The sequence below is a fragment of the Ambystoma mexicanum genome, chromosome 5q (genome assembly GCF_040938575.1).
Source record: "Ambystoma mexicanum isolate Mex_15411 chromosome 5q, UKY_AmexF1_1, whole genome shotgun sequence".
Lineage (NCBI taxonomy): Eukaryota > Metazoa > Chordata > Amphibia > Caudata > Ambystomatidae > Ambystoma > Ambystoma mexicanum.
Genome location: NC_090933.1, coordinates 1031926504 through 1031998592, shown reverse-complemented (window position 1 = coordinate 1031998592; position 72089 = coordinate 1031926504).

Genomic DNA, 72089 nt, shown 5'->3' with positions numbered 1-72089 from the left:
TGCAGGGAAGCTGAATCTGCCTATCTTTTACTGCCATCTGTTTGTGTTAAAAAGTACCCTCTCTTGCCTGTGTTAAATTGCTACTTTTTCACGGCTCTTTTGGAACTCCAAATCTGGGTTTAAAAACCTGTTGCCCTGTTTAAATTCTGGCATTTCCCATGTATGGTTGAATTTCAAATCTGTGTGTATCTAATATTTGTTGCCCGTTTAGAAGTGATACATTTCCCTACTTTTTTGGAATTCCAAATGTGGGAGTATTTAAAAACCTGTTGCCCTGTTTAAATGCTGGAATTTCCCATGTATATTGAACTATAAATCTGGGTATCCTTCAGTCCCCCCATTCCCTCCTCCCTATTACTGACATTCACTTTGTCGTTCCCCTACCCTGACCTATGGACTCCCCATATGGTTTCTGTCCTCTCCCCTTTCTCTTCTTAACCCATTAATGGTGAAACCAGATGGGAAAGGCTCTTGGCACACTTCTCATCATCCAGGTACTCCATCAATGTTTACTTGAATGACACTATCATGGCCCAGGGCTCTTAGCCCAACCTCCTCCTTCTTGAATGGTGTCTTCCGTCTCTCATTAACTTCCTCCCTTTTGCTGCCACTCCTCCTTCTTCCACCCCCCTGCCTCCTTGCCCCCTTCAGCGGTGGTACCTCGTCCGTGTACCGTTCTCTGAAAACCTTTAAAGGTGGCAACCAGCTTCACTTAGCTACCTTTAATTCATGCTCTGCTGTCAAACACTCCTCTGACATCTGTCACCTTCTTGAAGATTTTGATCTTGACGTCCTCGTGCTAACCGAGACGTGGTTCAATTCAAGCTCTGTCACTGCTTTTGAAACTCTTCTTACTGAGGAATACAAGATCCTAACTGGCCTAGAGGCGGAGTGTACCTTGCTGTCCCTGAATGTATCCCTGCCTCTATCATACCCATTCAATCCAACGCCTCCTTTGAATGTCTTGTCTGCAAGCTTTGCATCTCTCCCACCCTGTTGATCACTCTTGCTACCATCTACAGGACCCCTGGGCCAGTCTCCCTCTTCCTATTGGAGTGGTCTGACCTCACCTCTTCTCTCCTGACCTCTACCTCTAAGCTTCTCCTCTTCAGAGACTTCAATATTCATCTTGACTCTCCTGATGCAGCCTTACCATTCTGCAACCTCTTTGACTCTTTCTCCCTCACCATTCTTCCCTCTGGTCCGACTCACTCAGCCGGGCACACTCAGGATCTGCTCATCTCAGCTGACCCCTCTCTCTCTCTACCCCTATTAGTACACCTCTCTCTTGGTCTGATCGTTCGCTCCTCCCCTCTTACCTCTCCCTCCTGCCCTCCTACTCTCCTCCTTCTCACCCATACCACCTGATGAGATCACCAAGACTGTTTGTTCTATGAAAGTCTCCTCCAAACAGTTGCTTCCCTGCTCCCCTAGAACTATCAAGGACAATATTGCCGCCCCCGCTCCTGCTTTGGCTAAGTTCTGCAATCACTATTTTGCCACTTTCTCCTTCCCACTATTTCAGAAGCACTCTGTTACGCTCACCTTGCTCCCACAGGGGCGTCGGTCGGACCCGGGCAGCTGCGGTCTCCACCCACGTGATGCGTAGTGCAGCGATGACTGACTTGATCTGCCCTCCTAATCTTGTCTGCTAAACCCGTAGAAATATTCTCCTGCAAGTGGAGAGATGGATTTAGCCACTTGTGGATTCAAGTGATGGCACCCCCACAGTCCACCCCAACTAATCATCTCTGAAATGCCCTCACAGCAATCTCACCTTATATTCTTGAAAGATGAGCTCTCCATCCTGCGTGGATTTGTAGGGGCGCGCCGATTCCAGTTACTTCACTGGTTTGATGGCTCGGGAGAGTTCCGGAGAGTATTGACTCTGAGGTTCCTTGTGAGGACCAGTAAGTATTAAGTTCATAGAGTTCAATATGTCCGATGTTCACTCTTGTTCCCCCTTCCTTTCTTGTCTTGCAGCTGGCTCGTGAAAAGATGATCTTGTGGCAGCTGGTGGCGCTCAGGTAAGAGTCTGTATTACCCGGCGCTGTCCAGTAAATGTTGCACGTGGAAAACGTGTTGTTTTGTCTCTCTTTACAGATGCGGCACGTGAAAATATGGAGAGTCACAAAAGGATGCCTCCGGTGGTAAATCAGGTAAGTCTATGGTGATAAGAATTATATTTGCAGCGCCGACCCGAAGGATGCTGTGAAGACTGGTGAGTATGGGGCGGCGCTGAAGCTAGAGGTGCGGCACGTGCAGAAATAATGTTCTTTACAGGTCCGGAGATGAGATGGATCCAGAATCAGGTGTGGAATAGAAATAAGTTCATTTTCTAACCTTGTCACTTTCTTTCCTCTTTGTTTTAGGAGCTCCAGATTCGAGGCGGGCGTGTCACTTTCTTTCCTCTTTGTTTTAGGAGCTCCGGATTCGAGGCGGGCGTGGCAGAAGACTGGATGCAGGCTGCAGGCACGGTGAGCGTTACGCTGCTGGATGCAGAATAACGCAAAGCTTGTGTTGCTGGTCGGACGTGGTTTAAATAGCCTCAAAAGTAGTTCCAGGTAAGAAGTCCCTAGAACCACACCCGAGTAAAAAATAGTCCCTGTAGAAAAATAGTCCCTGTCAGGCTTCATGTTGGATTGGAGTCATTTACAGCATGGTCTGCCGGAGGTAAGTAATGACTATGAGCCTGGCGCCTTAGGCGCCAGGCCTGATTTCTACTATGAGCCTGGCGCCTAAGGCGCCAGGACTGAACCCAGATAGGCCCTGGCCGGGGCTGCTGAGGTTTTACTAAATGTCTAGATGCCTGCTCCCGGGGCTGATGGGCTTGGTCCAGATGCCTGGGGGTAGGCATCATGACACACTCCCTTGTGCACCCCCTCCTAAAAAAGCCGCAGATCCTTTCTGCCCAGCTAATGTAAGGGTGTCCTTAAAAATGCTCACACCAGAATAAATACACCCCGCTAGGGAAATAAGGCCAAAGGCGATCTTGTAGGGATAACAAGTTTAAACTTGCAAATGAAGATGGTAGCGAAGGACGTTCTTTGTCAGTGCCTTTTCCTGTTGCTTCCTAGCCAAAGTGGTTTCAAGCAGGGGTTTATATAGGTCCAGCTTGCCATGGTGATATCACTGGAGCTGGAACATGACTTCAGCCCAATCTGTCCCTTCTCCATCATAGGGATGTTTCAAAGTCTTCATTCTTCATTGTCTGTGGATTTGTAAGGGCATACTGTTCTTCATTTTGCTAGCTATGCAAAAACACATTGAAGCTCATGCTTTCCTCCATTTTGCTATGTAAAAACACACTGCAGCTCTGCAAACCTTTACAAACCTTGAGGCCTAGCCCAAGAAAAACGAAACATTGTTATCCATGTACAAAAATATTTCATCCATTCTATCCATAGTCCACTCATCGGGCTAACGCTATAGTTTCCTCCCCAATTCAGACTTATATTTCATCCCATTTTGCATGTTGCCGCACAACACATGCAAGTCCTGTTATTAACCCGCATGGACCCTTGACGGACAGTGACACCTGGTGAGTCCATTCGTACTTTGACCATAGTGAAGAACACCGCACACTAAGCGCATGTGGTCTATTTAGATCCCACAGGCTGCATTCCTTCTGGGGAGGAGGAGGAGCTTGACTCCTCTACAGCACTAACTAAGCTTTTACAATGCCTGGGATCTGACACTACAAATCTATCCAACTAATAGTTAATTTTTCCTATGTATCCTTCTGTAGACAATAACTACCTTCTTCATTGCTCGCCTCTGTCTATGTGAATGTGATTATGCTTTCATGAGAGAGCCTTCCCAGTGCCCCTCCTCCCGCAGTCTATTATAGTGCATTGAAGATGTCCTGCCTAACTCTGAAATGCTTGGGGGTTCGGGAGGACCCTGCTTCCTTCCCAACACTACCTACTGACCTATCTTCATTACCCCCTTCTTGGACAAGCCTTTGGAGAAGTTGGTCATCTCTCAATTAATCCACCACACTGAATCTGTTGGCTGCCTCCATGACCACCAGTCTGGCTTCAGAGTATCCAGATGCATGAAAACTGCTCTCCTGAACACCCATGAAGATTTGCTCTCAAACCTCGACTCCAACTCTGGTTCCTTCCAACATCCCCCTTTTACAGTAACAAACTTGTCCCCATCTGACATATCTACAACCCCAAAAAGTATCAGTTTGAGTTTCGCTGTTTATTGTATGGCAAGGTGCATTTGAACCCCCAATTGATACCATCATCTTTGCACTATAAGGCATTACGTAGGCACAACATCAGAGACCCAATTGACACGTGCAGAGGAGAAGCAAAAGGAACATGATAACAGGCACAAGTATTTTGACGGGACCCACTCAAAGGCAAGCAATAGCCAATTTGTGTTCTGAACTCCACCTCTTTCTTCATCGGAACACCTAGATTGTGCACTGCCTGAATGATGTGGGATAACAACTCATTCTCGACATCCTCCGGGCGTACAAAAGTGCAACAGCTGCTTCCCAACTTTTTACACACTCCTCCTTCTATGGCTTTTAATGGATCCAGCATATAGCGGTTCTGCTTCATTCTGAGTCTCAACACATGTAGCTCTACTTTGATTGCTTTGCACCCATTGTCGGTATCATTGGCAAGCTGGACTTGCTCCCATTGGGCGATTTGAACCCACTTGATGTTAACAGCTGCTTGTGCCCCAGGAGCCAAAAAAGATGAAAAGAAAGTCTCTGTTGAGCTAAAAAGTCGATACTCATCCGGTATCCCTCTGAGCATTGCGGAAGAGTATTTTGAAATACAGTTGGATCTCTTCTTTCTTTTCAGCTGTTGAAGTAGTTCTTTTTCTGCTAGTATACAAAATTCTTGTGCAATCTGCAAGTATTTCTCTACTTCTTTAGGTGCTGGAGTGCTTGTTGGCACCTTGGCAGGCAGTTCTTTTCCCTTCAAGTGTTCTTCCGGGATTACTAGTAGTACTGAGTGCGGGTGGCCAGTGAAAACGTTCCCCTCTAGGATGATGGGAGGTGCAAGTAGGCCTGTCGGCAACATACCCAGTAGCAATGCATCACCACTGCCGTACCTTACATCATATCTGTGGGCTACATTGACCCATTGAACAGAATTTCTCCAAAACCAAGCTGTGCTTCTGCAGAAACACCAAAATAGTTGCGTTGGTTCCAGTGAGCACCATGGCCTCAAAACTGCATTTTGCAGCGACAACAAGATGGCTGCACCATCTTCCCAAGCACATATTGGGCAGGATGGAACAAGGGGGCACACTGAGGAAGCTTGCCAGTGTGTTCTTACATACACAAAAGAAAAAGAGTGAAAAAGCAGAACTGCTTTTCTTTCAGCCCAAAGTCCCCATTGAAAAAGAAAGCATTTCACCTTTAAAAATGATGCTTCTCTGACGCTATTTCCATCTGTTCTTCCTCAAACTACTGTTATTAATCAGGCCCTGCCATGCCCATTCATACCCCCACTATGCTTCAGCAAAACCAAGCATGACCCCTGAATGACAGGCTCTGTCAAACCAAATCTGAGAAAAATCTACAAAGAAACTTCACTTTTACCCGCACAGGAAGTGCGTTAATTTTTTACAAAGTATCAAAGTTCAGTAGTTCAAAGAAACTCCAGCTATCTGGGCCATGTCAATTTCAGGGCATCTGTACTTCAAACAAACTACTGCCCACAAGAAAATAACTATGGTTGCGAAACAATGTGGGAATCCAGCTGGAAAGTCAAAAACCGAATTAAAAAAAACAAAGTGCTAGCAGCTTGCACCACATATGTAAAATGGCCTTTGCAAACTAAAGAAAAAAACGTCAGTTTAAAAAAAAAAGTAAAATGTTGAATGAAAGCTTGTCTGTGCCTTGCAATATGAAGGGGTTGGCTGCTGGGAAATACATATGGGTTGTCTATTCAACAGGCTTGTTTTTTTTTTAATTCAGGACCTAATAAAATAAAATAAAGACTTTAAACTGCCTTGGCTCGATTTTGCAAGCTTCCTAAAACAGGTTTTTCTGGTTGGCAGAGCTAAGGCTTCCCCAAGAAAGGGAACCACCATAAACTCTCAGTAGATACTAACACCTCAGTGATAATTACTAGGTTGGACAGAATCTGGTCTGAGCTGAATCCTCTGACAATGGAACCTACAGGACATGGACATGTGAGAAAGAAAGTCACACTTCCTCTTGATTTATACAGGAAGCTTCAATGGAATCTCCATAAACGGGGAAAAGATTGAACATTTGCCTCTAAAGACTATTTATTGATAAAAATGTAAAGACTTTTATCCCTGCAGCAGGACTTTGTAAAAATGCAAAGATTTCGCACAGTTTAAAAGTGATTCTGTGGTTTATAATTTGAGACATTGTAGAATTCACTGACCCCTTGGGGACAGAAATGGCAAATAATTGGGGATTATAAGGAAAGTATCCATGGTGTCATTGCGAATTTTAATACTGACCTCCCTTATGATAATCCACACATGTGTATAAAGTAACAGTATTTCAGGCTGAATCTTTCATACTCAAAATTACCAAAAAGTATTAGAAGGGTGAAACAATGTCTCACAGAGTTTAGAGTTGGAGTGGAATGGTCTGCATAAAATATGTAGCTTGTTTATGTAAGTCGCTAAAAGACTTTGACTGTATAAATGTACCATTTGTGGCAAAATCGGATTTCAGCCAAAGTGACTGTGGGAGGTTTTTGAACATTGTAAAACTCACATCATTAATCTGACATCCTGCCCTTGAAATACAACCAGCTGAGAGCGAGGCGGGGACTATCACCCCTGATCAATCCAGTGGTTTAGAGGTGTGTTTAGCTAAGTCTGCCCAGCCACATACTTCTATGATGTCACTACGGTATGGTATAAATACGAGTCTATAACAGAGCTTCAGACACACACTCTTGCAGAAGTTCCTGTGAGGCGTTCCTGATCTGCTCCATCCATCTGGCTGATTCCAATTCCCAGCAAGGCCATTGATCCAGAATAAACCCACTAATCTCCTGTCATGATCTCTGCTTCCAAAAGGTCAGGGTTTTCCCAACTCCCTTGGAAGCAGATCCATAACCCAGGTTCCGAGTGCCAACCAGTCCCAATTGGGACCTTTTGGACCCAGTCCTGGCGCCAGTGGCACCAGGCTCATAAATATGCCCAGTCCCAGCGCTGGAAGCGCCGGGCTCATAATGCTTGGGTGGACTTACCTGCAGCAGACCATGCTGCTTACTTGCCTGCCAGTTGAGCCTCTGATCCTCTTCTGTTTGGAACTACTTTTCCTGTTGGGTGGGGCAGGAGCCACTCCCTAGATTCAGAACACTGAAACTCTTCTGGAAGGCAGGAACTCTTTTCTTACCTAGGCGTGGCTGTGGAAGGAGACACCTAAGCACTACAGGAGGCTATTTAAACCACACCCGGTGGATGAATCTTGCTTTGCGTTATTCTGCATCCTCTGCAGGGCTTACCATCCTGAATCCAGTCTTCAGCAACACCTATAAAGACAAGAAAGAACAGGTTAGCATTCCGGCATCTGAAAGACAAAGGCTTACCTACTCTTTGTGCGCTCCGGAGGTCTTCACACTGCATTCCGGCATCTGAAAGACAAAAGCTTACCAACTCTTTGCACGCTCCGGAGGCCTTCGGCGCTGCATCCCGCATCTGAAAGACAAAACAAGGTGCGTCTAAAGACATTGGGGAACTTTAATACTCTTGTGCCATTACTCCTTTCCACATCTAACCCAGTGGGTATTCCGGCACCCTGCAGCCGCTCCAAACTCGTACCTGCAAAATAAAAAGACAGTTAGAGCGCATCGTGAAGCAGGCAACAAGCGCTTACTTACGTGCTTCCAGGCGCTTCTATTCATCACACGGACTCCATCTTCAACTCACTTCAGCCCGTCATCCGCCATCGCCGGAACTCTGCAAAACAAGAGACATCATTACTAAAGACTTTAAAGACAATAGAATTACTCGAAACTTACCGTTCGTGCAGTAAACGACGGACAGCAGTCCTCTGAAGTCAAGAGGCCTGCGCTACCTACCCAGTGAAGAAACTGGTTACATCACCCTGCCCCGAGGCAGATGGAGAGCTCGGCATTCACTTACCTAAGGTTAGAGCGTTAACCTTTGGGGGTCTACAGGAGAGCAAAAAAGGGAAGAGATAGGGACACCCCAATAACCCCAGTTCATTAATCCCATATTTTCTATCTGCAGACATCTCACTCTTGAAGTCAGGCATACAGTGCACAGAGGTCCAGCCCAAAGAGCCAACCGGGTGCTACACATCACCTTTGAAGATACGGTAGTTGCCCAGTCAAGACCGGCGCCTCTGCGAGAATCAGGTGAGCATTACATCTCCCATTAACAAAAAGGGGAAAGCTGTGGTACTTGTGGCATCCTGAAATCAGGCTGCCTTGCTGCCCACTACCTGCAAGCCCACTCCAAGTCTGCCATTCAGCTCTCCTTTGCCAGGAGAATTACCATCCAGTGACCCGAATTGCCCAGCTGTTCGCTACCCAGTGACCAGACCTTGCCCAGCTGTCTTTTGCCCAGATGTATTTTGCCAGGCGCGCCAGCCATGTGGTGGCCAGACCCTGTTGACTGTCCAAAAATCCCAAAACTAGAAAGTGGACTGAGAGTATAATCCTTATCCCTTAGAAATACATAGCCTATCTTGTCTTGCCTTTGTCCTTATCCCACTCTCTAAGCAATCCTATCTTACCCCGATAACTTGTTGAAACTGTTAGAATCATCCTTGCATCCTGTCCTTAATTTTTAAGTGCTAGCGCCATCTCTTTTCAATTTTGTCTTGTGCAATCCTAAGCCATTAGTCATATTTCGAGTGATTGGACTGGTTTCTGCCAAGGTTGGGCCCTGGGGTAACAAGGTTGAACTCGCAAATCAACCTTGGATCTTACTGTGTCCATCTTTGGTGGTCTAGTCTGAATACTCTAGTTTAAAGTAGAACTGTTCTTGTCAGAACTTATTTGATTTCCTTTCATATTTCACGTCTTCATTTTACTCAAAGCGCGCCTTTTTTATACCTTGCATAACTCATCGAGTTTAATAGCTAGAAACCTATTTACACATCTAGAATATCCCTGTGATATACATCTATTCCCCAACTCCAAATTAGAGTATTTCACTTGTTTTTATTAAAAACTGTTTGGGTAATTAAAAGCGGGAATTGAGAAAATTGCACGTTTTCCCATGTGTCATTTGGCTGCAGCATGCTCTAAACTTTCCACTCGTTTTTCGAATTGTATGCCTTTTGTTGATCCATTGCCTTGTGATTGCCAGTGACATAACATACCTGCTATGGTGATAAAACATCTGTATATTATAATTTAACCACATATTAATTAATTATTTGTATTTCACCTTATTTTGTGAGGGAAGGTCGCATTTTGATTCTGTTTTCTCCCCCTTATTCCTTTGATTATTTGTGGGTTAGGGGAACATTGCAGGGGGAAACCTTAATGTGGGTGCTATCTCTCTTAATCCAAAAAGTGCTCTTATTCATTTGTGTTGTGAATATGTTCTAATAGAATGTTAACCAAGTGCATTGCTTACATTTCTATTGTAATTATCACCGCATTGGTGATTGCTGCCCCATATTAAAAACTGTATGATTTCTTTTGAATTTTAAAATAAATAAATACATATTGCATTTCACCAACCAGCCGGGTTCATGCTCCATTGTGACCAGGGTATTTGAAAAAGGGGGTGTGATACGAGTTGCGTACCATCTCAAATTGAATTTGCATAAAATAAGGAGAAAGGCATCTCAGTTGTGCGCTACATCCTAGGCTGAGACCAAGGTGTGTGTCGGCTGATTGAAATCCTTGACATATCAGGCATCACAAGAGTGTGATTGCACTGTGTGTTTTGAGCCAACAGGAACTATTCCTTCATTGCTAAAACAAAGTTCATAGTCCATTTCTCTATGTATTTGCACTGGCTTCTCCATTGTCGCAATCCATGTGAGCCTTATGATGTATTGGGACCATATTTGCACACACATAGGGCCTCATTACACGGTAGGCGTTAAGGGAATACCGTTACCGGTAACGGAATACCGGTAACGGTATTTTCCCAAGCCGATCACGACCCGGACCCACCGCTATTAGCGGACCCGTAAAGTACGGCGCCACCAATAGCGGCGTGGCCGCTTGCGCACGACCCCCACACCGTAAATAGCGCCATGGCGCTAATAGCACGCAATCACAACCCATGCGTACACGGCAATACCGGCATCCCAAAGACCCAAAAAGCATGTACCGGCATGGCGCTAATAACAGCATCGAAAACCACATGTTAAGAGTCCTGAGCAGTGTTCCCATCTGCCCCAGATGGACACAACCAGCACAGGTGGAGTCAATGGAGACAGCCAGCACTAAAGAGCACACCACACCCCTTCCCACACCCCTTCCCACAGCAAGATGATCCCAACACCAGCAGCATGACATGGGCCTGCGTACATGACTGCAGTGCAGCACCAACAACAACAGACAGCACCGTAGAGACGTAGGAGTAGGAGGAGGAGGAGGAGGCCGAGACTTGCGCAGCAAGCACCACCGGGGCACCCAGAAACACCACAAGGGCAGCCAACAAACCCCCAGAATGAAGGCGAAGATGACCATGGTATGTGTAAGGCACAACTAAATGTGCATCTGATAGAATGTGCCCATGGCACCATGCAAACACCAGATGAGCATGATGTGGATGAGTATTGTCGAAATGGCCAGCCCGGACATGCAAGAGGCGATGGCATGGCGGGACAGGATCCGTGTCAGCATCGGAATCAGGAATAGCATCAGGAACAAAGGTGGAATATCACGCATGGAGAGACGTGCATTGTTGCCCATGTGGCCGTCTGGAGGCCCACAAAGGGCCCTCTCCCAAAGAAATTCACACATACACAATGATGTAGACCATGCCTGTTTATCAACTACAGAAGAGTGTATTTTGAACATAACGTGTACAGAAAGTGCATAACCCCAACTGTGCAAACCCCCTCCCCCCCTCCCCCCACAACACCCCCGAACACACCCCCCCTCCCCCCACAACACCCCCGAACACACCCCCCCCCACAACACTCCCGAACACACCCTCCCCCCCCCCCCACAACACTCCCACGTGAGTCCCAAGGCGTGAACATGTCCTTCCCCAAATGTGGCCGATATTCCTTGTTGGCCCTATTTGTCCGCTCCTTCTTCGGGTGTTTGAGATGTTGTGCGCCTGAGGTTGCGCATAGAGCGGCGTAGGGGGCTTGTCTGCCGTGAACTCCCAGAGGAGGCTGGGCCTGCTTCCTCCTGGGTAGGGAGTGGACATCTGCGCTCAATCGCATCCGCAATGCGGATCATGGCCTGCCTGAGTTGCCCCATCTCATTGCATATGCGATTGGTGCATGCCTCCATGGCCTCCCTCGTCTGGCGTGCGAATGCACCACTGTCCTCCCTCAGGTGCCCTGTCTCAACCACATGTTGACCTACCAGACCAGCCATTTCGGTCTGCCTCTGGTAGATGGCTGATAGGTCAAGTTCCACGGTGTCTGCCGGTGGAATGGCTGATGCGCCTGGATGAATAGCACTGGCATCAGGGGTAGGTTCCAGGGGGCTCCATGACACATCATGTGTGTGGGTGGGTGATCCGCCTTGGCTGAACGGACCTGGTGAAAACATTGGGGATGAGAGTAAGTGGCGTGTGGGGATGGGGCTCTGACTCAGATCCTCATTCACCGGTGCTTCCTCCGCATCGGAAAGTGGCCCAGTGGCTGCTGCCTCACCCGTAGAGCTAGTGGCAGCAGAGTGCACTCCCTCCATGCTGCCTTCAATTGATGGGAGACACACTCCCGTGGTTACCACAACAGCGGCAGGCATTGCCTCCGGCTGCGTGGCACTGCTGCTCCTGCTGCCTTTGTCCCGGTCACTACTCTTGGGTCCCCTAGAGGTTGATGCGTGGTCCCCGGTGGCATCCCTCCTGGCTTTCTTCATGGGTGTGGGAGTGGGTGCTGACGTGCGTGGCTCCTCATTTTCTGTGTGTGATCCTGCAGGGGTGATAAGAAGGGTAAATCATCATCTATGGGTCTACCTGCATCATGGCAGATGTATACGTCATGCAGTTTGATGCATTTTGGGGTCATCATTGTGGAGGCATGGAATGGGGATGTTGGCTGGCTCATGCATGATTGGCCCTGTGTTGGTGGGTATGTGATGATGCATGCATGTCTGTTTGTGGCTGGATCCACGGCATTCATATGGACACATGATTGTGGGACCCCTCACCCTTCACTGCGCATATTTGGGTGCATACACTCACCTCCATCCGATGACACGGCCACGCCATGCTCCATATCGCCGACCCCCTCTATCGACTCGACTCCTATTGTGGAGGCACATATCTCCTCCCACTCCTTCATCTTCAAGGGGGACTTTGCACCACCTCCTGTGGCCATTGCCATGTTTCGGTTCACAGATAGAATGTTGCGCACACGCACCCGGAGGTCGTCCCACCTTTTGCGGCATTCCCTGACACTCCGGGTGGTGGTGCCCACCGCACTGACTTTTAGCGCAACTTCGGCCCAGATGGCCTTCTTCTTCAGGAGGGCCTCCCGCCGCATATCGTTCACAAATACCACTCCTGCATTTGCAGCAAGTGTGGTGGTCAGCATCATTAGTTCCTCATTGGTGAACTTTTCTTTGCGCTGGCGATCAGCAGTTTTTTTAAGCGCCTTTGGCATCCTCGAGCTACCCGGTGTGGTTCCTGGTCGGTGTTGCCTGGATATATGTCCTGGATGCAGTGGATGGCAATGGATTGTGTTTTTGTAGATGGCCGCTGTGCTCTTTCCCGTTCCTGTGCGACGACGTAATTTCCGGTTCCGCTTTTTAACGGTGTGCGGTAATGGCGGTGTCCGCTATTTACGGGTAGCGGGAGGGCGGAGGCGCAATCGCCGGTTTTGCGGTCACCGGTAAGGGGCTTTTTGGGGTATTTAGCGGCAGGGCGGAACGGTCATTTACGGCATGGCGCTATGCTCGTGTCCGCGTACTCGTGATGGGACGCTATTAGCGGCCTCTTGCGAGGGCGGACACGCTAATGGCGCCATGCCGTAAAATTCCGATTTTTACCGCCTACCGTGTAATGAGGCCCATAGTCTGTACTCGGGCTATTATTTCTTTGCTGTATTTAATCTGTCTATCTGATGGGCACGTCACTGTGATACCCTGCCATTTGTTGTTGACATGTGAGTGACATCCCACGGAAAAATATGGTGCTTGTAGACACTTGCTGTATTTCGTACTGCCATTGTGTAGTGCTGGGTCTAGATCGATGCTCTTCAACTGCATGCTGTGTGCCTGGAATGTGTCCTTTATCCTACATAGTGCAAGATGTATCAGACGTTGTGCTGCTATAATTGGGAATGGTCGTGGAAGTAAAACCTTAGGAGCCTCTGATGCATACAGAATGAGTGCACACATCTAACAGCTTCCATTTATCATATTCCTTCCCACAGTATGCATATCGGAATACCAGCTATTAGACGACTCTGAATGCTGAATGTCAGAAACAGCTTCAAAGCCCAACCCCTAATATAAATGATACGTCATTCGTACTTCCTGTCTTATTCGTCTAAGAAAGTCTGTGTGGGTGGCTATCAAAAAATGTGAGACATTGTTTGTTTCTTATTTATCATAGACCTGTTCATACCATTGTTCACAAATCTATTAACATTATTCTCCTTTATATGGAACTGTCCATCTCCCCTTTATATGACCACTCCATATAACAAGAAGAAGTGGGCATAGGACCCCGAAACGCGTCGTATGAAGTGTTGATCGACTTCTTGATGAACAATATGAAGGATATATTGTTAGATCAACATAGGGTTGTTACTTGATTGTATTATACATATTTTGTGAATGTTTTTGAATCAATCACGAAAATAAATGTATATATTAGTTCAAAACTAATTACAATATAACAAGATTATTTCGTGTTGAATTCTGTGCTCTGACTTATTCTGGAAAATGTTCAGTAGAGTTTTATAAGTGACTATTATGAACAAAATTTAATTGTGTTTTTTGTAAAACATTGCACCAACAGAATTGTGATTGGAAATGTATGCCATGTATCCTTACATACTATGACACTTTATTGAAGACAAGGATTTCCTCGTTTGGAGTGACCAGGTGACCAGGTTGTCATCTCAGTGTGTCCTGAGGTGCTATTAGTTTTCTTGTTCTGTTACTCTCTGTTTAGTAGCAAGAGTTTTGTTTAACCTGGAGCACCAGAAAATATTGAATTTGTTGAATGTTGTTGTTTTTACTATATCTGAAGCAGATATAGTAGTGCACCAAAGTCATGACTTTGTAGGCTACTAAAACTACTCGGTTGCACACTAGATCTCCTTTAATAATCCATAAATATATTGTCCAACGTGACATATATATTTACACTTTAGCAAATCACGACAAATAATGTCATTTTCTAAAATTGAATCTTGAACAAATAATAGACCAGAAACATTAGGTTTCTCGTAGGACGAAGCAACACGGATACTCAATTTGATTACCACTACAGAGAGGGAAACTACTAAAACGAATAATCCAGAAGATTTAATTAGACACTTTGAGAGAACCATCAAAAGAGAAATTAATCAGAAACTACATGCAAGTACATTGGCTCAGTATTATAAATCCGAGAGGATCCCCAGAGGTCTACGAGTAGATGTAGAACCAACTCTCTGTAGAGATAGTCCTGGATTCATCAAGAAGTGGAGACAAATTCTCAACAAGTGCTCGTTGGATTTAATACTTTTAACCATAAAGGAGTTATCGAAGTTGTTGAGACAAATTAACGAGGAGGTTGAAACTATTAAAGCAGCACTGACACCTTTAATGACAAAAGAGCAATTGGTGAACACATTGGAAGAAGTGAATTTTAAGTTAGATCAGTTTAAGTCAGAAATTGAAACCAAAAAGATTCAGAAGTTTAGACAGGACACGATAGAACATAAATTGGACATTGTATACTCCTGGGAAGAATACTATAACAAAAGAAATCCACAACCGATTCCAACTAAACCCAGGAGAGGATCAGCATCACAAACATCATCTTCAGAGGCACCAGGAGTAGAAATAGAAGAGGAAGGAGTATTGAGAAACCAAGGGCCTCATTATGACCCTGGCGGTAAGTGAAAAACGATGCCGGTAAAGGATTACCAGCATCGCCTACCGCTAGGGCCGATTATGACCCGAGATAGCTATTAGCGGCACCGTAATTAACTGTGCCGTTAAAAGCGCCATGGGCGTGGGCACGCGACTCCCATGCCGTAAATACCGCCATGGCGCTAAGTTGGGAGCATTACGAGTCACGCTTTGTGAAGGCCGTAAAGTACCTTACCGCCATGGTGCTAATACCACCATGGTGCTAATACCGCCATCGCAGACCAACCGTAAATGACCATGTGCAGTGTTCCCAGCTGCCACAGGTGCACACAATCAGCACAGGTGGAGGTAATACAGACTGGGCAAGTACAAAAGGAGCACACCCCACCCCTTCCCACACCCAGTTACACTCCACAATGATTCCAATACGACTATCAATGTTGGGGCTGGAGGACCTGATTGCAATGGAAGTGCTACAACAACAACAACTACTACTACTACTACTACAACAGGCAGCACAGAGGAGACACAGGAGGAGAAGGAGGGCAAGGCAGGGCCAGCAAGCCCCACCAGCACAGCCAGTGCCACCACGCATGCAGCCCCCAATCCCACGCATCAGAGCCAATCCATTCAACCTCACCGCTAGGCAGATCCACACCCTGTACCCTTTAGACCGGGACACCATCACCACCATCGTGGACATGATACACAACGACATTGTCAGCATGATTGAAACACCCACCGCCACCCCCCCTACTGAAGCTAGTGTCCGTGCTCCACTTCCTGGCCACAGGCACCTACCAGCACACAGTGGGGCACTTGCATGGCATTTCATAACCATTATACTCACGTACGCTGAACCAAGTGCTTGATGCCCTCCTCAAGCACACAGACAACCGCATTTCCTTACCACGGTCTGCCCAGGAGATCGCAAACACGAAAGTGGGTTTCCATGCACTGGCCGGCATACCTGGTTGCATTGGTGCCATCGACTGCACCCATGTGGAATTGGCGGTCCCACATGCCATGGAGGTAGTGTACCGCAACCGTAATCTATACCACTCAATCAACGTGCAAATGGTATGTGACTCGAACAGGATCATCACACATTGTTGTGCCCGATTCCCCGGATCAACCCATGATTCAATGGTCCTGCGGAACTCCACAATACCACGCTACATGGAGCGACATGCAGGGCCGAGATCCTGGCTACTCGGTGATTCTCATGTCATGGCCATGAAAATGTGAGGTAGGTAGGTGATTGATGTACCAATGCATACTTTACCTGTCTGACATGGGGGGGGGGAATGCATACTTTACCTGTCTGACATGGGGGGAGAGATGCATACTTTACCTGTCTGACATGGGGGGGGAAGATGCATACTTTACCTGTCTGACATGGGGGGGGGAGATGCATACTTTACCTGTCTGACATGGGGGGGGGAGATGCATACTTTACCTGTCGGACATGGGGGGGAGAGATGCATACTTTACCTGGCTGCGAGTACCAGAGGTAATGGAGCATGCTCATAACCTAAAGCAGGCCAGACTTCAGCTGACACCAGACCACATAATGCTAGATGTGATCAGCCCTACCATGTGAATGAAGCTGTGTTCCAACCATTCCACAACCATCTGCATGTGCACTGTACCAAATCAGACCACACCCACCCCAACGCAATTTAGCTACATGCAATGACTTCAGGCAATACACAGAACCAAACACCATCAACTGAAAGCCCAGTCCCCCATAACTGCGCACAAAGGAGTCACATGGCGGTCATGAACACCAATACACCACTACACTGACACAGAGGCCCAACTGAATTGCATAACAACATTTGTAGTGCTTAGTGAGATCATCATGAGGCTGACAGCAATGGTGCCATGATGAAAGCCTTAATATCACTGGACATCTGCCAGATCACCAAAACAACCGCTATGGACTAACACAGTGGATGGGCACTCACAAGGTACTGGACCTCCCTGCGTACACTAGTTGATGGCATGCAATACTGTCCATAAGGGGAATACACATATAGCGGTCACATCGTGTAACTCCATTTGTGCATGGAAATGGGGTTCAAGCTAAAAGTTGAAGGCATGCCATGGTATCACGTAATGATTTGCAATCTGATGTCCTGACTGACACATACATTGTTTCCCACATACAGGTGATGCAGGCTATCCCTTGAGGAGGTGGCTCATTACCCCAGTCCGGAACCCACAGAACCGGCATGAGGAGGACTTCAATCGTGCACATGCACGAACCCGTGTGGTGATTGAGCAGACATTTGGCCTCTTGAAGGCACGGTTTCGCTGCCTCAGCAGGTCTGGTGGGGCACTCCTGTTCCGCCATGAGAAGGTGGCAAAGATCGTCATGGCATGTGTAATGCTACACAATATGTGCATCAGACGGAATGTGCCCCTGCCTCCTGACGCTGAACTGCAACCACCTGATGAAGAGGATGATGAGGGTGGGGATGGGGCAGCACCTCATGGAGGAAGCGATGCACAGGAGGGACGTGACATGCGTCAGACTCTCATTAACCAATGCTTCTAGCACACATGGACGGGGGTGTCACATGGAGATGGCACTTGGGGCACTGTGTGTGTCTGGGACATGCACACTGTGGACTGTTCACCAATAAAGCACACGTACGCAATGAGCAATGTCCACACATGTGATTTGTGCATAACCAAAAAGTGTATTGAAATAGTGATTTGAATGAACACACCCACTCCCCCCTCCCCCTCAACTCCCCAACACACCCACTCCCCCCTCCCCCTCAACTCCCCAACACACCCACTCACCCCTCCCCCTCAACTCCCCAACATACCCACTCCCCCCTCCCCCTTAACATGTTGTGGATGTCAGTGTTCAAGTGTATCATGTGTGATCGTTCCACAGGCCGGCCTCTATTGGCGCCCACCTCTCCAGGCACCTGGTGCACCCCTGTCAGTACGCCGCAGGTTCCTGCCCAATCTGTGGACGGGGCTGGTTCTTGTAGAACTTGCAGCCGAGGAGGTAATGGCCTGCTCACAAGGACGCATGTCCCTCATCGTTTGCACAAGCTCCGAAAGTACGTGCCGCACAGCGGCCAGATCTGCACAAATATCCTTGGAGCTGGACTCTATTGCAGCCTTCACAGTTTCTGCACATTGTTGCATTTCCGCCCTTGCACTTCCACAATCTGCCACATGCTGTGGCAAGAGGGTGGACAGTTGTTGTTGGCGCGTGATGATTTCTTCCATCGACTCCTGGTTTTTTTGGACTATGGATAATGCTAGTGGCGTGTCCATTGTGCTGCTCACCTCCTGCACATCTGCCACTGGGCATGGAGTGGCCGGCCAAGAGTCATCAGGGGATTGCCCCTGTATGCCATCATCATGCTGGCTGCATGGGGGCAGGTAGGAGGATTGAAGGGGGGCATTGGGGGGACCCACAACAACATCATCATCCCCTACATCATTGTCCGAGCTTGCAGTCTCGCCAATCGTGCTGCTTCCTGCAGACCCAGTGCCTTCAGTGGACACCACTTGGTGGATGTTTGTCGCAGGTGGTACTGTGGTGCTTAACTTGGTGCGCATCTGTGCCCTGGCCTGTGTTGTGCTGGTAGATTTTGGCTGCTGTGGGGTTTTGCTTTTTGCAGCAGAGGTGGAGGGTCGGTGTGCTGGGACTTCGGGCCTGGCCTTCTTGGCAGGTGTGGTGGCAGTGTCATCGTCGGCACTGTCCAAATGAGAACCTGTGGTGGAGCAAAGGAGGGAAAGGGTTAGTGATGGGTCTGCGGACATTAAGCAGGCATTGTGATGGCTGCATTCATTTTGATTACTAGATGGTGCACATTGGAGGCAGTGACATACAGGTTGTCTCCCTCTTAGGTGGTAGAAGGATGGAGGCATGTGGGTGCCTACAGAAAGGGTGTGCATACTGCATGTGTAGAAGGTGGAGATCAAAACTGCCTGTAGGCAGTCTTCTGCTAATGTGTCGTGTTAACCCAGTTAGGCATCATTGTACTTCCCAGAAATCTGGACTTCAGTGAGTTTGGCATGGCTGGATTCAAGGCACCTACCTGCGTCACCTGATGTTGGGGCTCCTCTCTCCATTTCTCGGACCCCCTCGATGCTCTCTGTGCCTATGGTTGCGGCACATATCTGCTCCCACGGCTGCATTTTGATTGGTGACTCAGCTCCTCCACCAGTTGCCATGCCCAGGTATCTATTTGCAGACAGTATACTCCTTACGCGGAGCCGTAGATCGTCCCACCTTTTTCTGCACTGTCTTGCATTGCGGGGTGTTGTGCCAACTGCACTGACCCTCTGTGCTACCATGTCCCATATGGCCTTCTTCCGTGTTATCGCCGGTCTGGTCATCTCTGTCGAGAAAACTACGTCGGCATGTTCTTGTAGTGTTTCTGCCAACATATTCAACTCCTCCCTGGAAAAGCGCTCCTGCCGCAGCCGATCTCTGTTTTTTTTCAGAACTTTAGGCATTCTGATGATTGATAAGTGTAGGAGAAGGTTTGTGGAGGTTGGGGGGGTCAGGTGTCCACTGGTTGAAGAGGATGGCAATGGATTGTGTTTTTAAAGATGGCCGCCATGCTCTTTCCCATTCCTGTGCGGTGACGCAACTTCCGGATCCGCTTATTTGCGGTCACCTCTAATTGCGGTTCCCGCTATTTGCGGTCACCGCTATTAACGGTGACCGCTAATGTCGATAGCTAGGGTTGCGGAGGTGCTATTTGCACGGCATACAATGCCGGTAAGTGGGGTTTTAAGGACTTTAGCGGCATGGCGCAATGCTCGTGCCCGAGAAGTCGTAATGTGCCGCTTTTAGCGGTATCTGGACACGTTAATTGCGCCATGCCGGTAATGACCGTTACTTAGCGCCAGGGTCGTAATGAGGACCCAAGACTCTAGAGAAGAAGTACTAGCATCTTCAGGCAGTGCGCCAGGTCCTAGCTCAGGGAATTGTTTAGGAAAAAGAAAATCAGAAGATCCAAAAAGATAAAATCCGAAAAGACAAGTCAATTTACCACCAAGGAAAACCTAGTGATCCATATTTCTTCATATGAATTTACCTTGTTTGAATTGAAAACATTACAGAAAGGTTTGTCCTTTGTTCCTAGGTATACAAGTGGTTCTGTTTCTTAAAAGAAAGGATTGCTTTTTTCAGATTAACTAGGTAAATGAAGCTGAAATGATTTTTTGCAACCACAGAAATGGAACCATCACTATATACTTCAGAATATCCTGAGATTTCTCCAAAGAGTACATTTCTTCCACATGTACAAAATCATGTATTGGAAGTATTTCAAAAACAAACCTTGAAGGTTTTTCGTAAGATATCCTTTAAAAGAAAGAATACCAGAGGAAATTTTGCTAAAGATGAACAAAAAGTATTAACCAAACTTTGGAACAATGAGAATATAATATTGAAACCAGCTGATAAGGGTGGTGCATTGGTCATCATGAATCGATCACTGTACAAACAAGAAGTTGAAAGACAATTGCAGGATCACAACATTTACCTAGAAGTACCAATTGACTCCACAGAAAGGCTCCTAGAATTGATTAATTCCTTTTTGGATGAAGCAGAATCAGAAGGGTGGATTTCAGAAAAAACAAAATTATTCTTGACTAAAAATACCCGATCATGCCGGTACTTTATATATTAACTAAAGTCCACAAGAGTCTGACCGAACCTCCTGGTAGACCCATTATAGTGGCCACTGAGAGTCTCTTAGAACCATTAGCACAATATATAGATCAGGCAATTCAACCGCTAGTACAATCAACAACATCTTATCTTAAGGATACTACCGATTTCTTGTTGAAAATTAAAGAATTAGATTTTGACGAGTCTACAGACACCATGTTTACCATGGATGTCTGCAGTCTGTACACTAATATCACTCATGAAGCTGGCTTGGAAGCTATGGAATGGTTATTATTGTCATCTCAAAATTGTAGTGCTAACAGATTATGTATTTTAAGTCTACTGAAAATAGTACTCAATAATAACTTTTTTCGATTTGAAGACAGATTTTTCGTACAGATATCGGGTACGTCCATGGGTGCTGCCATGGCCCCAGGATATGCCAATACATATATGACATGTCTTGAACAAACAGCGGTATTGAACAAGCCACAATACAAGGAAAATTTGAGATGTTACTTCCGTTTCATTGACGACATCTTTGGAATTTGCAGAGGACCTCAGGAGAATCTTCTGGAGTTCTTTGGATACATGAACCAACTAGCTCCAAGAATTAAATTTACAACTTCACCCAGCAACAATCGTATTCAGTTTCTAGATGTGGAAATTTACAGTAAGAGCAATCAATTACATACTACTATCTACAACAAACCTACTGATAGGAACAGTTTATTAATGGCATCCAGCTTTCATCCCAAAACTACCATAGAAAGTATACTTTATAGTCAATTCTTACGGTACAAAAGAATTATGAATTTGAGAATCAAGCAGCAAAACTTCCTGAAAAATGTATTGAAAGAGGTTAGTCACAACAATATTTACTAACACATTCACGCATCAAGGCCTCATCATTGTCAAGGGAACAACGTCTAGTACCATCAGAAAAACCTGACCAAGATTTATTGGTTTACGTGTCTCCATATTCAGAGCAAAGCCATAAGATAAAAAAATTCTGACAAAGAACTGGGAGATGTTGAAAATGGACCCGGTTTTGGCTCAATTGTGTGAAAATGTTCCGTTTGCCTATAGAAAAAGTAAATGCATGAAAGACTTTTTGGTTAAAGCAGAATACGAAACACCAAAAAAAAACAGCAAAAAGGATTGAATCCATATAAAGGAACGTTGCCCTGTAACAACTGTCAACATTGTCATAATGTAATTAGAGGTACAAGCATTACCCATCCTTACACAGATAAACAAATTACATTGAATCATACTAGTACCTGTGATACCTCGAATGTGATTCATGGGATCAGATGCCCTTGTGGCATCTTTTATGTTGGATTAACATCTAGAAAAGTGAAAACAAGGTGGACTGAACATAAATGAAATATAAGAAATAAATCTATTCATTCACAGGTATCACAACATTTCAATTCCCATAATCACACCATAGCTCAGATGAAATGAATAATTTTTTAACATGTTAAAGTTCCAAAATGAGGAGGTGACATTAAGTTACTCTTGAGACAGAAATAAATTGAATGGATTGATAGGCTTGATTCACTGGAGCCTAGAGGCATTAAAAATGAGTTTGACTTGACATGTTAGATTTAGTTATTTATTAATGTTTCTTTGTGGATTGTGAAGTTGCTCTCTTGTTTTAGTGGTAATTACAATAAGATATACACAGATATGTTGCCATCATATTGAATTGTTGTGTTTTCTAGAAGGATAACATTGTAAATAACGGATTATGTTATTTTCCCGGTGCCAAGTACCGTTAGCGCTTTTTTTGAGAATTAAATATGACCATCCAAAACAAACTTGTGTCTAACACTAACAAATACCTTGAGTGAGTACACTATGATTCTGTTTTATCATTTGTGACAGAATCTGTTTATATATATTTTTTAGGTGTAAGTATTTACAACTCCAGAAAGTAAATGGAGTTAGTTGAATTAGATTTCTTACTGGGCTCTTAGGTAATTGAGTCTTAAATTGAATTTTTAGATATATGGTATAGTCATATTAAGTAATGAAATGTGATCTAACATTTCTCAGAAGTCAACACAACAGGAGTCACGTGATTGAGATTTCCGCATTCTTATTATGTTTATTATTATAATTAGTTGTTTTTCAACTGGGTTTAATTTTTACTCACATGCACTTAATGAGACCTTTCTCATGAGAATTCTCGCTGACCGTAGATCCTACTCCTCAACATATGAGGGTCACGTGATCGGGATCGCGATCACGTGACCGCATCTAAAAGAGAATTGGAATTGAACACGGAAGTTTCATGGTGTGATGGCCTTGATGGCACATGCACCACAAGTTATAACAACAACCAAAGGATTCAGTAATTCTAATATATTCGCCTGATAAACTCGAGGCGAGTTTGGCGTTACGGGTCACGTGATCAGAATTACGATCACGTGATATCATTAGGAAGTGGTTAAATATCGAAGAGATCTACAATAGAGTATGGAAGTCTTTTGGTGTGAGGCCCTTGATGGCAGATGCACCATTAGTTTAACAACAATTAAAGGATTCAGCAATTTCAATATATCTGTTTGACAAACGTGAGGAGAGTTTGGTGTGACGTGTCACGTGATCAGAATTGCGATCACGTTACATAATCAGGAAGTGGTTATAACCGAAGCCTGGGACGGGAGGCTGCTCATGCAGCTGTTCTCCCTGTTCCCGGTCTTCTGTTTCATAGAGAATATTATTGAATGGTGAGTACTAGCAAGGTTATATTATGATTTTTCTTGGTAGTTGCTGAATAAGCAAATTGTTCTTCGTTTACAATTATTCGTATGGACATTGGTGGTTTCTCTTACAGATCCACCTTGGTTGAAATATAGCAGCCTTCAGTTTGAAATTTATGGGGACAACCAAGTAGGACATTTTGGGACATTCACCAAGTAGATAGCACTTTTTCTTGTATTTTTTATTTTTGTATTTTTTATCCTTTATTGTGGCACATGAGATTTGTTTTAAAGGACAAGAATCTCATACATTCTATGGACTATTATTTACAGATTCTGATGGGATTAACTCAATGTCATACACAGATTCCATTTGGAGGGGTTTAAGTTACCCCATAATAACAAGGTTAGTGAAGGTATTTACTTCATATAAGCACATGGGCTTTGAAAGGGCAAATAACATTGGAAATTACTGATTGAAATGCATTATCTTTTTTAATAGAAAGAGGAACTTGTACAGTAACATCCATACCTGAAGAAGGGGGCATAGGACCCCGAAACGCATCGTATAAAGTGTTGATCGACTTCTTGATGAACAATATGAAGGAAATATTGTTAGATCAACATAGGGTTGTTACTTGATTGTATTATACATATTTTGTGAATGTTTTTGAATCAATCACGAAAATAAAAGTATATTTTAGTTCAATACTAATTACAGTATAACAAGATTATTTCGTGTTGAATTCTGTGCTCTGACTTATTCTGGAAAGTGTTCAGTAGAGTTTTATAAGTGACTATTATGAACAAAATGTAATTGTGTTTTTTGTAAAACATTGCCCCACAGAATTGTGATAGGAAATGTATGCCAAGTATCCTTACATACTATGACACTTTATTGAAGAGGATGATGTCCTCATTTGCAGTGACCAGGTTGTCATCTCAATGTGTCCTGAGGTGCTATTAGTTTTCTCACTCCATATAACAGACCTACCTTCAACACTCCAACAATTTCAAGCAGTGTCACACAAAACAATATAATCATCGATCTACCAAGTATAATGAAGAAGTCCTAGAATGAATTACATTCAGTTTATCACAATCCCTACAGAACAGGGAGGTTTGAACACGTTGGTCAGGCATCCTTGCTTATCCCTGGAGAGGAGAAAAAAGGTTACCAAGAAAGAGAGAAAAAGGAAGAGAGAGACGGAGAGGAGAAGAGCGAAAGAAGAAAAAGAGTGACAGAAAGAGACCTTTTTCCCACCAGGGCCACCTGGGTTCTAGACCTTCAAAAATTGAAAAATTGAAAATGAGAAAAAATAAAAGAAGAATAAAAAATGAAAAAAAGAAAAGAAAAATGGAAAATCAGCGGTCTGCCACTGCACACCACCCTGGCATGGATCCCTTACTAAACGTCTTCTTCATCAGTTACGTCCTTGATCTGTCAATTGACCTTTGCAATGCACATGTCTCAGATGCTCTTTGGACATCCATGAGGGGCACCCAATATTGTAACTTCTTCACCCGGACGGCGAGGGGCCTACACCAACCACCTCATATGGACCTTGAAACCTGGGAGTGTTCCATCAACGAACAACATGCTACCTTCCCTTTCAGTGTGTCCTCTCCTTCACTCCTGGGTGATGCAATCTGTTTGGAGATATATTTGATAGTACGTGTTAGTGCCGTTAAATATTCCCTAAATTCCTCTCCTAGTACTGTCGCCGCTTGATGTGCATCTGACCCTTTCCTCACAGGGGATATGAGTGTTTGCATGCGCCTGCCTGTGACTATTTCGTGTGGTGTCAAATGGTGGTCTAGGCTGTGTGCGTAAACTGAAGAGGGCCAGGGGCAAAACGTGTACCCAGTTTTTCTTCAACGTGGGACACAATTTTGACAGTTTACTTTTGAAAAGTTCATTGATCCTCTCCACAATCCCATTAGCCTGAGGGTGGTAAATTGAGCACATTCAATATTTTATGACCAATAACGCTGCAACATGCTGGAATAGCGCATTAAAGAAATGTGTGCCATTATCCGATGTCAATACTTTACACACACCCAATCATGGAAACACCTCTCTGACCATGAACCATGTTGCACATTTCGCATCTGGGTGTGCACATGGTCCTGCTTCCACCCACCTTGAAAACCACCACAATAAGGTACGTATATCCATTGCACTTTTCCCCCATATCTGCATAATCTATATGCAGTTTACGGAATGGCCCTGTAGGGCTAGGCAATGTACTTCTTAATGTCCATAATGTCATCCCTGTGCTGAAACAGTGTATTGATTTTTCCGAAATGCTCTCCTGGAGGTTTGGCACAAACTGGTCCTCCTGGATATGTGCCACAATATGTTGTTTGGAGCTGTGGGAGGGGAATGTAGTTTCTGAAATGCCACAGAGAGTTATTCTTGGGGCATCACCACCTCTCAGAACTCTCACACCTCCACAATAAATCAGTGGGAGACTGTTTGCATCTCCTCGGCAACCATTGCTCCATTTCCTCATCAGGGGCTTTCCTTTGCAACTCTATAATCTGTGATATGGGCAATGCTGTGTGCGGCACTGTGGTCTTCATTCCTGTAGGCGTGGTCACTATGCACTCGGTTAACTTTGTATAAGGGAGATAGGCTGCCAAATTGGCCGCTAGGTCTGCAGCCACATTGCCCTTTGTAGCATCAAGCGTAGTAAATGGAATGCGGGAGGAGGCTGGAGGCTCGAGAGAGGAACGGGAAGCTGCGGGACACGGAGCGAGCAAGGACCATTAAAGAAGAGACAGAAAAGCTACACGACGGACGCTCATGTTCCCTCTACCCACATTAAGCTCTTTAGAACTACAATAGATATATAAGCAGTTAAAGTGTTAAAGTGTTACCAGTTGTACGTTATATATATCTACCCATTAAATATATCCCAACCCACTTACCTGAACAATAACAAGAAATGAACAAGAAATATTTTGTGAAATATCAAATGCAGCAATTTCCAAGCAAGAATGGGATGAGGAAACGACTAAAGATAATGCTCTTCTAGAAGTAATAAAGAATGTAGAAGAAACAAACTGGAATAAAACAAAATGACAGAGGCTGGTGCTCTCATGTTTTGGAACGTCAGACATGAACTATATATCCAAAGTGGATGTTTGATGAGAAGCGACAAGCTGGTACTGCCAGAGGGGCTCAGGGACAAAATCATTCAGTTAGGACATGAAGGCCATCAGGGAATGATAAAAACGAAGAAAAGAATAAGAAACATATATTGGTGGCCCGGATGTGGCCTACAAGTGGAAAGAAGAATAAGGAACTGTATCCTTTGTATGAAAAGTGATAAAGTGTGTGTGTGGGAGCGAGTTATCCAATGGTATTGAGATACATCCCGGAGTGGGCCTGGAAGACGGTTGCAATTGATGTGTTGGGTCCCGTTTGGAGCGACGGAGGTGCTACTTATTGTATTGTAATGATTGATATGTTGACGAGATGGGTAGAAGTAACCATGGTGCCTCATGTCACGACCCGGACAATCATTGAGTTCATGGAGGAAGTGTGTGAGCGTGAGGGGTATCCTGAGGAGGTACTGTCTGATAATGGATCTCAGTTCAAATCCAAACAGATGAAGAAATATTTTAATGAGAGATCGATTGTTCATAAGGTGTGTGCTATTTATCATCCCCAGTTCAATGGTGTGGTTGAGAGGTACAATAGGGTGATCAAGAATGCCATTAAGTTAGCATGGTCCAATGGGAGAGATTGGAGAGTGGAAGTGAGAGAGATGGTATTGGCTCATAGTTCATGCTGCACTGCACCACTGGGGTCTCCCCATTTGAGTTCAGCTGGGGAAGGAAAGCAAATACTAAGTTATTTCCAGGATGGATGAATGTGGTTGCTGGTACGTGTGTTGACTTGAGTAATGTGACAGCAAACATTCAGAGAAGACAGTTGACCAACAAGGAACAGTATGAAAAGAGATACAGGAAAAGAAGGTTACCAGACGTGGGAAGTTGGGTTAGAATCAAACTTCCAGTGGTACTAAGAGAGAGTGGCTGTTGTTGGTCGTAACCTGTGGAAGTGGTGGAAGTGTTTAAGAATGCACTAAGGACTAGTGGTGGAAACGTATGGAACATTGAGAGAGTGATGGTTTTGGATGAAAGAGTAAGAGGAGATGTACCGAGTGGAATGGATGGTGGTTGTAAGCCTGTTTGTGGTGCTGAAAGGAGTGATGAAGTTAAGAGGTTTTCCTTGGCACGAAATACAGATATGCCATGGGAGTCTTCAAGAGAGGCGCCACGGAAGTCATAAAGAGTTGGCAGGACATACAACAGACCTAGACATTTATTAGACTATGAAGAGTTTTAATTGTGGGTGTGCACATTATTGAAGAGAGGGAATGTGCAGCATCGAGTTTAGTAAATGGAATGTGGGAGGCGGCTGGAGGCGCGAGAGAGGAACGAGAAGCCGCGGGATACGGAGCGAGCGAGGACCATTAGAGAAGAGACAGAGAAGCTACACGACGGATGCTCATGTTCCCTCGAACCACATTAAGCTCTTTAGGACTACAATAGATATATAAGCAGTCAAAGTGTTAGAGTGTTACCAGTTGTACGTTATATATATTTACCCATTAAATATCTCCCAACCCACTTACCTGCATATGTCCCTGCTTCACCCTTAGAGATTTCATCCGTGGCATTAGTATGGGCGGCGCATTTGATGACTGCCACAGTGGAGGGCCATGATAAAGCTTCAATGAGTTCTTCCAACAGCCTTGCATGCTGCACTGGAGAACCATCTGCCCTCCAAAACACTCTCCTCTTCCACCACATAGACCTGCATGCACCGTTGTTGTGGCATATGTCGAGTCTGAGTAGGTGGTGACACACCACCCTCTAGAGGATCTCAATGCCTCGATGAGTGCAACATGTTCCATTGTCTGAGGTGAATAGTGCATAGGTAATCTTTTCATGATCAAAACTTCATGCTCCCCCCTTTATTGTGTACCGCTGTCGCCCCAGTGTGCCTCCTTCCCGTCTCCTGGTCAATTGTTGATGACCCATCACCATATAGTATATCTCCTTCCATCAATGCATGTCTCTAGCTTTAGATTTACCCTCCTCTTCACCCTTGTATGTAGCACAGTCATGCATTTTCAGGTCATCATCAGTGGATGCCTCTGTCAAAAATGGGTCGGGATGCAGTGTCCTACACCTTATTATAAGAATATGAGGTTTGGATATTATAATCTCATATGCAGAGGATCTCTGAGTCGTCAAGGTTGATTTAGACCTTTCCAAAATGGCAAATTGCGTATGTTATACAAATAAGGTAACAGAGCACCGCATGACAATCTTAGAACTTTTCTCTGTCACAAATGCAGCCGCTGTGAGTGCTTGTTCACATGCAAACTGTCCCTGCATGACTGAGTCGAGTGTCCCACTATAATAAGCCAAATAGCAAATGGCTTGTGGCCCATTGTGCTCTTTTGAGTCAATACTGCAGTCATGAGCTGTCCATCAGAGTGGGAAAATAAATAAAACTCCTGTGTATAATGCAGAGTTGCTAAAACAGGGGCCGTGCAAATAGCTTCTTTGAAGTCCACAAATTGTCTATTCATTTCTTCAGTCCATTCCAATTTACTGTTTTCTTGTCTTCTGGCCTTCTCTGAGACTTTGTAACAGTGGCCTTGCTTAAGCTGCGCAGTCTAGGATCCATACCGTACAATAATTACATAAGCCCAAAAACTGCTGCATTTCCTTGACAGTACTGAGCCTAGGAGTGGCACATACTGCCTCTACCCCATCTGGTAGTTTATTTTCCCATTTGCAGAGATAAGTTGACTCCTGTTGGCAGTATTGTAGATTCTTTCTATCTGCCTTGTACCCTTTGTGAGCCAGCAATTGCAATAATGCAATGCATTTTCACTACATACCAGCAGATCATCCACATACTGGATGATCGTGGTAGGCACCTGAACATTTCCCAAGTTGGAATATAGCACTCTATTGAAAATACTCTGACTTTCACAGTACCCTTTAGGCACTCTTGTGTGCTCAAAGCACCACTGACCATGCGTTAATGCAGTGAGATACCATTAATCAAGGTGGAGTGGGATTGAGAAGAACACATTTTTCAGATCCACCACCGTGAAGTATGTCGCTGTTTTGGGAATGCTACATAGGATTGTTGCAGGAATTGGAACTACTGGAAACTCCTTTTGCACCACTTCATTAAGAAGACATAGATCCTAGATCATCCTCCAATTACCCTCTGTTGCTTTCTTGACAGGGTTTATGGCCGTATTACATGGGGACGTGGATGGCACGATGATCCCTTGCTCAAATAGAGCGTGAATAAGTCATTTTATCCCTTCCTCCTCTTCCCTTGACAATGGGTACTGATGCACCCTCTGGAGTATTGCTCCTGACTTCAACGTAATCTGTTCTGGGCTCACATCTCTTAGTAACCCAACATCATGTGGATTAACAGCCCATAATTGTGCTGGCACATATCGCATTTCCTCCTCAAAAGATAAAGATGGGGTCACCACTGCTATCAGGCGGCACTGTACCTTAATATACTGCACCATATTATCACTGGGGTTGCAGATTTCCAAAATGATCTCCCCATTTTGCTCACTGTCCTCAAATAACTCCTTATCAGTAATTTCCTTCAATTGTACTGTTGGATATAAACATAGTACTGTGGGGGCACTTGCACCTGTCCTGATCTATTCCAATCAGGACAACCCTTTTGTCTGACACTACTAGTCCTTGCAAATCTAATGACAATACTGCTCCTGCCACCACCTTGGGTGGCACCATGGGTCAGAAAATAAAATTTGTGGGGCACTCACCAACATTTTGTTGCAATTTTAGGCACTACTTTTACTAGTACCTTGATGCCATAGATAAATATGTCCGGGACCACAGGAACTCCACAGACTACTGACTCCTTTGCCATTGTATTGATAATTACCATTGCTCGAGCTACTCCCATCACTGGAGTGGAACACACTACCCTTTATCTGTGAATGTTATAGTTACATTTAGTTGACTGAGCAGATCCACACCCAACAAGTTCCCACGGGAACTCTCCGAATATAACAAGGGGGCTTGTACTACCTTTCCTCCCACTTTTAAATCCAGCTCCTCAGTGTATGCAACTATAGAAATAGCCCCAGAGAATCCCTGTGTGTCAAGAGTTGTACCTGATAATGGAAGGTTCCCCTCCATAATGCATGATTTAATTACACCTAAATCTACCATAGATTTAAATTGCTTGTTTCCTATTTCCGCCACCACCAAGGGCTCCTCTCCCCCTGTCTCAACTCTCCACATTTCCTGTAACTTAAGAATAAACCTAGGTGGGTCCTTATTATCACCCATTGTGCACTGCATTAAAGAATGTCTGGGGTGTCTGGGTTCATCTTTCATATGGCATCCCATACCCTTGACCTTACTTCATTAAAGGCTGCTCCATCATGTTAATTATTTGCTAGATGTTATCCCAAAGTACCCAGCCTTTACCCATATGTCCCCACCTTGGTCTCCAACTATGGCGACCAGTAAACTCTTAAGGTCTCCTAGTGCTAAGTCTACCCCTGCTGTTTGTTTCTCAAATTCATAAATCCATTTACTGGCTCCAGTTGTAAACTGGGGGAGAGCTTTAATCAAATTATGTTTGTCCATTTGAGGCCATGGCACATACTGAGTTATCCCTACTCCTTTATGTATAAGAGGCATCTGCATGTCTATTTTGTTTTCAACCCCTTTTTTTTAGTATTTTTCTGATCTTTTACTACCACCATTAAATCTGGTCGATTTCTCGGTCTGTCCCTTCCCCATGCCTCTTGTGGCTGGGATGGGTTTCTTGCTGCCTCCTCTCCTCAATCTCTTTTTTCCCCTGCCTCTTCATTTTTTCTGCCATCTTGATCTTCCCATTCATTTGCCCTCGCTGGTTCGCTTCCTTATCCCAGAACCATCCATACCATCTCCCCATCATCTTTTTCGACGCAAACATTTCTTATTGCCCTAGGGTTGAATATAACCAAAATATCTTCTGACTTCCAGTCCCCTATTTTTTGCACTGGTACCCTTATTTCTGGTGTTACTGCTCCAGGTTCTTTTAACCTGACCAACCTTTCCCGTAACACTCTTAACTCATTGTCCATATCTGCTAGTGAACTCCCTGGGTACACTGATGCTACGGGCATGTCAGTTCTTGTGGATGGGTAATATGGAGGTGTAGGTGCAGAAGCTCTTGAATCCCCCCCCCGCTAGTTGTTGAACCTGACGATACTGTTGTTGACAGCTTCTCTACCACTGGAGGCTTATAGACTGGATTTGTATGCACTACTGCAGGTTTATGCATTACAGGGTATATCGACTGACATTTGATCTCTTTTTATCTTCCTGACCTTACATATCCTCAAATAACTGCCAGAGATCTAAAATCTCTTCTCTTCTTTGTAACGTCTTTCCCTTATATTTTGCTGCTAAAAAGATGGACATTCTTTCTAGCGTGTTTCTGTTATGGGAGCCTTGCTCTGGCCAGTAGCAGGACATCCCTCCATCCTTTGTTTCCCACACCCATTGTCTAAGATATATTTGTATCCTGTTACAGGGCCCTATGCATGTGTCTTATTGGTGTTTGTTCCCCAATACTAATATTGCCCGTGTCCCTTATGCTTCACTTATAGCTTACTGCTATACTGCGCATGCTGCTGCTTGTTACCAAGAAATACAGATCAACACACTTCTTTCCCCACCCCTTTTTTCCCACTTATTTTCACAAGCACACTGCAACTCATCCACCTTTCTTCCTTTTTTTACCACAAAAGACAGCACAAAAGACAGCAAGAGAAAATATACAAAAATGATTTACTGAAATCCAGGCCCATTCCTTGTACCGAGTCACTACTTTTTTTTTCTTTATATCCTCGTAGTACCACCTTCTCAGCTTTTTTTACATGCTGAGGATCCCATTGCTCTTGTTTCATCATAAAAGAATTCTGCGTGGCACTACCTTCTCAACCTATTATGGTTTAGGATCCCCAGTCTTTATACACTGAGGGTCCCTTTCTCCATTATAAAAAGTTGCAAAACAGAAATATGTGACAATTTCAACACAAAACCCAACTCCTTTCCAATCTATACCTTACCACATCACCAAAAAGTTCTATCCACTCTGTCATTGACCTATTCACACTTCACATACTGTCATATACACTTGTCCCCTTCTTGTTATCTGTTATCTCTTACAATAGTCTACTTACATGTGCATGTATGTTCACCAGAGTTTCTCTGTTACGTGGCCCAACACCGGCCTGTCCTTCTCTCTGGAGCTGCACTCCGCTTCAGAGAGCAGAGAGATTTCTTATTAAAATGGCCCCTTCTAAAACCACTCAGGAAACACATATATCTTTGATTTGGTGGACCGGTCGATGTAGTTGGGTGCAGCTCTTTTCTGGAGAAGCGGCCTGGAGCCTATGCAAGGCATGAGAAAATCTGGGAGAATATTAGGATAGTCACCACTTGTAAGGGTATCCCTAAAAATGCTCACACGAGAATAAATACACCCCGCTAGGGAAATAAGCTCAAGGGCTATCTTGTAAGGATAACAAGTTTAATCTTACAAATGAGGATGGTAGCAAAGGACTCCGCTGCATGAACGTTCTTCTTTCCCTTTTCCCATTCCTTCCTGACAAAGTGGTTTCAAGCAGGGGTTTATATAGGTCCAGCTTGCCATGGTAATGTCACTGGAGCTGGATCATGACTGCAGCCCAATCCGTCCTTTTTCCATAATAGGGATGTTTCAAAGCCTTCTTTGTTCTTTGTCAGCGGTTTTGTCAGGGAATGCTGTTATACATTTTGTTAGCTATGCAAAAACACACAGCATCTCATGCTTTCCCCCATTTAGCTAACTATGCAAACACACACTGCAGCTCTGCAGACTTTTATAAACCTTGGGGCCTAGCTCAAGGAAAAGTAAACATTGTTATCCATGTACAAACATATGTCATCCATTTTATTCATATTCCACTCATCCTGCTCACATCATCTGGGTCCATAGGTTCCTCCCCAATTTATCCCATTCTGCACTTTGCCGCACAACACATGCAAGTCCTATTATTAACCTGCATGGATCCTTGATGGACAGTAGACACTTCATAATTTGGCCATAGTGAAGATCACTGCATGCTAAGCACCTGTGGTCTATTTAGATCCTGCAGCCCGCATTCATTCTGGGGAGGAGGAGGAGTTTGATTCCTCAACAGCACTAACTAAGCTTTTACAATGACTGGGATCTGACATTACAAATCTATCCAACTAATAGTTAAATGTGCATATGCATCCTTCTGTAGAAAATAACTACCTTCTTCAGTGCTCACCTATGTGTATGTGATTATGCTTGCATGAGATAGCCTTCTCCTCTACCTCATCTTCTTCCTCTCTCATTCCCGATCGTCCGACTGCTATTCAGGCATGGTGTACTGCGAACGATCTCTGTCTTAATGCCAGTAAGACGAGATCTTTCTCATTGGAACCCCTCCTTCATTCCTCCCTACTCTCTGGCTGCCTTCCTTGGGCCTTCTCACCTTCTTGTGAGTCAAAATATCTGGGTGTCTTCTTCAACTCCTCTCTCTCCATCTCATCTCATATCGCTGACCTTGCCAAGAAGGCTCACTTTCAGCTTCACCTCCCCAGAGACATTCTCGCTTTCCTCACCTTCCCGAAGAAACACAATGGCCCTCATTACAACACCGGCGCTAAACCATGGCGTTATTAGCACCATGGTTGGTGCCGGTGTTGTAACGAGTCCGCCATGGGGAAATGGGGAAATACCGCCCCATTCCAAGGTTGGCGGGGTGGTATTTCCCCATCACCCCATGGCCCTTCCCCATTCCCATTTTTGCCCCATAGGGCTCAATGGGAATGGGGAAGGCGGCAATTACGGTACCGCAAATTGCGGTACCGTAATTGCCTGCGAGGTCCCTTTGCGGGTCCCTACTTGAACGGCTGGTCCAGACCAGCCGTTCAGGTCGGGTCCCGCAAAGGGACCTCGTAGTAAGGCGCTAAGTGGTTAACGGTGCCGCAGCCTTGCACGGCGCCATTAACCCCTTAGCGCCAGGGTCGTAATGACCCCTAATGTCTCTAGCGCACTGGTTCTCTCCAGGCTGGACTACTGCAACAGCCTCTTTCTCAAACTGACTCTTTCCTCCCTCTGCCCTCTTCAACTAATCCAGAACAGGACTGCAATACTTATCCTTGGCCTCAAGCACAGGGACTGCATCCCTCTAGCCCTAAAATCTCTCCACTACCTCCCGGTGGCTGTAAGGATAACACTCAGACTCTCTGCATCATCCACAAGGCTGTCTGGGGCCTGGGACTGCGCTACATCCAACTGTCTCTCCCGAAATACCTTCCTGATGGAGTCCTTCGATCTTCTAGCTCTAAGTCTCTGCAGGTCAGACATTTCTTTGAACAGAGGGTGGGGGAAGATCTGTTCTTCTGCAGGAGCCTCCCCCAAGAATGGCCTCCCCACCCCTCTCAGACTTGAGCCCGATCTCCTTAAGTTCCGGGAGCTTCTCAAGATCTTTCATTTTTACTTCTTCTTTCCTCTCCTCCTTCCTTGCTAAAGCACCCTTGCTGCTGTAACTGGCTGCCCGGTCCTTTCTGAGTCATACAGGGGCCAGGCCCTCCCTCGACCAGTCTGCCTCAACGCCCCCCTTCCAGCATTTGCCTTCAGTAGATTACTGAGTTCAGCCCCTTCCTTACACTAGCCCACCCCTATCCCGCCCCCGTGCACTTGTCCTCTGGGCTCCCCCTAGCAGTTACCTCCAGCACCCACCCAACCTCACCAACCGCTTCCAGCACTTGCCTCCGGGCACCCTTCACTGACTAGACTACTGAGTCTGGCTCACACCCCTCCTGGCACTAGCCCATCCTTATCCCTTCCCCCCACGCACACTTTCCCTCCAGGCTCCCTCCCAGCACCTCTACCCAGGGTCGGACTGGGGCATAAAATTGTCTCGGGCACCAACAAAAAAGTGGCCCACAGTTGCAAATGGGAATTCATTCCTTTTGTGACACTGTTTAAATAGTACAAGAACATGGGGTGAACACCAAGCACACCTAGTTTAAGGGTGGTTTAAAATGTCGGTTTGAAAGACAAATAGGATGTGGTTGAATTTTTCAAGAGAAATTTTAGGTGCGGGGGAGAAAAACTCAGCCTTTCTATCTGTACTGGACTGAGTGAAGTGTCCAGAGAGGAGGATCTACAGATAGAAGAGATCCTTACCACTAGACACGTGATCGGAATATTGTAAAATGGCTGCCACTGACTTGCATAACAAACTATTGCAAGTTTTTGGGTAAGAAATAGAACAGTCTGTATTGTCACAGAATTGATAATATCAAGTTTACAGAGTCTCTATAGTTAAAATCTGTACGGATAAGTAGAGGTCCACTGTTCAATAGGCCCATTAATATACACCAAGGCATTATCGAATATTTGAAGTTAAAAAATAATTGTATGTGTACCTACTAGATACCCCGTTCACCAAAGCTGTCTTCTGACTGGGTAATTGCCAGCTCACTACATATATCTACAACATGCAAGATTGAGTAAGGTCTTATACAATGAAATGAGGATCTGTGGAATGTGATCACGGTGAATGGAAATGCATATAAATAACTACTGCAACATATGGTGACACTTATGTAGTCCTATTAAGACAAACACCATTCTAAGTGTATTAATATTTAAGTGTTGTATACAAAATCAAATAACTGTAGCATGCGGTTACACTTAGGTAGTCCTATCAAGACAAATATTATGCTAATTGTATTCAAATTTGAGAGCTGTATACAAAATGTAATAACTGTACCAAAAGTACTAAAAGGATTTCTTACTTTTTCTTTTTGTAGAATGTGTTTGATCCCTGATGAAGAGTGGAATAACTCGAAACGCGTTGGGCCTTTTATCCAATTGTAAAACAAATCTTGTTTATCTATGAAATTATACCGTCAAATTAAATGTTTATTTATATACATATCCCCACAACTACAGTGAATCACGTGAAATATCCTAAAGCCTTAGCTGCCACCCTTTACCATAGAGGGCGGGCAATAGACTGTTTAAATAGTACCCAAGGGGGGGAGTTGTTTGATAAAATGTGATGCAAATTGTGCATTTCTAAGGAATATGTATTCAGCAACACTGGTCAAAACTATTAGCCGCAGGGTGAAGTAACTCATCAAACTGGCCCATATTGGTCAAAAAAGTGGCCTACTTTGACCCAAATAAGTCGCCCACACAAACATTTTGCGTTTTTGGTTCAGACATGGGCCCATTTCCCTATAGGCCAGTCCGAGCATTCCTACCCCCCACCACTGTCACAGCCCTTGGGGCCCCTCCCTCTAGCATCCCCCTTCCCTAACCTTCCCCTCGAATACCACAAGGCATAGCAGGACCGTTTATTGTTGTTTATCCTCCTTTGTTCCCCCCATCCCCCTTGTCTTGTGGCTCCTGGAAACACTTTCTGCTGTATAGGCGCCATACAAATGCTCAATAAATAAAAAAAATCTATATAATAATACCTGAAAGGTGCTTATACACTGCCTATTCAAAAGACATAGCTACTGTTTCGATTTTTACAAATCACTACAGATAAAAAAACATATTGATTGCCATCTTCATTTAGATCGTAAAAGCAGTAAACATATAAAACATGAATCTTCAATTTTATTTCGATGGTCAACAGCAACAATCTGCAACTTAATAGCTATTGGAAATATATTTCCAACAGAGAACAAGTAGGCAGTGTAATGTTGTGCTAAAAACCCGTAATTCAAGAGGATCTCTTCTGAAAACAGTATCCTTTCTTAGAGCGTGGGGGAAAAATACTGTGATGACATAAATTAACTGTTGGATAGTGCAAAAATAATCATAATACAAATTCAAATTCTCTGTAGGATTTATATATTTTGTACAAAATGTTAGAATTAGCAAAACAAGCATTTCTTAATCCCACTGAACGGTTTAGATTGTTCAAACTTCCCCTCTCGCCGTCCCAAGTGAGCACACAGAGGTGTCCTTTGAACCTGCGAATCGATAATGCACACTGCCCATGGCTCACGGGGAATGAGCCGCGCTGTGCAGCTAGATACAGGGAGTTCATGAACTGTGTTTTTCTGAGTTTCATGCCTTTTTTGAACCGAGACAATATGAAGAAAACACTGATATGGATCTGTTCGCCGCCAGGAGACAACAAACATTCAAATCACCACACCAAAGCATTAAACACAGGTCAGGAATAACACTGCAGGTCAGATAAGAAATATTTCCTGTATTTGCAAGGCAACTGTGTGCGAGTTTTAATCGTTCAAAATTCATTGTCACTGTAGATGAGAATTGCGATGGTCCTAAAACCAGGACTCTTAAATAGCGCCATGCCGTTTCAAAAAGGTATTGCAGAAGAAAAGATGCAGCACTATAAATGGACCAAAGGGCTACAATAGCAGAATGTTAGTAATCTGTACATACTCTGAGAACCCTGCAAAACACATGTATGCAGTATAGGGGTTCAGCAAAAGTGGGTAATTCCATGCCATGGTACAATAACAGTAACAACATACAAGAGAAATGTGAGCAAGACAGACTACAAGAGAGAGAAAGTGTGGCGGTTTGGAAACAAGGTTGCCGGTAAGCTCTCTGGCACCCTTTTTTCTGGACCGCCACACTACGAGTCTGCCTGGCGGGGCTGCTGCACCAGACAGGTCTGACCCTGGTGGGCGCAGCAGCCCCTTTAGGCAGATTTGTCACGGAAGCACCAGCACCGTTAGCCACGATGCCAGTGCTTCCGTCTCCTTGCTCCCATGGGAATGGGGACTTACAAAATCCGACGCGTGACTTCCCGCGCTGCCGGGACTTATAATGTCCTGGTGGCACCTGGAAGTCAGGTGCCAGATACGATGTTAAGTGGTTGGTGGCAACCCGCCGGTGGCACTGGAGGGCTACCGCCAACTTCGTAATGAGGCGCCCAGACCAAAGTTAGAAATAAGGAACTTGACATCCTGATTACAGTTATCAGGACCTCTGTGAGTGGAATTTAGGCAAGCAGACTGAAACAAAAATAGAAATTAAAAGAGATAAGCAAAAACGTTTGGGTCTGCATTATATGTTCCAACAGTTCAGCGGCACACTCTAAACAATGCCGCCATTTTGATGGCCTCCATTGGTGGAGCCAGGGGAAGCAGGAGTGGGGGGGGCCACCCTGCCTGGCTCCACTCTAGTACCCAGTGTGCCTCCAGCCTCCTGCTGGCTGCCTATTGGCTGCCCCATACCCCCAAAAGCTGCCTCCACCACTGGTGGCCTTATGGCACGTGGTTCTGGGGATACAATAAGGAGGGCAGGAAATGTTAATGAGGGTGCAGGGAAAAACAGGTGGAAAACCTTGTTTATTGACATGTGCAGGTTGGAAGTACCAGAGTCCTGTGAGGAGGCTTGATTCTACGTGGGTGGAGGCTTGATTATAAGTGGTTTGTGGTGCTTAGAGTTGGGTTCTAACAGAGGCAAGTTCACAAGATCTCTAAGCAGCCAGAACTCTGTCACCTGTGGAGGGCAAAATTAAGCAGGCGGGGAGGTTGTGTGTGTTAGCGCTAATGGTCTTGTAGTCTGCACACTAAGCTCTGTGTGGCTGTCTGGTGGTATTATGCGGTGGCGGTATTGCTGCAATACATGTCTGGATCTGTGTATGTGGAGGTGATAGTATGATATGATATTTTATTTGTATCACGCTTATACACAAAGGTCCTCATTATAAGGTTGCCAGTCCGGGAACTACGGTACCGGTAAGCAGGCCGGTGCCATAGTTCCCGGACCGGCAAACTACGAGACCTGCTCGCGGGTGCCATTGCGGCTGCCAGGTCCGGCACCTGCGAGCAGCGCATGTCGGATGCACCGGTACCGTTTATAACGGTGCCGGTGCATCCGGCTTCCCCATTCTCATTGAGCCCTATTGGGGAGGAATTATTTCTGGTGCCCAGGAATGGGCAAATACCGAGTCTGGCAAGGCCGTAATGACCCGGTAATTGCCCATTCCTGGGCGCTGGAAAAAAATATACCGACGGCAGCCGTTCCTGTATGGCAAGGCTATCGCCAGCCTCCTAATGAGGCCCAAAGTGTTTCAGAGCGCGATGGGGCAAGGGAGGGGAAACAAGGGAGGAAAAAACAACGATCTTACTAGGCCCAATGACATTGAGAATGCGCAAGTGCAGGGGAGAGGGAAGTGGGAAAGTGCAGGGGGAGGGTAGTAGATTGTGTTAAGGTGGCCCCAAGATCCCCGATCGGCCAAGAGGAATCAGAGTCAATCCAAACCAGACTCAATGACGGAATAAACAAAGTGCAAAGCAAAACTTTATTCACATCGAAATAAAGCAGGTCAGCATAAAAGCACATTCAAGTCTTGTTGCACTAGAAATAACTATAAAAAAACAATTGCTTAATTACCACAAACTCGTCATCAAAGACATCATAACATAGTCTCAGTTCACAAAACCTATGGGAAACGGGGTGTGACGAATCAACTTTCGGGGCACCAGTGGACCAGGGATGAATATCGGTTTCTAAACCATCAATCAGCCCCACACCTCTAGTACACCAGAAGGGACCTGAACAGATTTGAAACTCAAGTATAAACCTCTTTGTCCTATTTTGGTAACGTGCATGGAATGGCAGGCTTCTCTGCAAGGTTGTGGATCGTTGGTTAGTTGCAACACAGCGAAAATACAATTATTACCCAATGATAAAAGGGACTGTTCAGTCAAGGTTGTACACAAATATCAACTTTATTATTATTACAACAGACAGTTCTAGCACACTACAAAATACAAAGAACCCTGTTAAGGAACACAGAGGACAGACAGTTTCACGAAGGAAAGGGAAGCACTTTGGGTAATGACAGGAGGGTAGTTGGTAAAGTAATCAGTCTTAACTGTTCAAGGTTATTTGGTTTCAGCACCAAGGGAGCAAGGGGTCGTAAATGGCACTCGGGCCTTCGAAGAAGGACCAGGGGGACAGAACCACAATGTACCTGGTACTTGAGATGATTCTGATGCTCGACAGCGTCAAGTCAGTTCCAGGATGCTTTGCAGCTCCTGCTACAGAGTTCAAGAAGAGAGACAGCAGTGGTTATCAGGTGGCCAGCAGTTCAGCAAGCAAGGCTGGATGGACGGCTGCAGGCTAGCCTGCATGGCAGCTCAGGGTCAAGAATCATTGTCTCTATGCTGGTTGACAGATCTAGAATGCTGGTCGTGGTGTCTCCGATGGCTTTAGTGACTGCAGCGTGACAACAGTCAGTGGTGCAACTGGTCGCGGTTCGAATTCTCGACTGCCTGGAAAATGTCCTTAAAAGATGGACGCTGGTTGATGCTTGTTGTGGCACTCCTAGCTTCTTTTCAGGGCTTGTGTCGTCCTTAAAGGTTGACGGCCAAAAGCTGAGGAGAGTGCTTGCAGGCAACAGCCTTGCCCTTTGTTCAGAGACTCTCTGGGACTTCCCACTTAGGATGCTTGCTGGCACAACCTAGCAGGACATGCTATGTGCTGGCTGGGTACCAGTCCTGGAGCTTCTGGACGGATACATTCTAGGGTGATTTGTGCAGGTCAGACCTCTTTGGATTCCCACATGTGTCTGGGTGAATTCTTTTAAAAAATGCAAGGGGTTCCCTGTTTTCCTTAGTGGAATTGACACTCCGGGGTCAAATCTGTGGGTTGTCCACAAGACCAAAAACCTAGGGAATGTGGGAAGATAGGAAATCTGTTGTTTCCAGTGTGTTTCGGTAGTTGCCTTGTGGCAAAGTTCTGAAAATTTGGTTTTTTTCACTACATTTTGGGCTTTGCCAGGCCTTGTGGGTAATGCGTTCTAGGGCAATTTACGATAATCAGACCACTTTGGATTTCCACGGGTGTCTTCTTTTCAGAAATGCATGGGGTTCCCCATTTTACTTGATGGCTGCAACACCCTAGGCCCAAATCTGTGGGTTGTTCACAGAGCCAAAATCAGTCTTCCCTAGGGCCTTTGATGTACCAGTGGTTCAGCCTTTTCCCTTGAGGCCAGGTAAGTGCACCCTCACATGTGAGGTACGGATTTTGTCAGGACACCTCTGGGGACATGGGAAGGTAGGACATGCGTTCTTGTCTATGTATCTCAGTGGTTTCCTGGTGGCAAATGTCTGAAATTTGTGTTTTTTTCCTCTACATTTTGGACTTTGCCAGGCCTTGTGGGTAATAAATTCTAGGCCAATTTGCAAAAGTCAAACCTCTTTGAATTCCCACGGGTGTCCATGTGTCTTCTTTTCAGAAATGCATGGGGTTCCCTGTTTTCCTTCGTGGCTGTGACACACCAGGGCCAAAACTGTGGGTTGCCAACAAGACCAAAATCACCAAAATGTCTGCATCCTAGACCCTTTGGTATACAAGTGGTTTAGCCTTTTCCCTTTGTGCCCAGGTAAGCGCACCCACACATGTGAGGTGCCGTTTTTTTGTCAGGACACCTGTGGGAATGTGGGAAGGTAGGACACCTGTTGTTGGCAGTGTGTTTAGGTAGTTTCCTTGTGGCAAATATCTGAAAACTGAGTTTTCCCCCTAAACTTTGGGCTTTGCCAAGCCTTGTCTCTAATACATTCTAGAGCAATTCGCACAAGTCAGACCTCTTTGGATTCCCACACGTTTCTTCTTTTCAGAAATGCATGGGGTTCCCAGTTTTCCCTGGTGGCTGCAACACCCTAAGCCCAAATCTGTGGGTTGTCCACAAAGGCTAATCCAGACTTCCCCAGGGAGTTTGATGTACCAGTGGTTTTGCCTTCTCCCTTTCTGCCCAGGTAGGTGCACGAGCACATGTGATGTACCGTTTTCTTTGGGACACCTGTGGGCATGTAGGAAGGTAGGACATTTATTGTTTTCTCTTGGTTTTGATAACGTTTTCATACATTTGCTACTGAACTTTGTTACACAACCCTTTCATTTCCCAAATGTAACCTACATTCAGTCATTGCTTTAGGCACTGTACGCTTTTGTAACCTGCACAAGTCACCTGTCCTTCAAAAGGTCTGCATGTGCTATTTAAAAAAATGTATGCTTGCCATTCCTCACCACATTTGTTCTTATTTTCAAATGCCTAATTATGTCTGTATACGCCATCAGCATAAAAATCCCTGCACCAAGGCTCTGTTTTTGGCTTGTGGTATTGCTTGTTTTGTGAAAAATTCAGAATGTGTGATTTCCTAACTAGAAGAGTCGGCGGAATGTAGCGGGGCATTAATTTTCTCCATATTCACTGAAGCCATTACCTTACAAGTCCAAACATGTGCAACACATTCCTTTTTTCCAATTTTTTCCCAAACTATGGGAAGTTTACCTACATAGTTGTTGCCTGACCTGCATAAGTGACCCCTTCCTAAACTTGGAATTTTGTCTACTTTTCAGAAATGCATTCCTTTCTGTCTCCCCGTTCATCTTTCTTACCCTCCTCTTCCATTCCGTCCAAGCATGTCCTGTTAAAAAAAAAGGTAAAATGTGCCTACCTCTCACAAAACTGATGCTAACCTTATAAAAAATATGTTCTTTTTTTCCACTTAACCTGTTATTGAAAGCTCGGGAATCGGCAAATTCAGAACAGCAAATCATTTGTTCCTAGCTCTTACAGGAAAAAACACAGGCTTCTTTGTACATCATTTTATTGTCATTTTCTGAAAAACCACAAAATGTGCTCACATTTTTGTTATTTTCTCTCACCCCCATACAACAATCTAGAATTCCTTGGTATTGTTATGACTTCCTACATGTGGGAAGAAAAGGGGCCACATTTGGTCGAGATATCTAATGTAACAAAAACGTTACAAGGGATTGAATGAGATATACTGACATCTCCAAAAAAGGGCTCAGCATTGGGAGGGGAAACCCTCAGAAGTTAAGGAGTTAATGACTTTGTATTTCAATTTCTGCATTTCAATGTTTTACACGAACATTGGTCCCACTCCAGGCATAGCTAGCAGCTGCCAATTTTACGACCAGTGAATCACCTCTTCCTGAAAAACTCTTCCCCCCCAGTCCCTGCATGTGTACCCAGCTGTCCCATCCTGTGACCTCCTTCTCCCCTTTCTGTCACATGGACTTTCCTACTCCCCCAAGGGGACCTTCCTATGCTGCACTCTTTGATTCCCACCTTTCCTCCCAGGACTCATGAGAACAGTTGTGGTCACCACAGGGGTAGGTGAGGGGAGCCCTTCCATCTCCTTCATTTGCTTTTGTCCTGCAATGTTTGCCCACCTGTCATGTCCCTGCCCCCTTCTTCTTTGGTCCCTCATCCCCCTTCCTGGGACAGCCATGGAGGAGGGGGCTGTGCATCCATCATTGTGTCTATCCTGAGATGTTTGCCCAACTGTCATGTCCTTGCTCCTTCCTCCCTGGTCCCACATCCCCTTCCTGGGACAGCTGTGGAGAAGGGGGCTGTGCCTGCATGAGTCAGCCGACTCCCTCCGCCCCATGAATCTCCACCCTTTTTCCTGTCACTTGGTCCCTGGGAGATATTTTGACCTCCTGAGAAACTCCTCTCCTCCCCTATGGAGGGGGGAAAAGTGACAGCTGTGGAGGGGGACCTCTGCCTGCATGTGTCATCCTACACCCTGTCATAATCCCTTGTGGAGTATTTTTATACACGCCACTGCGCCACACTGCACCCCTTTGCCAAGGGGGAAAGAAAACTGCCAAAAAGGAGGCAATAACCGTTTGTGTGCACTAAATCTGCAAAATTGCACAGAGTTCATAAACCACCAAAAGAGCTGCACGCCCTGACACACACACAGGCAAAGTGGTGTAAAAGCAGGAACCACTGTTGTCATCTGTCATCTGTAACCTGAAACAAGGCCACAGAAAGGCCTAATCAGAAAATGCCCTTAACAAAATTAGTCATTTCCCCAGAGAATTATGGAAAGGAGACTGTGCTGAAATCATGGTCTCTCCAAGCAGTCAGAGGAATCCTGGCCTCCCTGCCTGACAGCTGCCTAAGGAAATTGGCTGTCAAACCCAGTTTAAATGTATTTTCTTTTTCCTTAAAAATTGCAAAATCTACTATTTCAAGCATGTTTGTGAAGGGCTAATTCTTTTAAAATGTTCAAATCCTTTATAAACTGTGCTTATATTTTATATTTGAAATTAAAAGACTTTAATGTCAAGGAGCCCAGTCTAGGGCCAATCCACTATTTAATTCTGATCTGACAGCCTGGCCTGGAAATCTGATATCTCTGCTTGACACTCCCTTGAGAACAGGAAGGCTAATGGCTGTTAATGGTTCCCGCATAATGCCAGGAAGCACACAATGGGGCCGCTTTAGACATTTTTCTGCTGGCTAATCAAAGAACAAAGGACAGGCTGAGATTGGCCTCTGTCAGGAGGGGCAGGATAAGGAGGAGGTTTCTCAGTGAACTTCAAAGGACTGGACAGCTGCTGCCTGAAAAGGGGAGTTTACCCAGGAGGACTTTGATGTGAAAGCCTAATTTTTGATTAAAGTTTAAAACTCTTTAACTGAGCAACCTACAGAGGGATAAATCAGAAACTTGGTAGACATTAAACTAATTTCAGCCTTGTGATTTGAAGACATTGATGTAACTCATACCATTTAAGGAACCAAAGTTATGAAAAATGTCTGATTGTGGCAAAACTATTAATGTTGCAAACTTACAATTGTATGTACATGATCCACGGATAAGCGCCCAGAGATGTTTCAAATTAGAAATGATTAATCCAAAGTGGTATGGGTAAAATTGATAAAAATCCATATAATGACCAATGCAGCTCTCACAAAGATGGCAAGTGGATGTAAATGTAGACCATCAAATATAAAGTATATGTGTCCAATTTTATGATTGTACATAATGGTAGAAATGTACATTTGTGCAAAAGTATGTTTTGGGTAAAAATCCAGGTGGCAGTTACTAAATCCTGTCATAAGATGAGAGCTCTGTTCAGACTGCCACCCAAAACAAAGCACATGCCTGTAGCCACTCACAACCATGGGGGTGTGTTCTGAAGTTCTGCCCATGTCATAACATTTGTAATGGATAAATATAGGAGTTTCACTACACACAGACACACTGCTTCCAGAAGACTGCTCCCAGAACCCATCCTGATGTCCGCGCAGCACCTTATTGCAGAACTCTTCATCTTGTAGCTGACTCCAGAATTCTTTGAAAGATCCAGATTTCTTTGAAGAATTCAGACTCTAGCATTGCATAATTATTGCTAGACTGACCCAATTGCAAACATCCCAAACTTGAAGGGATTTAATTCTGATTCAGCTTGGCTTGCTACCATTAAGGCGTGCCCGCTGAAAACTTGCATCCTGATATCTATTGTGTCCAGTAACCAGAAGGGGCCCTTCCAAATCCAGGCTGAGGTGCAGTCCAAATTGCCCAGAACCACCTTGCTGATCCAATCCCGCTAGAGGTGCCCTGCTGCCGGGTGACCTGATCCAATTCATTGACCAGAGCTGACGGTCCAATTTAATAACTTCTTTTGTAAGTATTAATAGGAAGAACACTGACCCATAGTATATCTGCACTGTATTATCCCTATCTCAAACCCATCCCATCTTCAATTCAGAACTCCAGTATTGTTAGAATCCTTCTTGCGCTGATTGGATTGTCTCACCTGTGTTCCAAAACCATAACCCCTTAGTGATTTTGAATAACTAAAGTAAATCCCAGTAAGAAGCAGATTATCCACAATGGGACGGGTTTCTCTGATCACGTGACTGTAAGATCCGTGTGAGGCATTCTCTTTTTCATAGTCATAATATAGTGTAATCAAACCCATCTGTCATTTTCAAAAGCACATTTCTGTTTTCATTTTTGCGGCTACTTTGCAAAAACGCCTCTCACTAAAATATCCATAACTCCTTCAGTTTTAAAGATAGAAACAAAATTTTAACTCTCACTGATACCTAACATCCTTAGCTACGCCCACAACTAAAAACTGCGGAACAGCATATTTGACCTGTTTTTCTTCAATATCGCATAGTAAAAGTTTGCTGCAAATTTGCAAAGTTCACAAGTTTACACATGTCATTTCCCCAATTTAAAGTGCTTTTTCCATCCCATACTGATCTGAAGTGTGTATTGTTGTTTATATTATAGCTCATGTATGTTAGGACCTGATTAGTGTTGCTTTCTTTAGAACGTGTCTCCATTTATGTATTTTTGCTGTATTTCACAAAGCCATTTTCACCTGTCATTTTCAAAGTGTCATTTGCCAAAATAAGGTTTTCACTCTTGTTTGGTATGGAGGATTGCCTATAAACATTAGACCTTGTCTTTTACTCCTGAATACCTGTTGAGTACTCACACTGGTGTAGGATTTCTCCTTTGCATTTAATCAAAATTTTGCAGGGGGAAATAGTAACCTAAACGCTATCTGTGCACAAAACAAAACTGTTCTCTTTCCTGTGTTTCTATTCTGCATTAGTATAAGTGAATTCAATTGCTTTTCTTATTTTTGAATTGTATTGTCACCCTTTGGGTGATTGCTGCCCCCTATATATATATAGTAAACCTAGGTGTGATTTGAATATTAAAATACATAAATAAATATTTACCTTTGCAAACTAGCCTGATTCCTGGTTCAGTGTGACCTGGGGGGGGGATTTTGAGAAGGGTGTGATATGAGTGGTATATCTTTCAGAATATTGAGCTTATAGACAAAAAGAAATATGGGTTTCATTGCGCACTACATTGCTAGGCGAGACCTGAGTGTGTTCCTGATTGAAATCCCTTACACCCTGACCTCCTTGGACTCTGTGGATGGGCTCTGCAGGGGTCGAAAACTAGCCTTATAAATGGAAAGAGAACCAGGGCTGGCTCTCTCTTTCCTGGCTGCAGTGTTAGACATGTGGGGGTGGGGGGGGGGCAGGGGAGCTACAGAGACCCAAGCAGGTACATTTCTCCCAATCTGACTTATTCCCTTTTCACCCCCTTTTGCCCCTTCCCGCCACTGCCTCTGCTGCTCTGCCTCTATCTCTGTCTGTTTTTCTCTGCCTGTGCCCCTCACTCTCTGACTTTGGCCCTCACTCTCTGTCACTGTGCCACTCACCCTCTGTCACTCACTTGCCCTCACTCTCCCTCACTCTCTCTCAGTCTCCCCTGCCCTTACTCACCCTCACTCTCCTTCTGGGTGTGCCTAGCCAGTATTCCTCTCATCAATGCCCCTCATTCTGCCTGCAGACCCGTGCAGACCATCATCCATTTCTAGTGTCCCTAACTTTCTGTGCTAGCAATGAACCTACTTACTGGTCTGTAATAAATGTGTTTCCTGATTTCTGCAAAGCCGTTAGTGCCTTCTTTTATGTTCTCACTTTCTTGGGTAGCATGCCTGTTATTGCCAGAGGGGAGACCCAGTTCGCATACACAACACATACCTTACAGGGGTCTGTTAATTCCCTGACCCAAAACTGTGGCTTTGGCTCAGGTCTCCGCCACAAGGCCTTCCCTATTTTGGCCTGCCTTCCACTTGTACAGTTTTCTGGTGCCTGGGACTTGTATCCAGAACCAGGTCTCGGTCCCTGATAACATGCAGAGCACCTTAATGTCTGCTCCTTCTCTGACTAAACCCATCCCTGTTCTTCAGCCTGAGCTTCTCTCCTCTGTCCATGTTCTACCTTCGACAACAGTCATTTCTATCCACATAGATTCTAACTTTCCCCTTTTCCAGAATCTACGTACCAGAGCCCACCAATCCCAGAGAAGAGAAGTTCCTGCCCAGAGAGCTGCCTGATGTACCTGTGCGTGGCTGCCTGGCTGCCAGATCAAGTATAAGGTAAGAACTGAATTATCAATTATGTGCACTGACATTGCCATCATCTTGTAGCTTGTGGGGAGGGCTCCTGATTCTCAGAGGGGGATGTTAACACTGAGGTTAGGTCAGTGTACCCATCCAGTTAAACCAGGTCTGACTCCCACAGCGGTTGCCGGTGGCACACTGCCACTGTCAGAGGAGGACCTGCACACCCATACAACATCACACAATTATACTGGCAAAATGTAGGGTGTACCTTTCTGGATAATCTACCCAACTAATAATAGCATCCAGATCTCAGCCCCTAATTTTATCCAGCATTTGATCTTAACCCCAGAGTTCCTCAGGAGAGTGGAGTCACCTACCCTGTAACAAACTGACCTTCTAGGCTCATACTGTAGGGCTGACAAGGGTAGCTGTGGCTTACTGCTCTTCTTAGGGACTGGTTTGCGTAGAGCATCACTTTAGAGTGCACTACATGGCGCTTAATTCAGGTTACTGGTTTGCCTGAATATGAGTACAAAGAGTGGTGAGGAGGCATCTTAATAGTAAGTCCTTCTGTAGAGACCTTTGTTGAGTGTGCCCTAATACGCTTCATTTTGCTTGTCTGGGTGGCTGGAGACCTCACCTCACCAAAGCACCTAAATCATTTTACTAGTACCAGAGCCACCTAGTCTGTACCAAACACATCTCATAGACACTCACTAGGAGTGAACAAGGCCAGTAGAGGGCCCAATCTCAACCACTTACACGGTTTGATTGTGTCAATATCCTGGTTGTGAGAGCTGTGTATTTTCTTAGGATCACAAGAGTGGGCCTCTAGAGATCTTCTTTGCTGGGAACTCCTTTGTGTGGAATGCCAGACCTGCCTTCCTGAATCCAGTCATTTTCTAGGGATGCCTGGGCATTGAATCTGACACTCCTTTATGGAAAAGGACCAGTAACTTGTCATCACTGTGCCCCTTGTCCTGAAACAGTTTATCACCCAAACCCTTTGTATTTGTATTTATTTTTATTTCTATAGCGCTTGCTTCCCCAGTAGCGCGCCTGTGAGTGCGCATCTTTGAGTGCATGTGAGGGATTATGAGTGCGCTAGAGTAACCCTGTTTGGCAGACTTGGATAGTGGTGATTCAGTGGTGCTGAACTATGCCCTGTAGCGATTTAGTATTTGTCAAGAAAGTTTGCCCCAGTCATAGAGGTGACCCCCGCCTGTTCCAAGTGTTACCCAACTAACACCTTCTATCCCAGAGGATGTCCTAGATTTTTCTGTGCATGCACCCCCACACAGCTATTTTGCTCCCTTCTCAGTCCCGCCACTTGGGGATATACCCCTGCTGCTTCAGCCCCTGTATTATCTGACCCATATAAGACTGCCCTCCAGATGGTGCACACACCAAATGTGGCCCAGTATGGGGCCTCTAGAGGCCACCATGGATTTAAGAGGGAAGGGAGAGGAAGGAGAGGAATCATTCACAACTCCCAAATGCCCCCTTCCAACAGTCAGTACTGGGGCTATCAGAACCCTAGGTACATGCCTCAGCATGTCCAAAGCCAGTATGCACCGCCAGCCCGGTGCCCATCCCAGTTAATTCACCAAGTGCACCAGTACCAGTGCTCCTATTGTAGGGAATGGGGCCACTGGAAGTACCACTGTCCTCAGCAGATTCAGCATCAGCAGAACAAGGCCACAGCCCTGTCTGCTCAGAGCCAATCATAGCTACCTGCACCATGCCCGTCTGGTTCCTTTCAGCTCCCCGCTCAGCCTAAGCCCACAGATTCAAATGCTGGTGCTTGCCTGGCACCCCAGACTGGACAACCCCATGCCGGATCCCAGACCAATGCCTCTCCTCTCCCAGCCAGTAGTAAAAACAGCCAGGATGCCTCTTCTGGCAGCGCCTTTCAACCCTGACCCCAGCAGCCAGGCCAGAGTTCCTTCCAGTTTCCTCAAGCTTGACTGAAACTGGACCCAGATTAAGTACCCCAGCACCGCACCTCCTCGCACTAGCAATCTCCCTTCCCATCCAGTGGGCCTCTCCCCTACATGACAGCCCAGGTAAGTAACAAGCATGCCACAATGCTGGTGGACACAGGAGCTAACTTCAGTGCAATGAGGATGGGGAAGCTTCCGGATGCCCCTGTGCCTGGCTGGACTGTCACAGCTGTAGGGATAGAGGACATTCCATCTAAGGTGACTGTTTTATTGTGGTGCACTGCATTATCTGGCCTACTACAGAACTCTGCTTCACTCTGTCACTGCTGCCCTACCCACTTGTCTGTGCTCAGTTGTGAGTTCTGTGTCCCTGGTCCTTTCTCCCCATTCACCTGTACAAGATCCTGTACCAAAACTGACAACTGACAACTGGCAAACTGCAGGCTACCATAGGGCCGAAATAGAACACAAAGCTTGGGGAAAATAGAAAAGAAGAATGGGGACCTACAAGCTGGCTATTGTGTGCACACAGACAGGACTAAGCTAGCCAGGCCGGTTGCCCCTTGCCCTCATGTACATGAGAGGTATGCCCAGCCGCTTTGCTGGACTCTCCCTTGAGATCATGATGGCAAGACCAATGCCCCTGACAGCTGCAGCTCCTCCCTCTGTGAACATTTTGCTTTTGGAACGGACTGAGGATTCAGCTCTGGCATATTTTAAACACCTTACTTCAGCCATAAGATACATCTGCAGCTAGGTCAGCATGGCAAAACCTGTGCCAGGCCAGCTAAGATTACATTTAGGGTGGGAGTGAGAGCTGGGACACTGCACCCCAGAGCATGGACTGTTTTCCCAAGTTCTGCCCCAACCTTGCTCAGAAACCCAGCAAGAATGGGTACAGGGTATGCTCTCCCGTCAATGGGAAGTGACCTGTGTTTGGAAAACAGCACTGGCTGAACTATTTTATTTTTTTGTAATTTTTATTTATTTTTCTATTTTGATGTTTTTGTAATTTGAGTTTGGTATTTTGATATTTTCATTTTTGTATGTTGAAATTTCAATTTTTGTATTTTGATATTTTTGTTTTGAAACATTTTAATTTCAAATTTTGGATTTTGTTGGGTTTTTCTGATGTTTGATGTCTCTTTGGAATACTCAATTTTCGGAGTTATGGTGTTTGTACCCAGTTCACTTTGTTTTTAGTGTATTTTATTTTACACTTCTGTTCCTGCGTACTAGCCTTGCATTTTCTGTCATTATTGCACTATGCCATTGTCCTGCCTTTTTGTACCAGTTTTTCTTTCCAACTAGCTTTATTGTGAGATCTCTGTTTTCCCCTGGATCTAGTGAACATTTCATCTGCCCCCTGATGGTCTTGAAGGATAGAGATACTCTGACTCATCTGCATATGCCCTGGTCCAAATGGGTGTTCTTGCTCCCTGTGGGTCTCCAAAGCCAATTCTTAAATGTTCAACAACAGCCGGGTTTATTCTTGTTATGCTCCCACTGCTCCTGCTCCCTGCATTAACAGACTACCAAGAGAACTCTTTCCTCCAGATCTGCCATTTGGAAGCCTGTGTACTCAGTCAAAAAAACTGCTGGTTCTGTTCCCATATGCCTCCCCATCAGGGTGCATAGTTCTCAATCCCGGACATACCTGCCAGTGTCTCCTCTGCCATCCCAAGAAGCCTAGTGCACACCTGGAAAAAAAGAGGCTCTAACGGTCAGAAGAAGAAGGGCGAGATGAAGTCAGCACTACCACCAGATGCCAGTCTGTTAAGGAGAATTCTCAGACACGTTCTAATTCCCTTCTACCTTAGAGACCCCCAGCTCTTTTTTGCTGGAATTTAGAACTTTTAATTTCTAACCTGGAGAGAGTGAGACCTTTTTACCACTCTCTCATGTATTTTTCTGGGATTTGGACTCTGTTTCTTTTGACTTTGCAGTCTGACAAACTCCATAGGCATCATCTTTACATTGTGTTACACAGCACCTTTAGTGCAGTGACACAGGTAAGTCTTCCAGATTTCTCAAAGGTTTAAATACCTTCTCTTGGTGAAGCTACTGTTTCCAAGAGCTGTGAAGTGAAATTGACTTTACCTACATTTTGTAACTTTCTAGATCCAGCACACACTATCTTACAATATGCTGCTAAAGGGGTTACTTAGTATCCCCTTTGTTTAATTTCTCATGTAACATTTTTATATTACCCTTTCTCCAATTAATGGATGGTAGCAGTGGTTTACTTTTTTCTACCATTGTGTGTTTCTACCGGAGGCTGCAATTGCAGCTGCAGTAAAGCACCCATGGGTGCCCATTTTGTCAAAATTGCCCTGGTCTTATTTTTTCCGACATTTCTTGTTGGAAAGATCCTTCTTGAGATATACTCTGCATGCCAAACCAGGCATGGTCCCTTTGTTCATTTTGTCTTTGGTGGGATAGATTGGTGAAGCCCACCTCTGGCTCCAGCATGTCTGGCAGGGGCAGGAAGTGAGGAAGGTGCCTGAAAATCCCTGTGTTTAATCCCCTTGGTTACAGGAATGCACTCAAAGGTGATTGGCCAGCTAGGCTGCGAATGAATGGGAGAAACCTGCATAAAAGGGAAGGGTTTTTCCTTGGAAAGCAGAGTCGACGACTGGTGGAAGGAATCTGAAGAAGAACTTGGAAGAGACGCTTGCTGCAAATCCTGGACCGTTGGTATGCCCGGTGAAGCCCTGCTGCATTGCTGAAGCTCTGAATTTGCCTCGACTAGAGAAGCCCTGTAACAGCTGACTTCTTCCCTTGGGTTGGTGGGACAAATCAACCACAAAGTGAACTCGTCTGGAAATTCTCTCCAAGCTGACTGTACTTCCATTGCTGCTGCAGTAACCGATTGCCAGGGAGAGGAACACAAGATCGAGTGCATCATTTTTAAGTTGGACCTGAGCTACAGGAAGATCTCCTGGACTCCCCAGAAATTCCATAAAGGCCACATGGACTTTCCTGCTCCCCCAAAGGGGCCTGCCTATGCGACACTCTTTGATTCCTGACCCTTCTGACCCCAGACTCATGAGAACAGCTGTCTTCACTACAGGCGGTGGCGAGGGGGGCCCTTCCATCTCCTTCCTTTGCTGTTGTTCTAGGATGTTTGCCCACCTGTCATGTGCCTGCCCCTTCCTCCTTGGACCTTGTGGTTGGGCTCTGCAGGGGTAGAGCAACAGCTTATAAGTGGACAGAGAACCACGGCTGGCTTTCTCTTTCTTAGCTGCAGTGCTGGACACGTGGGTGGTGGCAGGGGAGCTACAGAAACCGAAGCAGGTACACTTCTCCCAATCTGGCTTACTCCCTTTCCATCCCCTTCTGCCCCTTCCTGTCCTCCTCTGCCCCTGCCTCTGCCCCATGGCCCCTCTATCTCTTTGTCTGTGACCCACACTCTCTGACTGTGCCCCTCACTCACTGACTGTGCCCCTCACTCTCTGTCACTCTCTGTGCCCCTCACTCTCTGTGGTTCACTTGCCCTCACTCTCTGTCTCCCTCACACCCACTCTCCCTCACTCTCTCCGTGTACCTCACCCTCACTATCCCTCACTCTCTCTCTCTGTCTCCCTTGTCCTCACTCTCCCTCTATGTCTGCGTCACCCTCACTCTCTCTCTCTGTCTCCCTTGCCCTCACTTGCCCTCATGCACCCTCACTGTCCTTCTGGGTGTGCCTAGCCAGTATTCCTCTCATCAATGCCCCTCATTGTGCATGCAGACCCGTGCGGATCATCATCCATGTCTAATGTGCCTAGCTTACTCTGCTGGCAATTAGCTTACTTCCCTGTCTGTAATAAATGTGTTTCTGGATTTCTGAAAAGACGCTCGTGCCTTCTTTTATGTTCTCACTTTCTTGGGTAGCCTGCATGTTATTGCCAGAGGGCGACCGAGTCCGCATGCACAATGCACACCTCACCGGGGCCTGGTTATTCCTTGACCCAAAACTATGGCTCTGCCTGTGGTCTCCACCACACAGCCTTCCCCATTTTGGACTGCTTTCCAATTTCACAATTCTGTGGTGTTAGCTATTCTGATCTGTCATATTTCTGGCCTCCAATTTACTTAGAGGTCCCTTTTCCAAGTGTAGCCATGCCATATTCAGTGAAGTGGGGGTTGGAGATGGGCAGTTGTTCAGTGGGTTGTTTGGCTTATTTGTGGTTTTGTTAAGTAGTGGTTTTGCTTGATCGTGGGACAACACCTTGTCCTACTGATGAGTTGATGTCTAATTAGAATAGGTGGGCACGTCCAGTTTATTACATTTTGCCATTGTATATGTTGGGGAACAAGGCTTTTTTGGTCATCCTGCAGAGTTGCAGCCATTGACTTTGCTTGTGAATTCTTGGATCGAAAAGGGGCAACAAGTTCACACACAGTATTTTGGTATTGCAGGGTGCTGATTGCATTTTCAGGTTGAATGCTGGAGTTGGGCTTTTTCTGACCAGATGTGCGAACTGTGTGGAGGTTCGGTTACAGAGTTGTTATGATGGGGTCAAAGTGGTGTTACAGGCTGAAGGATTGTTTTATATTTTTGCTGAAGGATGTTTTTATTTTTTTGAAAATGTAAAACATTTTCTTCTGAGTTAGCATGCCATATGGGCATTTTGGACCCTCACAGTTTCTTCCTTGCTTATCCATCGATATCAGCTGTGGGATGTTTTATCCACGCATCCAAGCCCTACCTCAAAAACTGTGCAGTACTGACATGGAAAACATCATGATGGCCAGAGCTTCCCAGAAAATGCACAGGGAATGCATGAAGAATAGGCTGCCACTCATTTTTGCCGATGTTATGGGCACAGAAGGGCAATGCCTAAAACCACCATTGGACTACCCACACAGTAGCCTGAAACCATTGGGAATGGCAATGCTGATTGCCAAAAGCAACCTAGAATTGTGGGGAATTCATTTTCTTAAATCCCAAAAATGGTTGCATTACCAGTACTCACCACTATCAGAAAGCCGGCGGTTTAAAACAGCACCAGATTTTTTTTTTATATGTGTAAAACTGAATAGATTAACCCAAGGCAGGCCAAAGAAAGACTTACTGAGAGGTGGATACAATCTAAAGTTATATTCTGAAGTGACTTGAAGGTTTATAACAAGACTGGCTGAGTTGTGGATTTCAGCAGTTTAAGTAAATTTGGACTGAAAGACACTAAAAATCTAAATGTTTAAAAGAAATGAGTGACCTACTTTTGAGTGTCACATAGGTTGCAATTGTTTAAATGTCATAGTTTAAACTTAGAATCAGCATTCTAGCTGCATATGTAAACATTGTCTTGACTTAAACTGGGTAACAAAAAGTGACATTCTATCTGAAACCTGGCTTAAGGAATTGAATTCTGCCCACCAGCTACCCCCGACAGGAGTTAAGACTTGCACAACAGCTGGGTTCCCAGGCCGACCTGCATTTTGCTGCTCCCACCAAAAGGGATATGACACTTCTCTGATTGAATTACCTGGGCTCTGCAGGAAATTGAACAAAGCCCTGTCCTGACTCAGGCAAATGTTTTATTATGGGGGCCATAAATGGCTTCCTCTTGAACAATGGGCCTTCCAGGGCCCAGGCAGATGGTTTATTGCAGGGGTAATAAAAATGGCTTCCTCTTGGCAGAAACTGGGAGGGGGAGAAACTGGAGACAGAGGCTGAGCTTGAAGAAAGTGGAAAGACTGGTTTCTGTACCATGTGACCTGAAAAGACACACCCCTGTAGCCAGAATATGGTTTTAGAAAAAGATGAATAACTCATAGTACGGACTTGTCATAATTATTTAAATGATACCATAATTCTTGTGATTTTTCTGCCCACATTTTAAGAGGTTTTTAGAACCGGTGGCATGATCTGGGGGCAAGCTAGCAGTTAAGAGGGTATTACTTAAAATGTAAGCATGTTAAAAATCTGACACTTCATCACTTAATGTCCATACTCCTTGCGCACATGTGTGTAAATTTGGGGTAATGTCCGATATTACGAAACCAGTTAAAAAGTGCAAATGTTGCCATTTCTGAATGCAAGCTCCCAGGAAGAGCAGATTTGGACAGGGTATACCTCCTGTGATATGTGATGGGTGCATGTAATTTTAAACAAATGTGTACCTGTGCAAATATGTCTTTTGGGTCAAAATATAGATTGTGTGTAATTTGACAGGGGTGGGTTCTCTGTATCATAAAAAGACCTCATCATGATGACACTTCATTTCATTCCCCCAATCAAGGGGAAGAGGATGAAGTGGCCAATGACAAGTGGAGAGGGGTAGAGCCTAGTGATGCTGCACACACACCCATTTTCAAAACACATAAAAGCAGACAGTCAGGACAGATAGGGACCTTCAATTCCATTTGCTGCAACGCGCTCTGCCGGACCATACAACATCCAGAGATCCAGACTTCAAATCCATCAATCTCCAGAATCCAGAAGCAGTGCTGTACCCAGAGAGAGAGCAGAGCTGACCCAGACCACTGTTAGCAGAACCAGAGAGCTGACCCAGATCACTGTGAAGTGCAGAGACCAGACCAGAGTCCAGTCTAAAACCTGACCAGATCCGTGGCGAGGCCCATTTAATTCAAGAATATAGTGTGAGTACCTAGCAGAACTGTGCAGAACCAATCTCTTAGTTAAAATAATCTAATCCAAGCTATTTTAATCTAAGTAGAACTGCCTCCTAACTGTCACCTGTCATTTGTAAAGCTGTCACCTGTCATTTTCCAGTTGCAAGCTGCACTTGTCACTTTGAATTTTAACATTCCAAATCCGAAAAACTACCTTTATTTAATCGCTCATATCTCCGTAACCGTTTGTGCTAGGAACTTGGTTTAACTTTCCTCTGAAAGCTTAGAATCTTAGCTAGCTTTCCTACGAACCTAGAACCGCTTTCCCACCCCTGATACTTTTGCCGCAATCGCGAAAAACGCACTCGCGAATTTGCCGCGATTTGCAAATTTCTCCACGTGTGAAAACAGCAGTTTCCTGACTAGATACCACTCACCCTGAACCTCTAGAGGGAATTAAAAGCATTCTAGCATATTTTTCACTTCATTGCCAGCACATATAAAAGCATTTTGGGCCTGTGTTTCCAACTTCTGTAGTGTAAGCTTGCTGGGGTGAACTGAATTACAGTTGATTGCATTTCTGAGAACTGTGTGCTTTCCTTCCATTTCCTTGCATTGCATAAAGGGGGGAGAGGATTGCCAGAGAAAAGTGATTACATTGTTTTGTTGAAATCATATTGAGTATTTTCTGTATTGCATTTTCATTCAACATTACATCCATCTGAACTTATATAAAGCATTCTCTACCACCTTATTCTTCTGTTCCTATTCACAAGGGTGCTAGTGCCAGACTATCCATTATTGATTACTGCTCAGATTCACTGTGATATTCAATTATTAATTTATTATAAAGTGTGATATATATATATATATTGTTTAAATTCTCAAATAAACCTTTTAACTTGCAAAACAGAACTACTTCTTGGCTCAGTGGGGTCAGGGGGATTCCAAGAGAGGGGTGTTATATAGGGGTAGTCATCCAGAACGCATGAACTGGACATAAAGATATATCAATAAGGGTTTCCATTCAGTATCCCAGACTAGGCATTGACTTAGCTGCAGTGTTGAATTGAATCCTCTTACAAATTGGGGGGCTCGGGCCAGACGTTTGGGTTAGATCTATCACTTGTGCAGATTAATACAGTGTGCCAGCTGACCAGATATACATATCCGGTCGGATCACCACGCTGTGTTACGCTGTAAAGCACTCCTCAAAGGAACGCTCTAAGAAAAAGGTCTGTTTTGCAAAAATAAAATACTAATTTCTGTAAGTCAGGACAGAGACCAATCTCTAGAATGACGACCTTGGTAGATATGAAAATAGCCAGAGAGCACTTCTTACATAAGTTATTTGTGAGAGGTGAGTGGACTCACCAGGACCGCATGGTCTGGTTGCAGGCCATCACGCAACATGTCACGGAAACAGGGTCAGATATATGGAGAGATCAGGGTCCCTTACATGTGGCCCTGAGTGAACTATATTTGGCCCCGAAGGCTAAGGATGAACAAGACAAGATGGTTAGGATAGCGGCATACCTGTACCTATATATGGGAGACATGCAGGATAAATGTACTGAAAGCCAAGATCTGGCGAATAAGCGACAGATGGCGTTAGAGAAGGTCCAATCTGACCTGGTCTCTTCTGAGCAGAGGCTGCAGGGGAGCCATGAGTCAGAAAATGAGAGTAGACAGCACATCATTAAAATAAAGAAGGATATGGACATCCTTCAACAGGAAAAGGCTGACCAGGATACCAGATTTCTGGCCTTGCAGAAGGAGTACCAAGAAGGTTTGGACTCCCTACTGCAGAGCCAGAAAAAGCTGGAGCAACAGTTAGACTTCAATAGGGCATGTGCTGAGCAGGTAGTCACCCTGCAAAGCCACCTAGATAGGGAGAAGGCAGAGAGCAATAAACGGATTTTGAAAGACCTGGATACCCAGGCAGAGTTTGACCAGGAGCGCCAGAAAGCTGGTGCCTTCCAAAGGCAAAGGGACGACCTGGCGGCACAGATGCAGGCTCTTAGTCAGGAAAGGGATACCTTAGGCCAGGAAGTCTGCCACTTAAAAAGGAAAATGGAAGAAAATCACCTTGCCTTCCAGGGACTGGGTGACCTCCAAAAAGAACACCATAACTTGTTAGAGCACACCAGGAAGGTGGAGGATGCTCTGGCAAGAAAGGAGCAGGCCAATAGGGACACAGCTCAGGAGGTAACCCTCCTGCAGCAAAGACTGGCCCAGTGCTCCAGGACCAATCAGGAAACGCAGAGAGAGAATGAGGCTCTCTGCCAGCACAATGATAGGCTCCAACAACAGGTAGCGATGCAGGAGAGACTGATAGAGTCTAGTAAGGCCTTAACTGAGGAACTGAAGGCGCAGGCTCTTGCATTGCAACAGGGAGCAGGGGCGGATAGAGATGAGGTTCGCTGGGAAAGAGAAACTCCTGAGCATAACCCCAGGAGCCCTAGTACCAGAGGCCTTTATTTCTCTCAGTCCCTGGACTCTGCCACCCCCATGTCCCCTGGCGCACATGAGCACAGGGCCACAGGGATGGCAGATTACTATCCAGCCAGAAGCATGGGGCTCATAGGCCAGTACCACCCAGGAATGGAGGGGCGGGCATCCGGGTATGGGCACCCAAGCACAGTGCAATTTGATGGGGAACCCCAGGAGAGTAGGCCCATTAAGGGCATCCTGAAAACCTCTGCCCAGTTAGGTCAGTGGGGGGGTTACCCATCAAATCCTGGCAGCAAGGAGGGATCTGGAGACTCCTCTGAGCGGTACAGGACACAGGAGACCAAGTCCCCACATTCTGCCAGCCATTCCCAGGCTCGCAGAATCCGGGAAACCCTCGAAGGACAGACGGGAACCTCTGGGAGCAGTGCCTCTGAGTCAGAAGATGAATGGACCAGAGTTACCCGGACCAAAAGGGCCAATAAGGCAAAAAGGGCCTTGATTAAGGACCCATTGAAACAGATTAAGGCAATCAGGAGTGTCATCACGCCTTATCATAAGAACGCCAAGTACTCTGTTTGGGAACACTTGGAGCTCTATGAGCAAATGATGGAGACTTTCCATTTGAAGGACAGCAGTAGCTGCATCCAGTACGTCAAATGGACATTCTCACCAGAATACTCCAGTTTCTTTGCGGGGCTGGAGGACCAAAATCATTTAAGATGGTCCACCTATAAGGCGGCCATCTTGAAACATTTTTCTGTTCACAGAAATCCTCAAGAGGCTCGCAAGGCAGCCTACAATTTGCAATGTGGGGAGGATCAGGCCCCACAAGAATTCGTGCAAGAACTGAAAAGTGCCTTTGCGCAGACCACCAGAAGGGTGCGCACAGACAGCAGAGAATTTGTTAATACTTTTTTCCATGCCTTGCCCAAATACATAATGACCCAGCTTGTGAGAGATTTTCATGAGAAAAGATCTTTAGAATGGGTCATTGAACAAGCCACCCGCATCTACGAGGTGCAGAAACCGGTGGAAAACAAAAACCAGCCTAAAAACCCCAAAACCAACAGCACCCCTGCTGCTGCCAAGGTGGCAGAAGTAAAGGTCACCCCCGTTTTAGATTTGGAGATGGGGGGGCCTAAAAACCTACCTGCACCTAATATTGCTAGGCCCAGAAGGTCCTCGGGCCAGTCACAGACAGGGAGCCAGGGAGGCAGCCCCACAAATGGGGTCCCTCGCTCTCCTGATTATGTAAGCCCCCGTTACAAGGGAAACAGACCCATCCTGGGTTATGTGTGGACTCCTCCAGCCCAAGGGGGGGGATCCAGCCAAGCACCTAACCCAGGGAACTTCCCTCCTAACTTCCCACTGGATGGCAGAAATTCTCCAAACCCTGGGCAGAACTTCTTCCCCAGGTATCCACCCAACTTCCAGCCCCAAAATCCTCCACCCTTCTTTCCCCAATTCCCTGAGCCCAGACAACCGAATCCGGGAGAGGGGAGGCCAAGGGTGGAGGGGTATCCAAATCTTCCCAACCAGGGGTACTACCAAAGAAGGGATAGCTACCCTTCCCGGGATCAGCCCAGGGGAGAAAACAGGGCCCGGTATCAGCCTGAGCGGGTTTCCCAGTTAGAACGCCAGGTTCAAAACATGGCGCGGGATCTGGGTCACATACTGAGGGGTCAGCAGAACCCTCAGATCGGCATGCCGGCGCAGAACGCACCCAACTCTGGACCTGGTGCCCCAGAACAATGACGGGGGCAGCACCCCGATAACTCACCGGTTCCCAGGGAGGAGGCACAAAGGGAAGGGGGTTGTAAAGCCTTGGAGGAAGCTTCCTTCCTCACTTGTAAAGAGCCCCTGGAAACCCAGGAACCGGAAACAAAATCTCTTGCCCCTGAAAGCCTGCCTCCTAAGGAGCAGAGGGGGGGTAGGAGAAACAAAAGACCCAAACAGACTCAGTTTGAGGAGGAGGTACAGATCTTCCAATTTGAAGGAGAGGGATCCCCAGAGGATCCTGGGGAAAGGATTTTCTCCTTCAGAGATGGGGGAACTCCTCCCAAGGAAAAATGGGTCCCAAAAGATTCCAATATACACTGGGGAGATGTGGAGACTGAGCTACCGCCGCCCATCATCTCAGCCCAGAACCCACAATACCAAAATCCCCTGGTTCAAACCCTTCCTGATGACTGCCTCCAAAAAGGGGGGGGCGGCCCAGAATCGGAGCCAGGGGAACCCACAATGGCTCTGATCTCCAGTTGCCAACTTTTTCTTTCAGATTCCCAAGGCTCTCCACAGAATTCTGCCCAAATCTCTTCGCTAGCGATGTCCAAAACCAGAAAGTTAGCCCACCAGTTGTCCAAAAATGTGCATTATCTGTGCCCCCTTGAGGAGAAGGAGGGAAGATACTATGCCCCGGTACAAGTACAGGGACAGGGTACAATTTTGGCACTGGTGGACACGGGATCTCAAGCTACCCTTCTGTCCAGAAGGGCCTTTGATGAACTGAATGCAGGAAGGGGAGGGAATTACCAAATTCCTCTCACCTCACTTCCTGGACAACTGCAGAACTTTGACGGGAAGGAAATTCCCGTTGAGGGGACTGCAGACTTGGACATTAAGATCGGGCGACACAAGGTGAAACACCCGGTCATAGTAGTGACTCCAGAGGGCACCCCTTGTTTACTGGGGAATGACCTCCTGAGGAGGTTGTCACCCTTAATAGATTGCGTAAACAAGGTCCTCTGAACCCAGACTAGCCGACCAATAAAATTAAAACAGAGTGTCAACCATGTTAGTTTAAACGGCACATGCCACATGGTTGAACAAAAATCTGACCAAGTAGAATTCCACTTCCAGAATAGCCAAATTCCAGACGTGACAGTAATAGCAGTAGGACAACAGACTGGTGATGGGGGTCCTCTCTATTTCTGAAAATCAACCTTCCTTCCAGTTTAAGGTGGTATTCCACACTGGAAGGAAACACCCTGAAATTCTTTACTAATCCACAATCAGAAACTCCCACTCCTATAGTCCAGAAAGATGTGAAATCAGCTCAGAGCCTGGCTGATATTCAGCAAATTGGAGAGCAGTTGTTCATCCCTGTTCAGTTAAATGATGAGAAGGACTCTGTTCTTGCTCGAGTGGGCGTGAACAATGGTAAGAGCTTCATCAGCGAAGCCATGTTTCGCCAACTCCCAAAAGATCCAGCCATTCCCACATTCAAACTGATAGACAAATGGGAAATGGACCTGGAAGCACCTAATTCCAAACATCTCCTGCCAAGCAGGTGTATGCTCAAAATCTCCATGGGCAACAAGAGCATAGTCCACAATTGTTGGGTCGTGCGAGACGTCCCTGCCGCCTTTTACTTAGGCAGTGACATTCTGAATCGCTTTGCCATTAGTTTGGACCTAATAAACTTCAAAGCTTGGTCCCGGTTAGCGGATAATCCCATGGGCTTTGATGATCCAGAAAAAGCATTTAGGTCAGCTCAATTGCTACCTTATGCAGTTGAAATTCAGATCAAAGATGAAGTCACCATCCCAGAAAGGACCCGACAATTCTCCCTGGAAGTGAAAGTTAAAAGAGGACAATATTTGCAAAACCCTGATGCTTACATATATCTAAACGCTTCTCTCCAACAGCAAGGGTTGGGGGTAAACCCAACTCCATTAGTCAACATAGAACATGACACCATTCTAATAGAGGTGGATAACAGCGACTTGAAGAGTATTACTCTAGCCGCAGGCACCATTATTGGAATGGCGGTTGATGACCGACATTTTTCCATTGATTTAGGTAATGAACTGTTAGGGCCAATCCCCAAGGACTGCTTTGACAGTGACAGTGATGACAATACGACACCAGACAGGATTTTTACCCGGCATGGGGGGAACTTCTTGGTGTACACTTCTTGCCCTTATGGTAAGGAAGATGTGACTTGTGACTTCAGAAGGGATGAGGTGATTTTCCAGGTCCATGTGGGCTGCCTTTCCCACCTGAAGCCTCCAGTCCAAATCAGCACTCTGACCAGGGACTTCTCCACCCAGCTGGAGGAGGCCGCTGAGATAGCCAAACCAGAAGTCTTTCCAGGCTTCAGGCAGATGGTGGAAGAGAGAGTCAACCTAGCTGATGCCTGTGTGACTCTGGAACAAAAGCAAAAGTTGAAACAAGTTTTCTTGGATTTCCAAGATCTCTTTGCGGTAGACTCATATGACTGTGGTCGCACTGACATCCACACAACAACAATCCCCACGGACCCTGGCATGACTCCAGTGTTTGTGAAGCAATATCGCTTGCCTCTCGCATCAATGGAGTCCCTTACTGAAATAATTAAGAACCTTGAGTCCAGGGGAATAATCCGTCCCATCCACAGCACCTTCAATAATCCGGTGCTGGGAATATTAAAGCCAAACGGCCAGTGGAGACTCTGCGCCGAACTCAGGGAGCTCAACAAACGGGTCCATACTTCCCGATGGCCTCTGCCCTACATTGACCAAGGGCTGGCCCAGATTCAGGGGTCACAGGTATTCACTGCAATAGACCTGACCAATGGATACTGGACCGTGCCTGTCAGCAGGGAGGACCAATACAAACTGGCTTTTACCTTTGGGGGCCAGCAATACACATGGACCCGGACTCCCTTCGGATACCTCAACTCCGGCAATGAATTCAACATTTTCCTACATAAGGCCATGCCCGACCTGGGTGCGAGGGGTAACCTGGCTTATGTAGATGATGTCCTCATCAAAAGTTCATCTGTGGAGGAACACATAGCGGAGATCCGGTATGTTCTGACGCAGTTGAGGGCCGCCGGAGCAAAACTTTCCTTTCAGAAAGCACAGTGGTGTAGAACCCGTGTTAATTTCTTGGGGCATGAGATTACTCCTCAGGGTCTCTGTCCCCAGGAAAAGAAAGTGGAAGCACTTCAGAAACTGAAAGACCCCACAACTCTGCGGGAACTAAGGAGCCTCCTTGGACTGACTAATTACAGCAGAAAGTTCATTGAGGGCTACGCAGAGATCACCAGACCCCTGATTCATCTCCTGAAGGGGGGGGTCAAGTGGGAATGGGGTCCAGAACAATCCGAGGCAGTAAGACAACTCAAAAGAAGCCTCTCACAAGCGCCTTGCCTAGCTTACCCTGTCAGAAACAAGGAGTTCTTCCTGGAGACGGGGTTCTCTAATACGTGCTTGATGGCGGTATTATACCAAAAGCATGACAAGGTCAATAAAGTAATCTCCTATGCGAGCAAAACTTTATCCTCTGTGGAGGAAAAATTCAACGATTGTGAGAAGGCACTCCTGGCGACGGTGTGGGCATTGAAGAATTACCGCCCGTTTATCCATGGGGAACACATCATAGTGGAGACTCCACACCAGCCTCTGCAATATCTCCAAAGTGACAGAATCCGGGCCGGAAATGTGAGTAATTCCCGAATTACTTCCTGGATTCTGTCAATGCAAGGCTTTCCTGTGGAGGTCAGATATGGCCAAAACAAGAAGAGTCCCCTCGCGCAAGGTCTGACTGACTTGCATGATTGTGCCAGAGAAAACTGTCTCGAGGACGAAAGTCTAAAAATAAAGGACAACATGGAGGCATACCTTAATTCCCCCCACAAAGTCTTTGAAGAAGACAAGTGTGAGGGAATGCCCACTGTCTATGTGGATGGATGCTCTTACCATGTTGACAACAACGGGGAGAAAGAACTGGTGGCCGGCGTAGGGAATGCATGGGTGAATGAGTCCCCAGAACCCTCGCTGGATACAAAATTGGTCCCCGAAGTAGTCAGGTGGCAGAATTGATGGCTGTGCATCAGGCCATCCTCACTGCTGTCCAGCATCAACTCCACGAACTGGTCATAATCACAGATTCGGATTATGTACGGAATGGGTTCATGGAGCACCTGGTTAATTGGAAAACCAGAGGCATGTTATGTGCTAACAACAAACCCTTGAAACATGGGAAGTTGATCCAAAACATTGATGATCTGGTCACCTCGAATGAGATGACCATCTATTGGAAAAAAATCAAGGGTCATTCCAAAGTAGAGGGACCAGACAAAACTGGAAATGACTTAGCTGATCAGCTGGCCAAAACCGGGGCCATCCAAGGGGATCTAATTGAGATTGAGTCCCTGTTGGGGGAAATCCAGGTCACTGCTATCACTAGGTCCCAGACAAATGCTCACAACGACCTTTCAATTGCACAATGGAGTAAGGAGACCCCTGATGCTGATTTGATTACCGCTCAGAAGGGGGATCCAATAATTGGTAAATTTTACCAGCACCTTGAGGACCCTGAGAACTTTCCCCTGACGGATACCGATTACATTGGGAAAGACGACCTAAGAGTGTTGATGAAATGTCCAAAAATGTTCCGAATCCAAGACGGTTTGCTGGTAAGGAAATCCAAAGCGGGCCACGATCAGTGGGTGGTTCCTACCTCATTCCGAAGCCTGATGTTAAGTCACACCCATGATGCGGCCACCGCCGGTCATAGGGGGTTTCACACAACATTGGAAATCTTAAGAGAGGTTGCATACTGGCCACACATGGGGCAGGACCTCGACCAATACTTGAAGGGGTGTCTTGTGTGTGCACAATTTCAGCCATCATCCCTCACACACCGTGCACCCCTCCAAAAGAGGGGGATAACACTGCCATGGTCAGATTTACAAATTGACTTTGTAGGCCCCGTGATTTGCTCTGCTAGGGGGAATAAGTACATGTTGACTGTGACATGCTTGTTTACCAAGTGGGTGGAATGTCTCCCAGCCCCAAACTGCAAGGCAGAAACGGCAGCTGCCTTGATGATTAACCACATCTTTTCCCGTTTCGGTCTACCTCAAAGGATTGAGTCAGACAGGGGTAGCCACTTCACCAGTGAAGTAATGACAAAGATGTGGGAGATACTGGGGGTCAAAAGGAAGTTACATATTGCTTACAGGCCAGCTTCTTCTGGGGCAGTAGAGAGATATAACCGAACCATTGTGAGCATATTAAAGAAGTTTGTGGCAGATTCTGGGCCAAGTTGGGATATCCGATTACCTCTGGTCCTAATGGCCATCAGATCTACCCCTTCATCTGCAACCAAAATGTCACCATTTGAGTTGATGACTGGGCGCAAGATGGTGCTTCCTCAGCATTTGCTCTACAGGACCCAAGAGCAGACACTGATAAATGCCTCCACAACTCATGAGTATGTGGAGAATTTAAGGAAACACCTACAACATGCTTTTGCCTATGCTCAGCGGAATCTAGAAAGATCAGCTGAGAGTATGAAGACCCACTATGACCTGAAAACTTCCAGGAAGGAATATCAGGTGGGGGACCGGGTCTATCTATACAATTTCCAAAGGAACCAGGCCAAACAGCGAAAATTTTTGCCTACATGGAAGGGACCCTTTGAGATTATAGACAAAATCTCCCCTGTGGCCTACAAGATCCGCATCCCCAAAGGCGGTTTGGCAGAGGGGGAAGACAAGTGGGTCCACATAAACCAGTTGAAGTGTTGCCATCCCAGGCACACTCTGCAACAACTGGAGGAATCCTCTGGAATCCTAGAGGGTACTGTCTCAGATTAATTCAGTTCTAACTTAAAATATCCTACATATCGCCTATCAAATTCTGAGTTTCGCAATGTGGGTGTTTGGTTTTTGGAATGCAAAAAGTAATGTGCATGTTCATATGTTTTGACTATAAATTTATATGCCACCCCACTATATCAATGGTGGGGGAGAAATGTCCATGAATAGGTATTGCCGCTCTTCCTTTGTCGTCCTAGGAGAAAGAAAACCGGGAGACGGGCCAAGGAGGACGATCCGGAGACCGGGAGCAGAGACGCAAGGGGCCCACAGTACCGCCCAATATTCCCATCAGGACCGGCGAGGAGAACCGATCGATCAGTACCGGATGGAGGAAAAGATGCTGAACTGTGCCATCTATTGGAAGAAGATGAGGAAACATCCCAGGTCTTGCGGGTTCCATCAGTGAAACAGAATGGCCATCGTAAGAGGGGGGCTTGTGGGATGTTTTATCCACGCATCCAAGCCCTACCTCAAAAACTGTGCAGTACTGACATGGAAAACATCATGATGGCCAGAGCTTCCCAGAAAATGCACAGGGAAACGCATGAAGAATAGGCTGCCACTCATTTTTGCCGATGTTATGGGCACAGAAGGGCACTGCCTAAAACCACCATTGGACTACCCACACAGTAGCCTGAAACCATTGGGAATGGCAATGCTGATTGCCAAAAGCAACCTAGAATTGTGGGGAATTCATTTTCTTAAATCCCAAAAATGGTTGCATTACCAGTACTCACCACTATCAGAAAGCCGGCGGTTTAAAACAGCACCAGATTTTTTTTTTATATGTGTAAAACTGAATAGATGAACCCAAGGCAGGCCAAAGAAAGACTTACTGAGAGGTGGATACAATCTAAAGTTATATTCTGAAGTGACTTGAAGGTTTATAACAAGACTGGCTGAGTTGTGGATTTCAGCAGTTTAAGTAAATTTGGACTGAAAGACACTAAAAATCTAAATGTTTAAAAGAAATGAGTGACCTACTTTTGAGTGTCACATAGGTTGCAATTGTTTAAATGTCATAGTTTAAACTTAGAATCAGCATTCTAGCTGCATATGTAAACATTGTCTTGACTTAAACTGGGTAACAAAAAGTGACATTCTATCTGAAACCTGGCTTAAGGAATTGAATTCTGCCCACCAGCTACCCCCGACAGGAGTTAAGACTTGCACAACAGCTGTGTTCCCAGGCCGACCTGCATTTTGCTGCTCCCACCAAAAGGGATATGACACTTCTCTGATTGAATTACCTGGGCTCTGCAGGAAATTGAACAAAGCCCTGTCCTGACTCAGGCAAATGTTTTATTATGGGGGCCATAAATGGCTTCCTCTTGAACAATGGGCCTTCCAGGGCCCAGGCAGATGGTTTATTGCAGGGGTAATAAAAATGGCTTCCTCTTGGCAGAAACTGGGAGGGGGAGAAACTGGAGACAGAGGCTGAGCTTGAAGAAAGTGGAAAGACTGGTTTCTGTACCATGTGACCTGAAAAGACACACCCCTGTAGCCAGAATATGGTTTTAGAAAAAGATGAATAACTCATAGTACGGACTTGTCATAATTATTTAAATGATACCATAATTCTTGTGATTTTTCTGCCCACATTTTAAGAGGTTTTTAGAACCGGTGGCATGATCTGGGGGCAAGCTAGCAGTTAAGAGGGTATTACTTAAAATGTATGCATGTTAAAAATCTGACACTTCATTACTTAATGTCCATACTCCTTGCGCACATGTGTGTAAATTTGGGGTAATGTCCGATATTACGAAACCAGTTAAAAAGTGCAAATGTTGCCATTTCTGAATGAAAGCTCGCAGGAAGAGCAGATTTGGACAGGGTATACCTCCTGTGATATGTGATGGGTGCATGTACTTTTAAACAAATGTGTACCTGTGCAAATATGTCTTTTGGGTCAAAATATAGATTGTGTGTAATTTGACAGGGGTGGTTTCTCTGTATCATAAAAAGACCTCATCATGATGACACTTCATTTCATTCCCCCAATCAAGGGGAAGAGGATGAAGTGGCCAATGACAAGTGGAGAGGGGTAGAGCCTAGTGATGCGGCACACACACCCATTTTCAAAACACATAAAAGCAGACAGTCAGGACAGATAGGGACCTTCAATTCCATTTGCTGCAACGCGCTCTGCCGGACCATACAACATCCAGAGATCCAGACTTCAAATCCATCAATCTCCAGAATCCAGAAGCAGTGCTGTACCCAGAGAGAGAGCAGAGCTGACCCAGACCACTGTTAGCAGAACCAGAGAGCTGACCCAGATCACTGTGAAGTGCAGAGACCAGACCAGAGTCCAGTCTAAAACCTTACCAGATCCGTGGCGATGCCCATTTAATTCAAGAATATAGCGTGAGTACCTAGCAGAACTGTGCAGAACCAATCTCTTAGTTAAAATAATCTAATCCAAGCTATTTTAATCTAAGTAGAACTGCCTCCTAACTGTCACCTGTCATTTGTAAAGCTGTCACCTGTCATTTTCCAGTTGCAAGCTGCACTTGTCACTTTGAATTTTAACATTCCAAATCCGAAAAACTACCTTTATTTAATCGCTCATATCTCCGTAACCGTTTGTGCTAGGAACTTGGTTTAACTTTCCTCTGAAAGCTTAGAATCTTAGCTTTCCTACGAACCTAGAACCGCATTCCTACCCCCAATACTTTTGCCGCAATCGCGAAAAACGCACTCGTGAATTTGCCGCGATTTGCAAATTTCTCCAATTGTGAAAACAGCAGTTTCCTTGCTAAAATTTCATTTGCCTCTTAAGAACCATCCCTGAATCATTGCTAGAGTGAACCTGGACTAATATTAACTAGATACCACTCACCCTGAACCTCTAGAGGGAATTAAAAGCATTCTAGCATATTTTTCACTTCATTGCCAGCACATATAGAAGCATTTTGGGCCTGTGTTTCCAACTTCTGTAGTGTAAGCTTGCTGGGGTGAACTAAATTACAGTTGATTGCATTTCTGAGAACTGTGTGCTTTCCTTCCATTTCCTTGCATTGCATAAAGGGGGGAGGGGATTGCCAGAGAAAAGTGATTACATTGTTTTGTTGAAATCATATTGAGTATTTTCTGTATTGCATTTTCATTCAACATTACATCCATCTGAACTTATATAAAGCATTCTCTACCACCTTATTCTTCTGTTCCTATTCACAAGGGTGCTAGTGCCAGACTATCCATTATTGATTACTGCTCAGATTCAGTGTGATATTCAATTATTAATTTATTTTAAAGTGTGATATATATATATATATTGTTTAAATTCTCAAATAAACCTTTTAACTTGCAAAACAGAACTACTTCTTGGCTCAGTGGGGTCAGGGGGATTCCAAGAGAGGGGTGTTATATAGGGGTAGTCATCCAGAACGCATGATCTGGACATAAAGATATATCAATAAGGGTTTCCATTCAGTATCCCAGACTAGGCATTGACTTAGCTGCAGTGTTGAATTGAATCCTCTTACACAGCAGTGCATCCTTTTAAGAATGGCTTCTTTTTCATATAATTTCTTGGGGTGGTTGTACTTGGTAGGGGACCATTTAGTGACGTTCCTCTATTCGGAGGCTTTGAAGTGCTTCTTTGGTTTCAGTACATTACGGGTTTGTGGAGGTAGTGGAATTGATAATCAGGTGGTTTTGTACAGAGGGGCTTGGTTTGAATATTTTTGAGTAACGCACCTAGCTTGATATCCTTCATTGGTCTGATGGTTGTCAGAAGTGGTTTAGTAGTGGTGTTTTGTTGCTTATTGAAGGACCGCTTTTGGAAAACGAACGTTCACTTGACATTAACTTGCCTGACAGCACTGTGAGCCGAGTGTCGCTCTTGCTGTGGAGTACTCGCTTCCTGGAGGAGGCGGAGCTTGCCGAGGCCACGTGACGGATCACGTGGCCCTTTTCAGACATTTATTGACGGGCCAACCGCCCGAGCAGCGTGTTTTGTTGCTTATTGAAGGACCGCTTTTGGAAAACGAACGTTCACTTGACATTAACTTGCCTGACAGCACTGGGAGCCGAGTGTCGCTCTTGTTGTGCAGTACTCGCTTCCTGGAGGAGGCGGAGCTTGCCGAGGCCACGTGACGGATCACGTGACCCTTTTCGGGCATTAATTGATGGCCCAATCACCCTTGCAGCGTTAAGCCTGCAGCGGGGACAAGGGTGCGGCATTTAAAGTACTGTTTGTCTGCTGTTTGGCTCTGGGAGGCTCTGGGCTAAGGAGGAAAGGGAGCCAGCCGCTCAAGGAGCCGCTGTGAAACTCATAACTGTGGCGAGGCTCTGCTCATTCTACAAATTCCTGCAAGAATCACTCCATTTTGGTTTATTAGCCATTAGGCAGGAGACTGGGAGACTGTGGAGGAGCTCTCTTTGATCCCAGGCACTGTCCTACTATTGCTGTCATTTAGGCTGCAATTTCTTACATTGGCCATTTGGGACTTTTACGTATCTATCCTCCGAAAGGAGGGAACACTTTTGGGTAATTGCTTTGTTTAGTTGAACATTGGGGAGGAGCGACGGACTAAGGCTGCTCCTCAAGCCATCGGGCATTCCCAAGGCAGTGCAAACTTAATATATATATCTTTGAATTTATTCTATATTGCACTTGATATCTATTGAATGTCGTATATATTTCATTGATATTGTTTTCTATCTCGGCCCTTTTTTCCTTTATTTTAACACAGGGGTTGCAAGTTCCCCCCCCCCTAGATACTCATTTTATCATACTTGCAAACCTAATATTGGTGCATATTTTTAACCCCATTTTCTTATTATTAGGTTGCATTCTATTCTCTGGAATTTAAATTTTTTATTTCCCCATCTATATTCCAGAGGTTGCGAGTTTTACTCTCCTCTGGTTAGGTAGACGACGTGCCTTATATTGCACCTTATTCTACACTATTTTACGGATTTTTTGATTTTAGGGAGTGTTCACGTATAATTAATCGAATTGAATATGCCTGCGCTTAGAAGCGGGTTTGAAACTGTTAAGAACCAAGAGAACAAGGTGGTAGAAGCCCAGCTGGGTTCTCCGCTAGAGTGCAAAGTGCCCATTAATATAGACCACATGGAAAACAATGCTGCCTGTAATATATCTGTTGAAATTTCTGATGAAGGAGGGCCGAATCATACTTCTTGTGTGA